This window comes from Silene latifolia, chromosome 10 (assembly GCF_048544455.1).
Source record: "Silene latifolia isolate original U9 population chromosome 10, ASM4854445v1, whole genome shotgun sequence".
NCBI lineage: Eukaryota > Viridiplantae > Streptophyta > Magnoliopsida > Caryophyllales > Caryophyllaceae > Silene > Silene latifolia.
The window spans coordinates 37,564,830-37,636,918 of record NC_133535.1 but is presented as its reverse complement, the minus strand read 5'-3'; the positions used below and the strand labels follow the sequence as shown (position 1 = coordinate 37,636,918).

Genomic DNA, 72,089 nt, shown 5'->3' with positions numbered 1-72,089 from the left:
TTGTTGTTAATATTAATTGTACGGTACCTCGTATGACTCGTGTTTCTTCTTTTAATAACATACCCCCTCCCAGTCGGTCAGTTAATTTAACAGTTTTTCACCGTTCTTATCATCTTAAATTTGTTAAACTAAAACAATGCCCTAGATTATTATTAATTGCTCCTGCGCTCCTTTATTTTATTGACAAATATAGGAGCTGTCATAGGAAATTTGTTAGGCTTAAACGGTCGCACATTTCAATTTCTTATTTTATTTTTATATTATGGTGCTACTTATGCTCTTGTGTTGCACATGCGCAGTTATATGATCTACTGCTAAGAGCTTTGAGTTGCTTTGATTCTGACTGACTGGAGCAGCTGTTGAAGAAAAGAAGGTCGAGCTAGGACCTGTTTGAAGCTAGCGCTACCCGGGAGGCAACCCGGAGATTTTATTTTTTAATTGTTTTTCGAATATTTCATTTCTTTTCAGTTGTGTGTAATAATTGGTTTTCATACCATAGACTATTAGGCTAAGCTTGTTCTGTTAGTTTTGCGGGATGTTTTTATTGCGTCTTTGCAGGAATTTATTAAGGATGGCTCGATCAAGTACTTTTTGTACTCGATCGAACCCTTTTGCTGCTAAATCTACTCGATCGAGCATTTATGCTACTCGATCGAGTACCTGCCAAGGAGAAACAACTCGATCGACCACTATTCTTCTTCGATCGAGCAGTTTAAGACGCCCTTTGCTTGGATTAGCTTCCTGCGACGATATCCTGCAGCTGTTTGTGACCTCCCACGTTGCTGGCTGGTTTGGGGAGGTCCCTTGTTCCCGTTATCTTGTGAGCTTCCCGCATCTTCTCTCTCTCCCTTTAGTTTGCATTTCCTTCCTTATTTTTGGGTACAATGACGGCATTGTACGGTTTGGTTTGGGGAGGTTATGCATCCATATCTGTGTCTGCATATTGTTTTTATTGCATTTCGGTTGTCACGTTTAATTTCTGCATGCATTGCTGTTTATTTTTATAAAAAACAAAAATCCCATAAAATAAGAAAAAAAAATCAAAAAAATTCACATTTATTTTAGCATATAGGTTGAGTCAGAACGGTGGATTTCAATGATGAAATTGCACTATATTTGTCCTTTTGCTTAAGCCTTTTTTTTTTGGTTAAATGTAAGCTTTCATTAATGAATCAAAAGATAGAGCAATGATTACAAGGGTTTAAGGGCCACATTTATCATCCATGCAAATTAGCATAGGATATCCAAATGTTGTACCCAGATTTTGTCAACATTCAATAACGGTAATCTAATAAACTGATTAATTCTAGTATGCAGCACTCTTCGAATATCCTTCACAATACAGGCAGGTTTCATGAGCTTCAGTTCAGTCCTGCATTTGTTCCTCTCTAGCCAGATGTAATACCAACAGGCCATCTGAGCCATTCTACAGGCATGTCTCTGCAGTTCAGTCCCATGCTGAATACCATGCTCCAATTTAATTTGCATCCAGTCCTCAATCATAGTTAGAATCTGTTTGCTGTAACTGCATGATTTGAATAGATGCAGATGTGTTTCAGGTTCAGCTGCACAAAGAATGCAGCAATCATTATCAGTCAGATGAAGCTTGTGCAACTTTTCCTTCGTATTGAGAGCTTCATGCTTTATCAACCATCCAATAAAAGAGTGTTTAGGAACACACCAACTATCCCAAACCTCAGAATACCAGCTTACAGAGGGGCTCATACCCTTCGTATTGCCTTTTGCTTAAGCCTTGCATGAATTACTATCTTTAGCTTTGTCTTATTGCATATCTACGAGTTAATGTTAAAATTTAGCTGAACAAATAGACTTGACCTGGAAATTTTGGCAAGCTACTTATAATTTCTAAGATTTAGAGCCGTATAAACTGGTGTCATTTGTGACCGGTTTCATGTACGGATTGTGAGTAGTTACTCCTTGCATAACATGTACATTAATTTGCACGTATATGAAATTCAATTACTTTTTGCCTGCATACATTCGGGTTAGTGGTTCGTGTCACATGCAGGGAGGTGCTTACATTCCCTTTTCTTTCATTTTTACCCATTTAACTCCACATTAGCCAAATTTGCATGTTGACCCTTAACTACATTCCAAATTTAGCCTGCCGTCTCAAGCTAGTTTAGATAATTTTGAGGTATATATTTCACTGTGCCGAGTTTGGCTTGTATTGTATTGTTTTGGAGTTGGTATTTAATAAAGAAAAGGGGGATGAAAAAAAAAAAGAAAAAAAAACATGAAAAAGAAAAAGAGAAAAAAAAAGAATTTGAATATGAAAAGAAAAAGAAAAGAAAGAAACCGTAAGAAAATGAAAAAGATTGGTTGACGGTTTTGCTCCTATGCTTTATTTGTATTCATTGAGGAGTATTTTCAATTCGGTTTGGTGAGTTTGTGCCAAATGAAGGGCATATGCGCTTAATTCTATAATTGAGTTGGAATTGGATGTTGTTATATGGTTTTGTTTAGGTACTAGCTTGGCCGCCTATACCTCCACATTCCCATAAATGTTTTGCCTTTTCTTACCCATTGCCTCACTTTACCATATTTTTGTAAGCCCTCTGTAAGGCGAGGACCTTGTTTGGTTGGAATGTATGTACGGTAGCTAGAATTGTCTATCATATTAGTTGCATGCATGTTTATGTAGGTCGTAGTTTAGGTGAGCGACTATATTTCTTTCTCTCTTACATTCATATGCTTACCCTTTACTTCATGAGAGAAGAGTGACCCGTGAGAGTCCATTATTAAAGGTCTTGCAAGGTCGACGGTTCAGCTATTTTATAAACATCTTATAACTCGTTTGCATTTGACTGCTTTGCTATAAGTATTAGTTTGCTTGCATTAAATTGGTTCAAGTGGGCATTTGTAGCTAGCTCTGAGTTATCTTTTCCGTTCCATTAGCTTGCATTTAGTTTACTCGAGGACGAGTAAAGGGTTGGTTTGGGGAGATTTAATACGCGCATTTTATATAGGCCTTTTTATGCACGTATTTCTATGCTATTATCGTAGTTTTATGCTAAGAAATGCCCCAAATATGCTACTTTGGTTTGTTTTGCTCTATTTGCAGGAATGGACCAGAAAGTAGTGAAATCAAGCTTTTTACCGACCGTTTAGCATGCATTTGGAGGGAGAGTGAATTTGGAGCGGAAATGTCGCTGTTACGGGATGCGTGAAGCCCTTTCGGGAGCTAAAAGACAAGTCAAAGCTGAAACTAACGAAATTGTGAGCTGCTGAAGTTCGATATCACTCGATCGAGTACTTTACTAGCCGATCGAGTGGTTTTGGATGGTAGAATACCTCGATCGAGAACTTTCTTTACTCGATCGAAAGGATGCATTTTAGGGGTTGCTCGATCGAGTAGTTATTCTGGTCGATCGAGTTATTTGAGCTTAATTTTGCTCGATCGAGCAGTTTTAAAGGGCTCGATCGAGTGGTTTCTATTGGGCTCTGGCCTTTTTAGCTTTAATTTGTCATTAGGTCAAATAAAAATTCCTATTTCTTATAAATAGGAAGGAGGGATGTCATTTGTAACTCTCTCTCATCTCTTGTCACTTCTTGGACTGCGTTCCTTGATACTTTTACTTTACTCTTTCTCTGTAAACATTCCTTTCTCTCATTTCCCGGATTTACTATAACTTTCTTTCTTTCCCTTTTCTCCTTTATTTATGTTTATGTTTATTTGTCTTTCCTTTGTTTTTGCTCTTCCCTTTACCATGTCTAGCTAATTCCTCTGCTAGGATTAGGGGATTCGATGAATTTTTGTTAATTGTTAATTAGTTTACAGATTTGTCGTTGTTTTTTGTCTATGTTGTTAATCACTGCTTTAATTGTATCCTGCTAGTTGAATCGATGAAATTAGCCTTTTTAACCTTGGTAAGCCTTGATCTAGACCGGAAGGTTGGAAGGGGTGAGATCTGCTATGAACAATAGAATGCTTTAGTGAGGGCGGAAGCAAAGCTAATAGTTTTTTTAGGGCGAATTGAGACCGAAAGGAGATATTCGTTGCCCCTTAGACCGACACATCGACTAATCTGTGACCTTAACTGTAATTAATTGACGTTCATTGATGAACCGACATCCTAGTTTCCTTTCCCTCTGCTTAATTTCTCTTATTCCTTCTTAATCTCTTTAGTTTAGTTCAAACAATTAAAACCCCCACTGTGACCATAGACAGACCGAATTTGACAAGTAGACAGTGACCGCCTCCCTGTGGAGATCGACCCTACTTACTGCTAACTTCTGTTAGTGTAACTAGGTATTTTATTTTTGGTACCTGACGACGGTATCAGCTACTGTGGAGCCCAACATCCCTGTAGATGTTCCTGCTGATGCCACCCCAGATTTTGCTGCTGCTGCCTAGTTTTGGCATTTAAATTTTAATTTTTTATCTTGATGTTTTGTTGGGCACCCTGTGTGGTGGCCCATTGTAATCCAACTCTTTGGTGCCTGGTAGTTTTGGGCACCTTTTAGTACTTTTGTTTTTGCCTCGTAGGAGGGGCAAAAATACTTTGCTTTTCAAGTTCCCTCTGCTGAGGGGTGTGTATGAATTTTCGTATTGTTCCTTCTGTTGTTCTGCTAGCAATTCTTTTGTTCTTTCTGTTTGTGTGCCGGTTTCGTACTTGTTGAGGTGTCTATGGTTCTGGGAGCTTTCTGTCCATCAGGATGCTCGAATCCCTCTATTTCGATCACGCGCACATTGGGTACTTCCTGCAGGAGGAATAATTTGCTAGTTCCTGTTCATCAGTTAGCCTACTAGGACATTGCCTTAATATTCAACTTACCATATCCACATTCAATCCAAAAACAATGATAAACCTAAAAATGGAAGCAATTTCATAAATCCAAAAAAGTTTAGGGAGCACAAAGTGTGTTCCCACAGAGTTTTACAACAACTTAAAAGAAAGAGAGTTTCATTTTGGCCGTTTGAAATACTAAGTATGCTGCTTCCACATTTTGCTCCTTGTGACACCTGTGAAGTTGACACCAAGGAAAAATAAGAAAAAGGGTTTTGACTCAAAGGATTTGAAAGATACGTTGTAAGTTGTCATTTCCTTAGTAGTACATGCAGAGTTCAGGAGACTTAGCACGTGCGTATTGAACGAAAGTCCTTGCCTGGTGACTTAGTTGTTCCTGCTGTCAAAAGAAATGTTACTGTTAGACCAATGCAGGTGGTACAATCAGGCGGTACGAAATAAAATGATTAGTTCTTTGCGTATGTACCTCATGAGAGAGTGAGTTGTGGCTCCAGCAAGTGGGTTCTGGGGTTCTTCCCCTTCAAGCGATAACTGCTTAATCAAAGACACTTTTTGCAAGTTAGTTCATGTTTTAAGGTTTCTGCAGTACTAAATGCTAGGATTCAAGGGTCCTGGGATGTTCCTGTTGGAGGTGGAACTTCTGGGTCCTGCACCTGGAACGTCAGACATAATACTTTTTAAGGTGAATGATGTTTCAGGATCTAGGGACAACTTCCCCATCCATAGTCTCCAACTTGTATGCCCCATTACCCACGATGCCTTTTATGTGGTAGGGACCTTCCCAGTTATAGGCGAATTTACCTGCACTCTGATTCTTGGTATTTGGGAATACCTTCCTGAGTACCAGGTCCCCTAACTGTAGCATTCTCAGCCTTATGTATTTGTTGTAACTCCTGGCTGCTGTCTGCTTGTAGGCTACCATCCTGATTTGGGCGCTGGTCCTTGGCTCGTCAATGGTACCCAGGATGCTGGCCATTTCTACTTGGTTCCTCTCTTAGGTGGCATTGGCGGTACTTTCACCTCAGAGGGAATAATTGCCTCGGCACCATATACCTGACTGAATGGTGTTTGGACTGTTGGCACTTTGGGGGTAGTTCTATCAGACCACAACACGAGGGGGAGCTCATCTGCCCAGTTGGCTCCTATCTCCTCCAGCCTTTTTTTCAGGTTGTTCATGACTATCTTGTTGCTGGATTCTGCCTGACCGTTGGACTACGGATTCCTAGGAGTGGACTTAAGCAGCTTGATGTTCCACATGGCGCAGTAGTCTTCCATTCTGTTGGATATGAATTGTGACCCGTTGTCACGTATGATTTCTGAAGGGATGTCATATCTGCAGACTATGTTCCTCTTGATGAAACATATCACATGCTCTAGACGGTTATTCTCCAAATCGAGGAAACCACTCATGATATGACCAAATGTAAGTACGACCTACAAGACACCTTGCATTGAGTGGGAGATAGTAATAGGACAAGAGAATTGGTGACGCACACTTGTCTCGGACAAGTGGGAGATTGTTGGAGTATGTGTCCTCGACAATAATGCGATCACATGTTTAAATCTCATGATAAGAATATATGAGGGAAAGTAATATTTTATTGTCAACTGATCCACATTAATCAGTAATGGTTAGTTGACTAGAATTTTACATTATTGTCGTATGACGGTGGTGATCAGTTGATCCCTTAAGTTCATACCTATAGGGTAACACTCTTAATTGATCAATTAATTAATTGTATGATGATACGAGTTAATTAATTCTTTAAAATTGAACAAATAATTTTGTGAGTGAAAATACGTATCTTATTGTAATTTGATTAAATAAGATTCGTACTGAGTAATTAAATTGTTTTATTACTTAGATTTATTTATTCTTTATGAAATAATTAAAATAAGAATTAGTGGTTTATTATAAATACAAGTTGTGATTTATAATTCAATGCCCCATTTTAAGTAATTGTAATTGTGAATTACTAGTTATTTTTGTATGTGATTTATTTTGTTTAAATAATGATTTTTAATAAGTTAAAAATGCATTATTAAATCACATGCCTAGTAACATGTCCAATATATCACATTACACAATTTAACAATTGATAAACTTAAAATGGACCCTTTTAATCCAAGGGGTGCCGTGTAATTAAAGGGGTGTGGGAGGTTGGTTGTGTCTTGTTCTATTTAATTAACAAACACAATTATATGCTACTTTTGTAGGCATGCAAGGCTAAACAACTTGAGAAGAAAAACTTGAAATTGTATTGGGCACTCTTCCCTTGGATGTGTCGGCCATCCCTAGCAAAAGGAGAGAAGTTTTTCTCTTTAATTCATTCATTCATATTCTTCGAATTATAATTGATAATTGACATATATTCTCTCTAGTTTTTGGTTGAAGAACACACTAGAAAACTAACTCACAAAATTCTCTAATATTATCTCATCTTTACTAGTAGTAGTAAATAATAATATTAGTATTTTAAGGAACATATACTAAGTTTCTAGTAACAAAATTAGTTTATGGATTAAGAGGGATTACCTTGGTACAATCCCTTAAGGAGTAGATCCTACAATTGGATCTAGGGTTTTTCACTTGGAGCATTTGTATTTTTACTTAAGAAGACTTATCGGAAGGAGTCCAATTAGTATATCCCACTCGGCCTCCCTTGTAAGAATGATAAATTCTTCTCTTTTATTCTTTTGTTTTTGCATGCATAAGATCTTATTTAGTTTTATGACTAAACTAAATCACATAAGTTATTAGTAGTCACTAATAAGATATTAATGAATCTTTCAATTGGTAGCAGAGCAAGAGTTGTTGCATGCAAAATCAGTTTTGTTTTTCCGAGTTAATATGTTAACATATAAAACTTGTATTTTGTGATTTATGATGATAAAGGCCACGAAATTTTTCCATGTTAAACATTCTGCTCCTAAATTGATTTTAGGTTATTTTTGATGATTTATGGTATTTTATTGCTCTTTAATATGATTTTAGTATTTTTATTACATTTTATTGAATAAAATGTCACTTAAATCACTAAAATTAGTTAGACTTTGTCTCTGTCCATGAAATTTTAGTATATTGTCACATGCAATATTTACACACTGTATGTAAATTTTAAAATGAAATGGTTTTGTTTTGCGTGATTTATGATTTTTAGATGTAAAAATCACATAAATAGTGACTATTTTAGCCAAAAATAGCTAAAATAAATTTTATGGCATGAAATTTTTTTCCAATGTTTTATATGTGATATGAACATCAGATCTAAAGTTTCATGTCAAATTTCGTTTAATTTGGATGGTTATTAATTTTTATGTGATATAAATTGATAAATAGCAACTTTAATAGTCATAATTGTAAATTCGATTTTTGAGCTTAAACATTTATCATTTCCAGGTTCTATTAACTTATTTATAATATTCAAAATTTTAATTTTGATTTATTGCATGATTTTATGTTTAATTTGGAATTAAAAGGTTGAAATCATGTTTTATGCGATTTATTTGTGATATAAATTAAAGTAATATAAAGGCAAATTTTTATTAATATTTTGGGATTTTGCGAATTTTCCAGAATATACAAAATTATGATTTTGATTTTTTCGAATTTTTATGATTTTTGGGGAATTATTCCTTTATTATTATGATTAATAATATTTAATGAGAAATCATATAATATCAAGTTGAATTATTGTCAAATATTTAGTAAAGACTAAATTTTTGAGTCCTAAGATGGTTGGGGTAATTAACTTGAACATAGATTTGATTTATGTAATATTGAGTGATTTTAATAAGTTAATTGTCACTATAATCTGTAAAATCGGACTAAATATACGATATTAGCTTAAATAGGGCAATTTGGCATATAACATGGCATGTGTTTTACATATATTAATGCTGTATTTTTATTATGATTATCATATTTTATTTTTATATAATTTTGAATTATGTAATTTGTACTTAGTATGACCTTAGTTTTTAATTGGTATTTCCCGAAATGAATGGGGATATCGATTCGGTTGTAATTAATGTGATCTCGTATCACTTTTATTTTATTTAGTTTTGTTTTTCTTTTTATAATGTATAAAGTAGAAAAGCTTTGTAATTTATTTATCCCGGAGTTCCTTGAAGACGGTGTCATTCGAGAAGGCGATCCAACAAGATGGTGTTGCCTTGGAGAGCGTGCCAAATGAAGTTCAAGGGACCAAAGGAGTTGGTTTCCGAATTTTTAAATAGTTTATTTGATTTAATATTTTAGGAAGGCCATACAAGGATTTTATCATTTTGCTTTGCATTTGTTTTATATGTTTGCATGCATAGCCAAATCGCCATAACTAAACATGCATATTATTTTATCGAGTCTTCGACCATGTCAATTATAATTATCGTAGTTCACCGATTTAGTTCACTTAAAACGTGACAGATAATAAATTGACATGACCTCCCACTATAAATAATTGAGAATTAGCCTTACCAAATAGTAGAACTATGAATCCCAATTTCATAAGGAAGTAGGCTCGGCTCACCGGGGTGCTAAACTTGTTACGTTGGGTAAGTAAGTAGTAAAATGTTATTACATCGAAATTTGTAATGAGCTCAACGGAAGTATTCGTGACCGTAGTCGCATGTGTTTCGGGCTAAAGATAAATATTAAAGTAATTTTATCGACTGAGAGTTCTAGAAGTAGAATCGATTAAACAGTTAATCCACTGAGTTATATTGATAAGGGATGAATCGGCTCACCATGCTTGAGTAAATATGAATTTGGGTCTCGGGATCATTTATATTAGTTGGGTAGAGGTCACTATATAAATGTTTGAAACTTGTGTAAAATGTTTGCAAGTATGGTTAAAATAAATGACAAATGTTAATATTTCCTTTACCTCCATGTTTGTAGTTTATAAATCGCAATGGATTCTACCAATGCAACAACACCTATTACCATTGAGTCTTGCCATAAATTATTTGACGATATTTGGTCCAACAACAATCTCGATACTACTAGAGAGCTTCATTTTGGGATCGGTTCTTAATTTCATTACTTCCTCAATACCTCCTACTATGACTAGATGTTTTGTGAATGTGTCTCGGAAGACCATCTCGCTAAATCTATGGGATCCTTATCTTTGGAAGAAAGGGATGCCGAAACTAGTGGGAGTCCTGGCAAGCAAGCTCTTGCAACTAAAGGAAAATGGTTCAAAAGGAAGGGAAAGAAAGGTAGAAAATTCAACAATAGAAACAAGATGGCTAGTGGGACTACCAAAGGAGCCAAAGTTGATGATGAATGCTATTATTGTCATGGCATGGGACATTGGATGAGTAATTGCCCCATATATTTGGGAAATATTAAGGATGGACTTGTTATTCCACTCGGTAAAATTCCTTGTGAAATTTATGTTATTGATGTAAATTTTATTTCCACCACAACGTGGGTATTAGATACCGGTTGTGGTTCTCACCTTTGTAATCATTTACAGGGGCTAAGAAACGTGGAAAAGCTAAGCAAGGGCGATATTGATCTCCGACTTGGGAATGGAGCTAGAGTAGCGGCCACATCCAAGGGAACTTATGTACTTGTTTTAGCAAATGTATTTGAGTTGTATTTGCATAATTGTTTTTTATGTACCTTCTCTTTCTAAGAACATTATTTCAATTGCTATGTTAGACAAAGAGGGCTTTCATTTTGCCATTAAAAACAATTGTTGTATTATTTCTAGAAATGACTATCATAGGCCGAGGCTCTTCTATTAACGACATTTATGTTCTAGAAACTTTAAATCCAAGTAAAGACATCTATAACATACAATCTAAGAAACTAAAATCAAGTGATCCAAATGAATCGTACATTTGACATTTTAGATTGGGTCATATTAACGAGAATCACATTAAAAGATTAGTTTCAACTAATGTCATTAAACCATTTGATTTTCAATCATATGGTATATGCGAATCTTGCCTCCTAGGCAAAATGACTCGTAATCCTTTTAGTGGTAAAGGGAATCGAGCTAGTGAACTATTGGGACTTATACATACCGATATATGTGGACTAATGACTATCACCGCTAGGGGTAATTATGACTACTTCATTACCTTCACCGATGATTTAAGTAGATATGGGTATATCTACTTAATAAAGTACAAGAGTGAAGCTTTTGAAAAATTTAAAGAATTTCAAAATGAAGTAGAAAACAAATTGAACAAGAAGATAAAGGCACTACGATCCAATGGTGGTGGATAATATCTTAGTAATGAATTTGATTCACACTTGAAAAGTTATGGCATCGTGTCACAATGCACTCCACGCGGTACACCACAACTTAATGGTGTTGCCGAAAGGAGAAATCGAACCTGATACGGTCGTTTCAGTACCAAAAATAAATACCGAAGTACTACTAACAGAAGTCAGCGGTAAGTAGGGTCGATCTCCACAAGGAGGTGGTCACTATTCACTCGTCTACTCGGTCTGTCTAATGTCACAGTGTGGGGGTTTTAATTTGATTTAACTAAGCTACTGAGACTAAGGCAAGAGAAATAAAGATAAGAGAAATTAACAAGGAAGAGAGAGGGAACTAGGATTTCGGGTCATCAATGAACGTTAGTCAATCGCAGTTAAGGTCACAGATCAGTCGATGTGTCGGTCTAAGGGGCAACGAATATCTCCTTTCGGTCTCAATTCGCCCTAAAATGCTATTAGCTTAACTTTCGCCCTCACTAAAGCATCTCATTGTTCACTGCGGGTCTCACCCCTTCCAACCTTTCGGTCTAGGTCAAGGCTTACCAAGGTTAAAAAGCTAATTGCATCGATTCAACTAGCAGGATACAATTATAGCAGCGATTAACAACATAGACTAAAACAACAACGACAACCTATAAACCTAATTAGCAATTTAACATTAGACCATTGAATCACCTAATCCTAGCAGAGAGAATTAGCTAGACATAAATAAAGAAAGAACAAGAATAAAGGGAAGAAAAACAATAAGCATTAATTAAATTAAAGAAAAAAGGGAAAGGAAGAAAGTTACAGTAGAAAAGGATCCGGAAAATAGGAGAGAAAATAATATTCAACAGTAACCAGAGGAAAAAGTAACGTGTGATGTGTGTGTAGAGTTAAAAATGACGTCTCCCCTTCCTATTTATAAGAAAAATAGGATTTTATTTAACCTAATGACGGATTAAAGCTAAAAGCTCGAGCCCATAAGAGAAACCACTCGATCGAGTGGTTTAAAACTACTCGATCTAGTAAAATAAAGCTTAAACCACTCGATCGAATAGAAAATCTACTCGATCGAGTAAATCCTAAAATTCAACTACTCGATCGAGTAGAAAAAGGACTTGATCGAACATAATATTGTACTCGATCGAGTACTTTCCAGCACACAATTTTCTGCTTTGCGCACTGAATTTCAAATGGCTGCCATTTCTTCGTTACTTGGGCAAACAGGGCGATTCCGGGGGCGTTGGAAAGCTAAGAGGACAGGCTTTCATCTCTAATTGGAATCACCTGAATATCTGTTGTAGAACTCGAGATATGGCTCTTCAAATTAGGCACTAGCAATTTGAAGTTCTTCCTTTGCTCGCCTAGCTATCTTTCTTCTTTGCGCATCTCAAAATAGCTACATTCCCGCTCCAAATTCACTCTTCCTCCAAATTCATGCTAAACGGATGGTAAAAGGCTTGATTTCACTACTTTATGGTTCATTCTTGCAAATAAGACAAAACAAACCAAAGTAGCATATTCGGGGCATTTTGTAGCATAAAACTACGTTAATAGCATAGAAATACGTGCATAAAAAGACCAAAAAGGACTATATAAAATGCACGTATCAAATCTCCCCAAACCAAACCTTTACTCGTCCTCGAGTAAACTAAATGCAAACTAATGGAATGGAAAAGATAACTCAGAGCTAGCTACAAATGCCCACTCAAACCAATTTAATGCAAGCAAACTAACACTTATAGCAAACAGTCAAATGCAAACGAGTTGTAAGATGTTTATAATAAAGTTGAACCGTCGACCTTGCAAGACCATTAATAATGGACTCTCACGAGTCACTCCTCTCTCATGAAGCAAAGGGTGAACATATATATGTAAGAGAGAAAGAAAAATAGTCGCTCACCTAGACTACGACCCACATAAACATGCATGCAACAAATATGATAGACAATTCTAGCTACCGTACACACATTCCAACCAAACAAGGTCCTGTCACAGCCAAGGGCTTACAAAAATATGGTAAAGTGAGGCAATGGGTAAGAAAAGGCAAAACATTTATGGGAATGTGGAGGTATAGGCGGCCAAGCTAGTACCTAAACAAAACCATGTGACAACATCCATTTCCAACTCAATTATAGATTTAAGCACGAGTGCCCTTGATTTGGCACAAACTCACCAAACCGAACTGAAAATACTCCTCAATAAATGTAAATAAAGCATAGGAGTGAAACCGTCAACAATACAAACTCTTTTTTTCTTTTTTTTTTTCTATTTTTTCGGTTTCTTTTCTTCACATTTTTTTCTATTTTTTTTCATTTTTCACGTTTTTTTTTCATCAACCTCCTTTTCTTCATCAAATACCAACTCCAAGTCGATGGATACAAGCCAAATTTGGTACAATGAAATATATACCGCAGAAACATACACTAAACTAGCTTGGCAAGGCAGGCTAAATTTTGAATGTAGTTAAGGGTCAACAGACAAATTTGGCTAATATGGAGTTAAATGGGTAAAAATGAAAGAAGGGGAAATTTGTAAGCACCTCCCTACATGTGACACCAACCACTAACCCGAATGTATGTAGGCAAAAAGCAATTGAATTTCATATACGTGCAAATTGATGAACATGCTATACAAGGAGTAACTACTCACAATCCTACATGAAACTGGTCATAAATGACACCAGTTTATACGGCTCTAATTCCTTAGAAATTATAAGTAGCTTGCCAAAATTTTAGGTCAAGTCTATTCGTTCAGCTAAATTTCAACATAAACTCATGGATATGCAATAAGACATAGCTAAAAGATAACAGTTTAATGCAAGGCTTAAGCAAAAAGACAAATTACAGTGCAATTTCATCACTGAAATCCACCGTTCCATCTCAACCTATATGCAAAAATAAACGTGGAATTTTTTTGAATTTTTGAAATTTTCAAATTTTTATGAGATTTTGAATTTTAATAAGAATAAACAACAATGCAAACAGAAATTAAACGTGACAACAGAAATGCAAAAAAAACAAGATGCAGACACTGATATGGATGCATAACCTCCCCAAACCAAATCGTACAATGCCCTCATTGTACCCAAAAATAGGGAAAGGAAATGCAAACTAAAAAAGGAGAGTGAAGATGCGGAAAAATTACAAGATAACGCGAAGAAGGGACCTCCCCAAACCAGCCAGCAACATGGGAGGTCGCAAACAGCTTCATAGTGGCGCCATAGGAAGTGAATCAAAGCAAGAAAACTCGATCGAGAGAACCGATTATTAAACAAAATAAAAACTGAAATGTTTGAAAAACAACTAAAAATAAAATCTCCGGGTTGCCTCCCGGGTAGCGCTAGTTTCAGACAGGTCCCAGCTCGACCTTCTTTCTTTATCCAACTGCTCGATCGATTCAATCAAAGCGACTCAAAGCGCGCAAAGAACCGATCAAACAATTTGCGCGTGTCTTTGCACAAAAATGTAAGTAGCACCACAGTGGAATAAAGATCTAGGAAATAAAAATGTACAACTGTTTAAGCCTAACAAATTTCCTATGACAGCTCCTAAATTTGTCCACAAAATAAAGGAGCTCAGGAGCAATTAACAATAAATTAGGGTACCGTTTCAGATTAACCAAATTAAGGTGACAAGAACGATGAAAGATTGTTAAATTAATTGACCAACTGGGAAGGGGTAGAGCATCAGAAGAAGAAAAAAAGGGGAGTCATATGAGATAGCATACTATTAATACTAACAACAATTAAATTATCGCTAACTACCTCAGGTTGGTTGCTCTCAAAGTCGGAATCATTGACAAAAGAATTTATTACCTCATCCGTGCTAGGAGCAATTACCGACTCAGCTGTCTTCTCGTTACCCTCCTCAGTGGATTCCGTCCCGTAAATCGCAGCCTCAAGCGCATCTAACTCGGCTTTAAAAAGGGGAGACTCACCATAACCGTTGTCATCATCAAAATTGTCGTCTAAAACGAACCCAAGTAACAAATCATTGCTCGCCCTGGCCGCATCAGTCGATCGAGTAAAAATGTTACTCGATCGAAAGCTTTCCTCATGATAATCACTCGATCGAGTACATAAATCAACTCGATCGAGTACTTCCTCTAAGCAACTGTTCGATCGAGTGGAATTTTCTGCTCGATCGAACCTTTCTTCAGGTATTTCACTCGATCGACCAACATAATCCATTCGATCGAGTGATTCTTGCTAATCAGTGCGTAAATCTTCGTCTGAAGCGTCACTAACTAATAGAACTTCGCAATCCGAGTCATCCCAGTCATCAGAAACAGCTAAATGAGCTATTTGGGACTCGAGCTCATCAATTTGAGCAAAAACCTGTCTATCATATTCTTGCCTTTTGAGTGCAAATGCCTTCATTAAAGACTTCAACTCAGCAATCTCTTCTTTCTGCTTATCAGGGGGAGGAGCTTCTTGTCGCGGTGGTCAGATAAACGGAGGCTGTTGGTAGCCTCGTTGATAGGGTAGATGTGGCGGCACAACTACAGAGGATTGGCTAGCTCGTCCACGAAGCCCGAACTCGTAGACCACGTCATTTTCTGCCATGCAAAAGGCTGCATTGTGCTCAGCAGCACCACATCTCCCGCAGTAAATCACCTGCTGCGCTATATAATGGGACATAGGTGACGAGTCAAAGGTACTCAAGCTTTCCCTTTGACGATCTTTTACCTAGAACTGTCTAGGTAGAACCTGTAAGGCCTATCAAAACAGCACTAAGGGAAAAAGATTAGAACGGCCTCAAGGGAAAAATCTCTTGAGGCTAAAAAAAGACAAAAATTAAACAAGTAAATAAAATAGTTGACTCCCCGGCAACGGCGCCAAAATTTGATACGGTCGTTTCAGTACCAAAAATAAATACCTAAGTACTACTAACAGAAGTCAGCGGTAAGTAGGGTCGATCTCCACAAGGAGGCGGTCACTATTCACTCGTCTACTCGGTCTATCTAATGTCACAGTGTGGGGGTTTTAATTTGATTTAACTAAGCTACTGAGACTAAGGCAAGAGAAATAAAGATAAGAGAAATTAACAAGGAAGAGAGAGGGAACTAGGATTTCGAGTCATCAATGAACGTCAGTCAATCGCAGTTAAGGTCACAGATCAGTCGATGTGTCGGTCTAAGGGGCAACGAATATCTCCTTTCGGTCTCAATTCGCCCTAAAATGCTATTAGCTTAACTTTCGCCCTCACTAAAGCATCTCATTGTTCACTGCGGGTCTCACCCCTTCCAACCTTTCGGTCTAGGTGAAGGCTTACCAAGGTTAAAAAGCTAATTGCATCGATTCAACTAGCAGGATACAATTATAGCAGCGATTAACAACATAGACTAAAACAACAACGACAACCTATAAACCTAATTAGCAATTTAACATTAGTCCATTGAATCACCTAATCCTAGCAGAGAGAATTAGCTAGATATAAATAAATAAATAACAAGAATAAAGGGAAGAAAAATAATAAGCATTAATTAAATTAAAGAAAAAAGGGAAAGGAAGAAAGTTACAGTAGAAAAGGATCCGGAAAATAAGAGAGAAAATAGTATTCAACAGTAACCAGAGGAAAAAGTAACGTGTGATGTGTGTGTAGAGTTACAAATGACGTCTCCCCTTCCTATTTATAAGAAAAATAGGATTTTATTTAACCTAATGACGGATTAAAGCTAAAAGCCCGAGCCCATAAGAGAAACCACTCGATCGAGTGGTTTAAAACTACTCGATCGAGTAAAATAAAGCTTAAACCACTCGATCGAATAAAAAATATACTCGATCGAGTAAATCCTAAAATGCAACTACTCGATCGAGTAGAAAAAGGACTCGATCGAACATAATATTGTACTCGACCGAGTACTTTCCAGCACACAATTTCCTGCTTTGCGCACGGAACATCGAATGGCTGCCATTTCTTTGTTGCTTGGGCAAACAGGACGATTTTGGTGGCGTTGGAAAGCTAAGAGGACAAGATTTCATCTCCAATTAGAATCACCTGAATATCTGTTGTAGAACTCGAGATATGGCTCTTCAAAGTAGGCACTAGCAATTTGAAGTTCTTCCTTTGCTCGCCTAACTATCTTTCTTCTTTGCGCATCTCAAAATAGCTACATTCTCGCTCCAAATTCACTCTTCCTCCAAATTCATGCTAAACGGACGGTAAAAGGCTTGATTTCACTACTTTCTGGTTCATTCCTGCAAATAAGACAAAACAAACCAAAGTAGCGTATTCGGGGCATTTTGTAGCATAAAACTACGATAATAGCATAGAAATACGTGCATAAAAAGGCCAAAAAGGACTATATAAAATGCACGTATCAGAACCCTACTAGATATGTTCAATCTATGATGAGTCAAACCGAGTTACCCGACTCGTTTTGGGGATTTGCAATCCAAACCGCAATCAAATCATTGAACAAAAGTCCAACCAAAGCAACCGAAAAGACTCCATATGAGATATGGAAAGGAAGGATTCCTAATATATCCTATATGAAGATTTGGGGATGTGATGCTTATATCAAGGTAAAGACTGACAACAAGCTAGCCCCACGATCTGAAAAATACATCTTTGTAGGTTGTGGAAGCAATGTTATGTTCCTAATATTGTATGTGGATGACATACTACTTATTGGAAATGACATTCCTATGTTGTCCTCCGTTAAAGAGTGGCTAGGAAATCATTTCCAAATGAAGGATTTAGGAGAAGCACAACGCATATTAGGTATCCGGATCTATAGAGATAGACCCAAAAGGATATTGGCATTAAGTCAAGATTGTTATATTGACAAGATTTTTCGACGCTTTAACATAGACCAGTCTAAGAGAGGCTTAATTCCTATGGGTTGTGGGATAATTTTGAGAAGTTGATTCCATATGCTTCCACTGTTGGATCAATCATGTATGCCATGATATGCACTCCTCTAGATGTCTCATATGCTTTAAGCATGACAAGTAGGTATGAAGATATCCAGGTGAGAGTCACTGGATAGTAGTTAAAAATGTCCTCAAGTACTTGCGAAGGACTAAGGATTCTATCTTAGTGTTTGGAGGAGACTCCGAGCTATGTGTTAAGAATTACATAGACTCGAGCTTTCAAACAGATAGAGATGACATGAAATCACAAGGTAGATTTGTGTACATACTCAATGGTGGTGCAGTGAGCTGGAGAAGCTTCAAGGAAGCTGTGATTGTGGATTCTACTACGGAGGCTAAGTACGTTGCAGCATCTGAAGCTGCCAAGGAAGCTGTGTAGATTAGGCAATTCGTAGAAGGGCTAAAAGTAGTTCCTACGGCCAAGGATCCCATTACTCTATATTGTGACAACAATAGAATATCTTCCAAGCTAGAGAGACAAAGTCTAGTAATAGATCTAGACATGTACTCAGAAAATTTCATATTATTAGAGATTTTATTGAAAGAAAGGAAATTGTGATTTGCAAGGTTGGGAAGGATGATAACTTAGCTGATCTGCTCACCAAGCCTTTATCGCACGCTAAACACGATGGACATGTTGTTTCCATGGGGCTTAAACGTATGACAAATTTGTACTAGATTATTTGATATGAAATAAAATGTTGTTTTATTTTTTCATATAAGATAATCACATTTGTCTTTTATATTTCTGTTACTTTGTCATTTCCAAATGGGTTGTTGAGACAATATTGAACCCCATTAAAGTGAACTAGATTGACATAGTAATCGCCCATAGTCACTTACTTGAGGTGACATTTCGAAGTAACTAGAGTGTGATGCAATTGATGGCAAGTTCAAGTGCCATAGAGTCATGAGAGGTGACTAGTCGATCAAATAGGCAGACTGTATGGAACACTCTGTCGGGCTTATGACCGCTTATAGAGTTCTAGAAACTTTTATAGTCTGGTCGTGGCAAGAGCTACTATAGTATTCTTATGACTCGATTCTTTGACTAAAGACTTTTCCGCTAAGATGGCACAACTTTAAAGTGACTTTGATTTATGTTCAACCACCTTCGTAATTGGGGTTAAATGGGCATATTTTGGGTTATGATGAGTTGTGGCTATGCGAAGGGAAAAGTGCAATAGGAATTGTCCACCCCGAGTCAGGGTTATCTTATATCTCATGGGTACTCGAGGAGTAATGAACTGGAAATGCGTGGCCACGCTCGGAAGGTATCTACGGTAGATAATTCTGGTCAGACGGTTATTCTCCAGGTCGAGGAAACCACTCATGATATGATCAAATGCAAGTACGACCTACAAGACACCTTGCATTGAGTGGGAGATAGTAATAGGACAAGAGAATTGGTGACGCACACTTGTCTCGAACAAGTGGGAGATTGTTGGAGTATGTGTCCTCGACAATAATGCGATCACATGTTTAAATCTCAAGATAAGAATATATGAGGGAAAGTAATATTTTATTGTCAACTGATCCACACTAATCAGTAATGGTTAGCTGACTAGAGTGACGGTGGTGATCAGTTGATCCCTTAAGGTCATACCTATATGGTAACACTCTTAATTGATCAATTAATTAATAGTATGATGATACAAGTTAATTAATTTTTTAAAATTGAACAAATAATTTTGTCAGTGAGAATACGTATCTTATTGTAATTTGATTAAATAAGATTCGTACTGAGTAATTAAATTGTTTTATTACTTAGATTTATTTATTGTTTATGAAACAATTAAAATAAGAATGAGTGGTTTATTATAAATACAAGATGTTGTGATTTATAATTCAATGACCCGTTTTAAGTAATTATAATTATGAATTAATAGTTATTTTTGTATGTGATTTATTTTGTTTAAATAATGATTTTTAATAAGTTAAAAATGCATTATTAAACCACATGCCTAGTAACATGTCCAATATGTCACATTACACAATTTAACAATTGGTAAACTTAAAATGGACCCTTTTAATCCAAGGGGTGCCGTGTAATTAAGGGGGTGTGGGAAGTTGGTTGTGTCTTGTTTTATTTAATTAACAAACACAATTATATCCTACTTTTGTAGGCATGCAAGGCTAAACATCTTGAGAAGAAAAACTTGCAATTGTATTGGGCACTCTTCCCTTGGATGTGTCGGCCATCCCTGAGAAGTTTTTCTCTTTAATTCATTCATATCATTAGAATTATAATTGATAATTCACATATATTCTCTTTAGTTTTTGGTTGAAGAACACACTAGAAAACTAACTCACAAAATTCTCTAATATTATCTCATCTTTACTAGTAGTAGTAAATAATAATATTAGTATTTTAAGGAACATATACTAATTTTCTAGTAACAAAATTAGTTTATGGATTAAGAGGGATTACCTTGGTACAATCTCTTAAGGAGTAGATCCTACAATTGGATCTAGAGTTTTTCACTTGGAGCATTTGGATTTTTACTTAAGAAGACTAATTGGAAGGAGTCCAATTAGTATATCCCACTCGGCCTCCATTGTAATAATGATAAATTCTTCTCTTTTATTCTTTTGTTTTTGCATGCATAAGATCTTATTTAGTTTTATGCCTAAACAAAATCACTTAAGTTATTAGTAGTCACTAATAAGAGATTAATGAATCTTTCATGTGACTACTTGGTTACTTGACATTTTCTCTATCACAGCTTTGATAGGTGACGAAGTGATCGTCACTACTTTGCCATCTAGAGGAATCTTGATCTTTTGATGCAAGGTGGATGTTACCACTTTGGAAGCGTGAATCCAAGGCCTTCCTAGAAGCATGTTGAAGGATGCTTCGATGTCCACTATCTCAAAATTAACCTTTCGCTCGATTGGTCATGTGGCTATAGTGAGGTTAATTAGCCCTACTAATTTACGTCGTGTTCCATCGTATGCTCGAACACCATGGTTGGTAGGAGTCCAATCTGATTCTTTCATGCCCAACTTGTATATTGTCTTTAGTGGTATGACGTTGACTGCGGAGCCATCATCCACCAAAGTCATTGGTACGTTCTTCTTTAAGCATGTGACTGTAATATATAGAACGAGGTTATGACTTGCGCCGAAAGGAGGCAAATCCTCATCTGAAAAAGTAACTGGGTTACTTAGTTTAACTGAGTCTTGGAAGACTAGGTTGACTACATCATCAGGCGTAGAGTTGTGCGCTACGTTCAATTTAGCTAACGTTTGCAGTAAAGCGTGACGATGAGGAAATGAACTCGCAACTAATTGCCAGACTGAAAGATCAACCTTTGTCTTCTGCAGTTTTTTTAATAAATGACAGTAGATGTATCTTCGCCATCATTTGGTGTGATGACATTGGTGTTAGTAGCTGGACCATTAACAGTAGGACCATTTTGAGAGACATTTTGATATGGATGTCCTGAGCGAGTAAGGTGGTCTATATCTTGATCTTCGCTAGCCTTGACTATATCCTCACTAACCTTGACTAGATAATGTTCTGTGAGGTATTCGTCTTTATCGTCGCCTGCCCATATTTCGTTGACGATACTGAGCTCTCACAACCTGATGATTTCAGCTTCTAGACTGATTATTTACTCGACTAGATTGTCAACTACTGCGATTACCTCTTGCATCGTAGATTCTTGAGATAGAATTGGGGTCAGTGGCACGCTTCCCTTTGGTGTGGTTCCTGGATTGCGTAGGGACGCCACTACAGCTTCCTGCTTTGTAACTTGCCTACTTACACTCTTTGCCCATGCGATAAAATCGGCAATGGTAGGAGAAATGGTGGAATAACTCCCCTCATCTTCTAGTGCATGAATCTCATCCTCGACTGGAGAAATGAGGTCTAAAAAATCTAAGGTGGATTCTTCATCTGTGATCATCAGCACTCTAAGATAATTCTGAGTATTGTTAGGCTTGCTTGTGGGAGGTATGGGTAGACGATCATCTTCAATCATATCCTGGATGACATGTTTCAATTTGAAGCATTTCTTTGTATCGTGTCCCTTGCCTCTATGATATTCACATTATGCATTCTCATCCCAGAATTTAGACTTCTTCTCTAGGTCAGGTGTAAGTCCTATGGGTTGGAGCTTACCTTGTTTCATGAGCCTTTTCAGAGCAGTGGAATATGATTCACCAACATAGGTAAATTTTCTTTGTGGGTTATTCTTCTTAGCAGATGATTCGACAAAGTTAACCTCATCGGTCTTGCTAGTGGAGCCATAAGAACGACTAGTTGAACCCTGATATCCGCGACCTACCATTTTGGACAAGAGCCCCTTACGGATGTGGTCTTCAATTCTCATTCCTAGCACAGTCAATTTTTTAAAAGACTTTATGTTTTATTACCTCAAATGGTTTGCATAAATAGGTCTTAAATTATCCACGAACTTTTCCACAAGAGTGGCTTCGTCTGGGCGTTCAACAAGTTGTGTGCTAGTCTTTCTCCACCTACTTAGGAAGTTGGTGAAGCCTTCTTTCTCATTTTGGGTAAGAACCTCTAGAGTGCGTATATTGACTTGGATTTGAGCATTATCCGCGTATTGTTTAGTGAACTCAATTTCGGCATCGTCCCAAGTGGCAATTTTCTTATGCTCCAAAGAGTAAAACCATTGCTTAGGAATAGTGTCGAGAAATGAAGGGGAGATACTTAGGAACATCTCGGGTTTGATGCCATTGATAGACATATAATCTTTGAAGGCACGAATGTGGTTCAAAGGGTTTTCATATCCCTTGAACTTTGGGATGTCAGTCATGTTGATGTTGGTTGGTAGTTGAGCATTTACCGCCTCATACTGGCGATTATTCTCCCTGTAGATGTCATCTCCCTTAAGGTACATTAGTTGCTCCTCCAAGTATTGGAGTCGCTTTTCAGCTTTAGTAGGACCTAGTGGGTGGTTGACTTCTGGTTGTCCAATAAAGGGTGGAAGGTTATCATGCACGCCTATGTTGGGAATATCATTCTCTGCAGAAGGGGGTCTAGTTTCTACAGCAACAATTTCGCCTTCAATAGCATTGAGGCGAGCATAAGCTTGGTCTTGGCTTGTTTGGAGACGGACGAGCGCAGTTAGGATTAAAACATTACTATTTCTCGGCTGTCCATTAATGCTTGCGTGACTACTTCCGGGCATCTTGGAAACTGAGGATAAGATATCGATGACGAATCAAAACACGATCGACCATTTTAGCACACTTATTCAAATAAGGAGACTTGACTCGTGAAGTGGGCGTGTGCCACTGTGTCAAGTGAGGTTTGAAAATGATAAATTTCGAAATGTTTATCTTAAGCAATTATAGGGTAGTTGTAGGAGCGAGTGCGGACTCGAAGTGAGGTTTTTAAAATGGGTTTTGAGGCCGGAATTTTGACTGGACGTTTGGACAGAGTTTTGACTCATTTTGCACTATTTTAGGCCACGTTTGAAATATTTACATTTTGAAAATGATTTTATTTTACAAAATTTCGTCATAGTTCTGTTTGCAAAATGGTGATCACGTATATGATACAAACAATCATACAGGAATTATAACGGTATGCTGAGTGAATTTAAAGGGTTTTAACTTAAAAGGTACGTTGTCATACCAGCAATCAAAACCTAGTCTATGGAGAGGTCCGTGCCAAACATGAGTAAGGTCGGTTCCTAGTCCATTTCCTCGAGTAGGGAAAGCCCTTGATATAAACAAGAGTATGTACCACGGTATGGTTGACTTCAATAGCTATCTATCCTTAGGCCCAGATAAGAATTTGGACCGTCCAGACGGGACGATTGGTCGAATGGGTTGGGTTGAGCTAGGAAGGCCGAATAAAACGACCTAAGAAGGTCGAGTAATGAAAACCGACAACTTTCTCGTATAAACTATTCCCTAACTTCGTTCAAGTTTCACCCTGGGTAACACGTAAGTGTATCATCCCTAGTGGAGTTGCCAAACTGTGGACATGGGCCACCCGCGCCGCGCACACCCGCGCGTTGTTTGTTTAAGGCGGCGTCACTTCTCCCACGGAACCTTGGATTGCCAAAGCATGTCATGAGCCGTTACCGATTTATGAGGCATTGAAACCGGTGAAAGGTTGAATAAGCCTGCATTTATGGAGTCGTCACCAATTTTATGGGAAATTGGAACCGTTCGAATACCTCGTGCTAATGCCAAGACACAAAGTAGTGACATGAACACTAAGAACTCGTTACCCTTAGCATTCTATGTCTAGAATGACTCTCATGGATGCCAATGAACATGGATGTTCACAGAGATCTGGAGTAAGGGGTGAGGGTAGGTATTAGGAAGCTCTTTTACTGAACACCTAATCCCGCCCGCCTCGATAGCGGCCTCTACTAATGATTAGGGAAGTTATTCATATTTGATATGTCGTCGATTATATGCATGCAATGCAACAAGCAATAAATTAATCCTAGCATGTGAATTAAACTATGTCGGTGAACAAATAATTTGGCAATTAGTAATGTCGAGTTGGGATTTAGAATTGATTACATGTGAACGACAAGTAAATAAATCATACATAAACAAAAAACGATAAATAAATAACGTAATTGAAATTACCATTGATTACAAAGGTTTCATTGATTTACGTCAAGAGTACACCTAAAACGGAATTTTGAAGATAAAAGAGAGGAAAATAAAAGGGTTGAAAATTAAAGTGATAAAATAGGTCAGATTAAGGGTGATGTTACGATTATTAGTTAATGAAATACATAATTAAAGCTAGGTCAAAGCGAGAACAGAATTCAGGGACATAAATCATCCCAGAATAGGCGCAGCATCTGTTGCGTCCCTTGGAAGAGGCGCAGCTATTCCTGCGTCTGTTCTTCAGTTGAGCTTTGGCTGTGAAGTCTAAACTGCTATTTGTTAATGTTCGTTGGCATGTTTACGATTAATTATTGATACTTAGACTCAAGTGAAAGTGATTTAACAGGTTAATTACATCTGGAACCGTCATAAAATGATAAAAACGAAATAAAACGAGTTAGAACGAATTAGATTTATTTATGATGTCGGAAATACAAAAGGAACGAACTTGAAAATTGAATAGAACTTTGATAAACTGAAATTAAATAAGGAAATTATGTACAAAAGAACGAATCCCAGAAACTTGATATGGACAAATCGAGCTTCTAAAATCCGGATTTGACTTAGTGACGAAAACCCCCGAATATTGAATTATAAAGGATTTAAGTCGAAATAAAACATTATAATGAAAAAGAAATTATTAAAAACATGGTTTATGTGCTGAAGAATGAAAGAAATAAGAACCTAAGACAAAAGGAATAAAACAATGGAATCCCGGGGAAGAAGAAGAAGAGCAGGAGCAGCGACAGCCTCTGGAAGAGGCGCAGCAGATGCTGCGACCCTTCAAAGAGGCTCAGCTGCTGCTGTTATGTTTCTTCTAGACGTCTGGTATCTGCTGCTGTAAAAACATTTTTACGAAAAGGTTTTTCTAAGTCGGTTTTAAATATACTTTTGACGTAAACCTTACATTAATCGCTACAAAATAAAATACAATAAATAAAGATGAGATTTACACCCTCAGACTTACATATTTGACGAAACGAGATTGACTAACTTAACGTTAGTGATTGCTCGACTCAAATGTATGTAGAAAGTGCCCTCGTTGGAGGATTTTAGATTAATTGATTGATGTGTAGTGGACAAATTGGTCGGTCATGCAACGTGACTGGTACTCAGAATGATCTGAGCTTATGTGGTCGATTAATCAAGCAAGTAGGCGTCGAAAGCTTAGAGCAAGGTCTAGAATGCAAAAGGAGAAGAGAAGGGCGGACACTCGCGTGAAAAATATGGAGACCGAAGGTCTCTATTTATACCAAAAAATGTCAAGAGTTTTGGAATGACACAAACTTTGGAAATAAATCACGAAAATATTCCGTAAACAGCCAAAACAGGCTGCAGAAGAGGCGCAGTAGCTACTACGATCCTTCCAAGAGGCGCAGCACCTGCTGCGTTATTTCCCCAGAGGTTTCCTCCTCCGGAAGAAAGATTTTCGCGTTTCTATTATGGAATTGTGGTAGATCTATACTTCCTTATTCCGTAAAATATGATATATGGGAGATATTTACCAAAAGATATAAAATTTAAGTAGGAATAAATATCTAGAACATTCTAGAACATTCTAGAACATTCCGACTCGACATTTTAAACGGTTTCTTAGAAAATAAAGCGGTTTTTGACCCGGACTCCAAATGAACTCTAATTACTGTGAAAATGACAGTATCGGTGCGTAGATGACGACCAAGGGGTAGACAAAAGTTTTTGAGCTATCACCTGACGATAAACTTACAGACTATCATAAATCGTTCCGCGTACCAAATATGCGGCCCAATCATCACTGGGTGGTTGGCGGGAGGTGTAAAAACGAGGTATCTACTTTACCTTTCTTGATTGTTTGTGTTTGTTAATTTTGAGGGAGCTCAAAAACTCCCAAGTGAGACGGGGGAAGGTCTTCTCATGGATATCATACATATGCTTCATCCCGTCTCCCTTAAACAATTCTTCAGAGATTTTGTCTAAACTTACATCCCTCATTAAAGGGTGATCAATAAAACGGGTAGGGTGAAGAGGATGTTGTTTAAATAGCACGAATTTACCTTTTTGAGTGATTTAGATGAATTGGAGTCCCGGAAAATCCGCATCAGGACTCGTATCCAAAGCCACGACTGCCACCATCGCGGCTTAAACAAGTGCCAAATCAACCCGACGAACCCGTTTCTTTGGTACCTTTGATGTTGGTGGAAGAGGGTTAGTGATTGGGATGGTGTGGGGGTGGTTGATTGTGAAGGATTAATGGAGTTTTTGAGGGAGGAAATGTGTTTAGGGAGAAGAAGAGTTGAAGAATTATGAGGAATTTGATATGGTAATCGTGGGATTTAATGAGATTCAGAGGGCTCCCAGCCGGTCTGGGTTCCGGCCGCCGGTGGACCGGCTGGGACTATAGTCAAATTTTGACTTTTTTCGAAAGAATTATATCATAATCAGGGTCTTCCCAGCCGGTATAGGGAGCGACCGTCGGTCGACCCGCTGGGAGACTATGCCTTCTTCCCTTGTGCAATTTTTTTTCTCATAGGGTGCTCCCAGCTGGTGGACCGGCTACTGGCCTGCCGGCAGGGAGCCTCTCTTCTCTTTTTTTCTTCATTGTTGACTTCATAGGGGAGTCTGGGCCGGTGAGCCGGCTGCCGGCCGGCCGGCCGGCTGGGAGCTGTTCTCTCCTCAAATTTATAATCCCTCTCATCTACTATTTTCTTCCCCTTTATAGGAGGAACAAGGATTAAGGGAGGGAGTATTATATTGATAAAGATATGGGTAGGATTTGATGTTGGGAGAGATGTATGAATAATTAGGATTAAATATTAATAGATGAGTTTGGCGGGTTTTTGTTATTTGAGAGAGGTAGCAATAATTAGGATTAAATATTAATAAATGATATGGTGAGATTTGGTGATTGGAGAGAGGTGGGAGTATAATATTAATAAAAATTTCTCAAAAAAGAAAGGAGAAGAAAACTTGAATAATGCGTTTTAGGAAATAAGGGAGAATATAGTGGATGAGAGGGAGTATAAGTTTTCTTCATGGGGGTGCTCCTGGCACCGGCTGCCCGCCTACCGGCTACCCGACTGGGAGCCCCTCTCATCGTGTTTTCCTCTTCTTTTTTCAATTTCAAATCCGAACTAATAGGCTATGATGTACACCTAACAAAGATAATTTCCTAGACACAAATAAATGTATTAATAGGGGTCGAACACAAGGAGACGGGAATTGTGCTATGAAATGCCATGAGTAGACTTCTATCAAAATCGATAACGATTTGTTTGGTTTGTTTGGTTTGACGATTAGCAAATAAAATTATATAATAATATATGATTAAAGGAGTCTAGGAGAGTCGAGTTACACATGCAATTGTAAATATATATTCATGTTAAACTCGGGAATAGGAACATTGTCAATTGTTTAGGCTTAAAGACACCCATATATCGATATTAGTGTCAACTATAGACCGGGTCCTAGAGAAACTCTTGTTTATGACTAGGTCGTCCTACTACACATGCTTAGTCTAATCTGATTCCGTGCCTCTCGACTTATAGAACGAATTAATAACAAACTTAATCAATGAATAAGGCCTATAAACAAAGATTAATCGTGACGATACAAACATGTGATAAAAACAATTAGACAATATTATATCAACCTAATTTATCATTATACTCATATTAGTTATTGCATGGCTTCCCTAGTCCCTAGACTAAGGAAATCTAGCTACTCATGTTGAAATGTAAACTACAAACTATGATGTAAGAAATGCTAGACATGATTATAGGAATAATGTAAACTAAATGGTGAATCATAAAATGCAATAATAAACTCTATGATATAAATAAAATACCAATGATAAAACTATGTGATAAACAAAATAGAAATGTAAACTAAATAAACTAGAATTAGAATTACCGAAATAGAAATGGAACTTGAACTAAAAACTTTCAAAGTAGAACAAAATGAGAACAAAAGCTTGAATAAATAGAACCAAATGTTTAACAAATATCAAATGCTTAACAATATTAAAACTAGGATGAAAACTATGAGACAATTGTTTGCTTAAGGCTATAAAGAGTAAAATGGTTTATGAAAGATGTATGAAAGATGTCCCCTAATGACGGATTAAGGCTCCTATTTATTGTAAATTAGAGGCATAACGTAAAAGTCCAAGAGGAGGTCACCCCCGATCGGGGTTGCCAGGCCCGATCGGAGGCGTAGGAATCCGGGCATTTTCACTAAACTTCTTGATTAAATGTTGAGGAAATCCAATGTTTGCTATTAATGCCATATTTAAGCCTCCGGTTAATGCTTCATAATACTACCTAAGAGCATCCAAAGGAGCATCATAAGCTTAGTATTCTCTTCATAAATTTGGACTTCTTTTGGACTCTTTTGTAAGATCATTTTGCATTATCAATCCATATCTCATACACTCTTGATTGGGCTTGGAAACACACTCTTCCATGGTCATGCTTGGTCCTTGTCATTTCCATAATTTCCTACCATGGTCTATCTTACTTCCACATAGCTTAGTGAACTCAGTGCTTGTTAAAATGATGGGAAAAAGCATCCAAGTGCTTCATTCCTACAAAAAGCGATAAAATACAAGCAACACACCTACAACACAAGATTAGCTCACAAATATACTAATTAAAGTATGATATGCAATCAAAATCGAGCTAAAATGAGGGGTAAAAGTATACATAAAATGAACACATCAAACTCCCCCAAGTTAAACTCTTGCTTGTCCCTAAGAAAGAAACCATGTCCCATCAATTACAAAATCCTAAAACAAGCTAAGCATAATGATTCATAACCTGCGACAACATGGGCAAAAGGAATAATGCAAAAACATGGATGAGATTTACATGACAGCGTAGCATGAAAGACTTTGAACGAACCTTTAAGCTCAATTCCCAAAACTATTCCGATACAAATCATGTAATACCCGTGATTTTATAGAATTTATATTTACGTTTCGAGGATTTTTAATAATTAATTAAGACGTTTATGATTAATAATAATAGTAATTATGAATAAGACGGGATGATATACTAATAATAATAATAATAATAATAATAATAATAATAATAATAATAATAATAATAATAATAATAATAATAATAATAATAATAATAATAATAATAATAATAATAATAATAATAATAATAATAATAATAATAATAATAATAATAATAATAATAATAATAATAATAATAATAATAATAATAATAATAATAATAATAATAATAATAATAATAATAATAATAATAATAATAATAATAATAATAATAATAATAATAATAATAATAATAATAATAATAATAATAATAATAATAATAATAATAATAATAATAATAATAATAATAATAATAATAATAATAATAATAATAATAATAATAATAATAATAATAATAATAATAATAATAATAATAATAATAATAATAATAATAATAATAATAATAATAATAATAATAATAATAATAATAATAATATAATACATATTGTTAATTAGTAAGTTTCCTAATAAGACTACCTTCTACTAGTATAAAAGCAAAGATAGACCTACCATATAGTTTTATTCATATAATTGCACAAGTATCACACATAAAGGGAGGAAGGGAGATCTATAGAAGAAAGAGGTAGAGAATATAGCTTTATTATCGTCTCAAGGTAAGACCGTCACATAATTTAATATTATGTTTTTTAATTGTTAAGTCACATATTAGAACAACCATACACCACCATATGACCAACCATGAAGTCGTGACTTTGACCCTAGGCTTGCTCTGGACCATTGTAACTCCGTCTGACCTTTCTCTGACCATCATCGACTTGACCAGGGCGGTTATGTTGGCGGCTCTGGGTTGTAGCGGGATTGAATCAGGGGAAACAAACCCGAATTCGAACCCCTTTTCTTGACCGACGGGACCTGGGTTGGTTTGGGTTGGTTACTGGTGTTTGGGTCGGCCACGGTAGAGGTGTCAGGGAGGTTGAAGGTGGCGGTTGTGGCGGTGGTTTGCGTGAAAACAGGGGAGTACAGGGGAGGGTGTTACGGGTGAGGTGTTGTCGGGTTTAGGTGGCTGTGGTGGTTGATGTAGTGGGTCAAGGGGAAGTAGGACCACCCGTGGAACCACCGTGGGTCAGTGGTGACAACGGTGGTGGCCAGAGGTGGTGGGGTTTGGTGTAAAGGTGGGTGTCGGGTTGGTTTAGGGGGCGAGTGTAAAGGGGTGTTGCTGGGTTCGGCTGGGACCATGGCTAAAGGCGAGGGCGTGGTCATGGTGGATGGCTTTGGTGGAGCAAGCTGGTGGTCAGTAGTGTCGTGGTTGAGGGGTGTGTCGTGTGGTGTGTTATTGAGAGTGTCGGGTTTTCGGTATTTGGTGTTCATGGTTGAGGTATCTAGGGCGTCTTAGTTGAGGGTGGTAGGGGACAGTTGGCTGGTGGTTGTTGGTTGTCAGGATGCGTTGTAGTGCGAGCTAGAGATTGGCGGGCTTGGGTGGTGCCGTTTGTGGTTGTTGGTGTCGGGAAAAGACGCGTAAAGAAGGGTGTCAAACACGGTTTTGCTTGTGTATTATGGGGGTGTGTATGTTGCTGTTTTCACATGCTTTTATGGGTATTAGGTATTGAGTTTGATTTATTAATTATTTAAGACGGGTTATCACGGGTATTAATGGTAATCGGGTTTTGGCTTATTGAAACAAGTCTTTGAATTATATTATACGAGATTATAATTAACTAATTAATTAATTTATAATTAATGGAATTATTTTAATAAAGTATATAATTAGTAATTATAATTATTATTTGTATTAGGTGACGGTTTTATTGAGGAACTTTATTTGTTGATTGGATTGCATTATTGGAGTGCGTAATTGGAGTATCTGCTTCCCAGGTAGGATAACTACTCAACTCGTGTTCTTTTGTGGATTGAATGGATGTGTCAATTATTATTGCTTTATTGGATTGGATTATTCATATTGGCATACTATCTTATTGGGCATCCTCAGTCTCAGACTGGGACGACATTAAGTTATGAGATATCCTCAGTCTCGGACTGGGACGACATTTGTGTTTATCCCCGGGCCAGGAGTTGGCGGGACGACGGAGCCTCGGTCAGGGACCGGGACGACTAGGGTAAATATGATGGAGAAATGGTGGTGGTATTTATTCCACGTGTTACATCTATTAAGTTTTTATATTTAATGTTGTTTGATTGTCCTACTCAACCTCGTGGTTGACTGTGTATTCGTGAACACCTGCGGTGAACCGTTTTATGGGGCAGATTTGACAGGTACTAAAGATTAGCTGACTTGGGAGCATTGGGATGAGAGCTTGACTTGGACCATAGTTGAAGTCTAGATCACATAGAACAATTATACATTTTATTTATTTCCGCTGCGAGTTGTAATTATTTTATATTAAGTTTTGATTGATTAATATGTAATACATATGTAATCATTAAAGTTTTAATTTAAAGTACTTTGGTGAGTTGGACTTTGTTATTCACTACCTCGGAAAACCGAGATGGTAACAGTCCTATTTATTTGGGGATGTCTAGCTAAAGGCTCCTGAATAAATAGGGGTGTTACAAAGTGGTATCAGAGCAAAACGATCCTCAGGCCTAACCAATGAATATAAAATAAATTAGGATGTGTCTAATAAAATGAACCCGGGTAGAAACTGTTAGGAGCCCTTTTTGGCTTAGGATGAGAAGGTACCCTCACTCCGAACCCCGGCTCTTCCAGTTTTGAACCGGTTACCTTGAGAGATATTGAAGAGTGGGGTAAATTAAAATGAATTTTGTTTATTTTCTTAGGAGTAATTGTTGCCTTGGATGTATATCGATTTCGTTGATGAGCGAGGTTACGGGACGTAACCTTGATTTCAAGGAGAGTGGAATGGATGAAACGAGAATTTGATGATTGAATTGTTTTGTTCATAAGCATGAAAGTAATTGTTGAATTGGTATTGATTATTTGATTGGATGATTATAGTAGTATCATGTCTAGCGATATGCGGTTATGTGAATCCCGAAACCATGCTATTTACAATATTATTGTATGATTGAATTTGTGATAGGGATGCTTTGGAATAGATGCCTTGTCATGTGTGTTAAGTATGATGACCAAGTTGTGTTGATACAAGAATAGGAGGGTGTTAATGAGGACTTGTGACCTAGCAAAAAGGAACCTAGAGCTGAACCTTATTTGTCAGATTTTACTCCTAATTGATTTTGTTGCCGTTTGACATCTGTTAATTTTCTATAGTTGACATTTTTATGAGTATTAACACAGTGAGTTAGCTTTCCAATGTCGTTGGTCTTATATTCAAATGTTTTATGGTTTAGGAGAAATAAATATTTAAGTGGACAGTGGTCGGAATATTCCTGTACAGTTAAGTTTTCGACAAACGATTTTGTAAAATCTCTCATTTACTTTGTACTTAATATTTTTGCCTAATTCCAACTCCACTGTTTAAAGGATTCAAATATGTTTTCTAATTGATAAGCCACGTTGCAAGGTAAATGTTTCACAATTAATAGTGATTTTTACAAGATGACCCAAGTTTTTGACAAATTGCTGATCAAATTCTGTTTGGACCCACTAAATTGTAAAAAATCCTTATAAAATGGTTGTTCGAGATTTGGACTTGACTTCTTTTGTCATGGTTTGAAAACTCTTTATATTCTCTAGAAAGTATAAAAATTCAACGTGGAATGTAACGATTATTTAATGGTGATTTTTTTGAAAGTTACAGCTTGACTTTGATTTCTGAAAACGCAGGTTTTACCAAAAGTTTAATGTAAACGTTTTTATCAGTTCTTAACCTATGATAGTAAAGGAGGTGCGAGTTATTATAGGAGGACCTAAGAAGGGGTAATAAAGGATATAATTGATCACACCTTATCTTTGTAACTATAGAATATTTAAAATGTTAAGTCATCTTTCCTCGGGTAGAAACTTATGTCGTCTTGTTTTACTTTTATAGAACCATGCCTCCAAAGAGATCTACACCTACACCCTTTACCATGTCCCAAGAGGATATTGACCGTTTGATAGCTATGAATAAGGCTTTGACCGCGGCATTAAAGGCTAAGGGGTCAGTTCAGAATCCAGCAAAGATGAGTGCTAATATTGCAAGACATAACCCGACAAAGTATGACGGATTAGGTGAACCATCCTTACTATGAGATTGGCATAGGGAGTTTGATAACCTTTTTGAGTTGCTAGGATGTCCTGCGGAGCTGCAAGTAGACCAAGCTGCTTACTATTTGAGGGGAAAAGCGGGTTTGTGGTGGAATCGTAGTAAGGAGGTCTTAAGGGAAGCTTAGAGGGAGAGTGATGAACCTTTTATGGTTTTAAGGAGACTATGAGAGCTGTATTTGTACCAGAACATATTAGGAGTAAGATGAGAGCTGAATTTGATTCTTTGAAGATGACTGGGGAGATGATAGTAGAGACTTATTATAACAGGTTTATGGAATTGTCAGAATATGTAGCTAATTTGAATTTTAGTGATGAGATGTTGGCACTCAGGTTTGAGAAAGGATTAACAACTACTATTAAGAAGAGGCTTGCGGCTGGTCAGCCAAGTACCATTGATGATGTGTACCAGAGAGCTGGGCATGCGGAGAGGATTGCAGATATGTTAAAGGAGGAGAAGAAGGAGAAGGAAGGGAAGAAGGAAAAGGGGGAGAAAAGGAAGACTGAAGCTGTGGGTGATGAGGGAAGTAAAAAGACATATGGTGGATTTGGGTATGGTGGGAGCGTGGGAGCTGTTCGTGGAGGTGGTAACTCGATGTTTCAGGCATGCTACTCTTGTGGCAAATACGGACACAAGGCAAGGGAATGCAGATCGACGACAAAGTCTAGTAATGGAAGGGGAAGCTAGGGCAATGGGAATCGTGATGGAGGTTACTATACTCCTATGTCAGGTTATGGGAGCAATCAAAAGTCAGGAGGTTGGAGTAACCAGAGAAGTTATGACAATAGACAAGGCAATAGAGGTGACCAGAGTAGTGGTGGAAAGGCATTTGGAACAGCTAGTACGGTACAAGGGAATGGGGAGAAGGGTAACTAGTATTTTTTGAGAGGCTTAGAGTTTTATTATTTTAAAAGTATTTAAGTTGTTGGTAGTTTTAATTAAGTAGTAGTAGTTCCGAAACTTCGGGACGAAGTTTATTTTTAGGAGGGTAGAATGTGATACTATATTTATTTTGAGTTACTAAACTTTTCTTATGTGATTTTTATACGATTTTTATCAATGCTTTATATATTATACATGTGCGATTGTCCTTATATAATAAGTGTGTGATGATAGCATTTCTGTTGGGATGTATGGAGTTAATGTTTTGGGTAGTCTGGGTGAACTTCGAGGACGAAGTTCTTTTTAAGGAAGGAAGAGTGTAATACCCGTGATTTTATGGAATTTATATTTACGTTTCGAGGATTTTTAATAATTAATTAAGACGTTTATCATTAATAATAATAGTAATTGTGAATAAGACGGGATGATATAATAATAATAATAATAATAATAATAATAATAATAATAATAATAATAATAATAATAATAATAATAATAATAATAATAATAATAATAATAATAATAATAATAATAATAATAATAATAATAATAATAATAATAATTTAATAATAATAATAATAATAATAATAATAATAATAATAATAATAATAATAATAATAATAATAATAATAATAATAATAATAATAATAATAATAATAATAATAATAATAATAATAATAATAATAATAATAATAATAATAATAATAATAATAATAATAATAATAATAATAATAATAATAATAATAATAATAATAATAATAATAATAATAATAATAATAATAGAATACAACTTTCTCTCTCTTGTCGGTTTTAGAGAGATTTTTCTCTCTAACAGAAAGTCGCCATTGTTGCACTGTTCTTCCGCCATGGCGAGAGGGAGAGGTCGACCGCCTAAAACTCGGGTTTCCGCTGATTACTCTCTTGATTCCGCATCTTATGGTACTGATTTCTCTGTCTCTCGTTCTAATTCTTCTTCTGGTCGTTATTCTCTTCGTAACCCTTTGACTGTTAATGATGTAATTGTCGATGCTCTTCCTTCTCCTAGAGCTTCCACTATTGTTAATGGAGTCCCTGACTCTTCTGTCATGGTTAATTCTTCAGTTTCCCCCTTAACTGTGTCTGGGTTTAACAACTCGAAACAGGGGACGCCATTAAAGCTCCTTCTGTTCCTTTGAGTTCTTGCTCTAAAACTGCTAATGTTGTGATTCCTGGTCCTTCTACTGGTTTTTCTCCTGTTGTAAATGCCCCCTCATCCCAGACTGTTCCTAAAACCCCTACTCCTATCAAATCTGGGGTTGTTCCTGGGAAATCTTGGGCTACTGCAGCTAAGAAGAACCCTCAGAAGGGTATGAGTCTTTTTTACAATGAGGATAGTGCTAATTCCACTGAAATTGACATTCATATGGAAGAAATTGAGGATGAGATTTCGAAGTGGAAGTTTACTCTCATGGGTAATGTTCTTGGGGGTAAACCTTCCCTTAAGATGGTCACTGATTATGTCCAAAAATATTGGAATTTTGGCCCCTTACCCTTGGTTCAGTATTTCAAGAAAGGTTGGTTTAGCTTTAAATTTGATTGTGAGGATGATATGACTGAGGTGATGAGGAAGGGTCCCTGGAAAATTGGAGCTCATTCCCTGCTTCTCAAGCAATGGACTCCTGATTTCTCTTGTTTCATGGCATATGTTACTACAATTCCTGTTTGGGCTCTTTTCCCTGACCTTGATCCATTTCTATGGACTGATTCCATCTTAAGTAAGATAGCTAGTAAAGTGGGTAAACCTCTCTTTGCTTATCTTACCACCACTTGTCAAGCTAAGTTGTCTTTTGCTAGGGTTATGATTGTAGTTGATGTGGCTAAGGACCTTGTTGAGCATGTTATCATTAATGCTCCTTTCATTGGTCAATCTGTCCAGAGAGTTGTCTATGAGTGGGTTCCTTATTTCTGTAAGACTTGTCAGAAATTAGGTCACTCTGACTCCTCTTGTAAGAAGAATAAGCCAGTTGTTCTTGACTCTCAGTCTGAGGAGGCTCCTAAGAAAACTGTGGATGCTTCTAAGACTCAGAAATTTGGGAAAACTGCTGGCTCTAAAGGACATGCCAAGCATAAGAATGCTGCATCTAAGGCTTCTAAATCTATTGAGAATCCTGTTGTCTCTGGTCCAGTACTGCCATGTCAGGGTCCTGCCTCAGAATGCCATGTGCTAGGTGATACCTCTGCTCCTCATGAGGTGCCAGTGGATCTGGGAGAGAAAGTTGACTCAGAATGCAATGAGCTAGGTCATTCCTCTCTTTCCAAATCTCTTGTTACCTCCTCTGTTGCAGCAGAAAGGCACTTAGAATGCAATGAGCTAGGGCATCTCCCTGTGATGGCAGATGCTGAGACTAGGGTTACAGCTCCTGTAGCTGGTGGTACTGATCCTGTGTCTATAGATCCTCCTATTTCTGGTCCTGTGCTAGATGCTTCCTCTGCCCCTCATGAGGTGCCAGTGGATCTGGGAGAGATAGCTAACTCTGAATGTAATGAGCTAGGGCATCATTCTGATATGGTGGTTACTGAGATCAGGATTATTGTCCCTGATGCTGGTGTTCCTGAAATAGTGGTTGAGCCATTAGTTCTCTCCTCTCATCAACCTGATATTGGTGGTGTTACTTCTCCTGGGAAGGAGCCTCCTGATAAAATTCAATGATCATCTCTTCCTGGAATATCAGAGGGTTTAATAAGCCCCTTAAGCACCTAGAGGTTATTTCTTTTATCAAGCATTCTCATATTGATATTTTGGGTCTCCTGGAAACTTGAGTTAGGAAACATAAGGCCTCCAAAATTTTGAAAAATAAGTTTGGAAGGTACAAGAGTTTTACAAATTATAATTCCCATTCCAATGGGAGAATTTGGTTGCTTTGGAATCCTATTACTACTTCTATTACCATTCTTGAAGAGCAGGCTCAAGTGGTTCACTGTAAAGTGACCCATCTTATCTCTGGAAGAACCTTCTTCCTTTCTGTTGTGTATGGCTTTAATAATGCTGGTCCTAGGCACCATCTCTGGCAATCCCTTTCTAGCTTTGCCAGTCTGGGTGGCCCTTGGGTGACTATGGGAGATTTTAATGTTGTTAGGCATTTTCATGAGAAAATTAGTAGCACTCCTCCTGTTCTTTCTGAATTGAATGACTTTAATTCCTGTCTCCTAACTTGTGGGCTTGATGATCTTCCTGGAACTGGTGCTGAGTTTACTTGGTTTAACAAGCATGATGTCTCCTCTAGAGTTTACTCTAAACTTGATAGGGTTTTAGTAAATTCTGAATGGATTCAGTGCTTTACTCAAACCTCTGCTAAATTTGAACCACCTGGGGTCTCTGATCATTGTCCTGCTCTCTTGACTTTTCATGATGATCCTTTGCCTCCTAAGCAGTTTCATTTTTACGAATGCTGGTCTTCCCATCCTGACTTTATTCCCATTGTTTCTGAAGCTTGGGCTGGGTCTGTTTCTGGTAACTCTATGTTTAGACTAATGGGCAAGCTTAAGAAGGTTAGGGTTGGCCTTAAAAAGTTGCATTCTGCTCATTATTCTAATATTGGTCAGAGGATAATTGATAAGAGGAAAGAGTTGGTCCAGTGTTTTGAAGATCTCCAAAGGCAACCTCTTTCTGCTTCTTTTATTGCTAAAGAAAGTGAGGTTTCTGCTGATTTCCTTAAACTCAAGGAGACTGAGCATAGCATTTTGACTCAAAGAGCTAAGCTCCATGACATCAAGCATAATGACACCTGCTCTACCTATTTCTTTGCTAAGATCAAGGAGAGGCAGCAATGCCACATGATTGGGGACATTCAGAGTTTAGATGGGACCCTTCATCATGGTCCTCAGGATGTGGGACAGGCTTTTGTTCAGTATTATGAGCAGCTTCTTGGTTCTTCTGTGCAGACCTCTCCTATTAACCAGTCTATCATTGCTAATGGTCCTTGTGTTGAGGCTCATGATCAGCTTATGTTCACTACTCCTATTACTAGACTTGAGATTAAACAGGCTTTGTTCTCTATGGGATCAAATCAAAGCCCTGGCTTGGATGGCTTATCTGCTGGCTTCTTCAAATCAGCTTGGGGCATTGTTGAAAATGATTTCTGCAAAGTTGTGGAGGATTTCTTCAGAACCAGGTTCATGCCTAAGCAAGCCAATGTGACTATTCTTTCCTTGATTCCTAAGAAAACTATTGTTCAGTCTGTTAAAGATTTCAGGCCTATCTCTTGTTGCTCTATCATCTACAAGACTATTAGCAAGATTTTGACCAACAGACTTCAGCTTATCTTGCCTAAACTAATTGGGGAAGAGCAGGCAGCTTTTGTCAAAGGGAGGAGCCTTTTTGAAAACATCATGCTTACTCAGGGTCTTCTTAAAGGCTATGATAGGAAGTACTTGTCCCCTAGGTGTATGCTAAAAGTGGATATTAGCAAGGCTTTTGACTCCTTACAGTGGACCTTTATCAAGGATATGCTGCAGTCCTTAAATTTTCCTCCTCTCTTTATCAGTTGGATTATGGGTTGTATTACTGGGTCCTGGTTGACTATTAAAGTTAATGGTGGTAACGGTGGCTTCTTTAAAGGGAAGAGTGGTGTCAGGCAAGGTGACCCATTATCCCTTAGTCTTTTCATTCTTAGCATGGAAATTTTGTCTCGATGTTTTAGGACCATGTGCAACCAGAAAGATGTCTCTTTTCACCCTAAATGTCCCAAATTAGGGGTGAATCATCTTATTTTTGCTGATGATCTTATGGTCTTTACACGTGGTGACCTCCCTTCTGTTCAAGCAGCTGCTAATATCCTCCATTTGTTCTCCACATGGTCTGGTCTAGTTGCTAATTTTGACAAGACTGAGATTTACTTAGGAGGAGTTTCTCCTGCTTTGAAACAAGAAATTCTTTCTACTGTTGGGCTTAATGAGGGTGCTTTCCCTTTCAGATATTTGGGTATCCCTGTTCATCATGCTCGTCTGTCCCAGAGCATGTATGAGGGTCTTACCCTCAAGATCACTGCTCTCTTGCATAGATGCTCTGATAAGTATCTTTCCTATGCTGGTAGGTTGCAGATCATTAACTCTGTCATCTTTGGTCTAGGGAATTTCCGGAGCAGTATCTTTCTTCTGCTCATTTGCCACTCATTACTAAAGCTTGTCGACGATTTTTTTTCCGGGGGGCAACTCGGTCGATCTAGGAGATTGTCTTTCAAAAGTTGGGCTTCTATCTGTTCTCCCTGGTCTGAGGGAGGGTTCCAACTTAAGCATTTTGTCTCTTGGAATAGAGCTCTTCTTCTCAAGTGGCTTTGGCATCTTGATAGGGGGACTGGGTCTATTTGGTTCAAATGGATCAGATCTTACTTTGCTACTTCCTCTGCCATTTGGTCCTTGAAAGCTAAGGAGTATCACCCTGGAAGTCTTCGTAGCATTCTCAAAGTTCGTGATAAATGTGCTTAGCAACTTGGTGGGATTCAGCAGTTGCAGGACTTGCTTTGTTCTTGTACTTCTCCTGCTGGCTTCTCAGTGGGTAAAGCTTATGAAGCCATTAGGCCTAAGTACCCTAAGCTCTCTTGTTATAAGCTGGTTAGTAAATGCTGCATTCTCCCTCGCCATAGAATTATTCTTATGCTGGCTATTCAGAGGAAACTGGCTACCATTGACCTGCTTTCTGCTCGAGGTTTGCTTCTCCCAAATAGATGCTCCCTTTGCAGGAATGCAGCTGAAAGTTCTCGCCATTTGTTTTTTCAATGTTCTTTCTCAAGAGCTTTGCTTCTGGCTATCTCTTCTTGGACTGGTATTTCGTCCTCTGCAACTCAGCTTCATACCCTTCTATTTTGGGTTCATCATAGCAAGCTATGTAATTGGAGGAGGAATTGGGTCCTTGGTAGTCTTGCTGCCACTGTGTATACCATCTGGTGTGAGAGGAATAGGAGGATTTTTGAAGGCCACGACAGGACTGTTGCAGATCTCTTGAGGGATATTCAGTTTGTAGTTAGCGCCACCTTACTTTTCAAAACCCCTTTGGTTAGTCATGATGATCTAATTGGGGTGGTTACTTGTTTAGCTTAGGGATGCTTTTTACTCTCTTTCCCTTTATGTGGTTATTTCTTGTAAGAAAAACTCATGTATCCTTTTTTGAATATATGAAAAAATATCTTTCTTGCAAAAAAAAAAAAAAAAAAAAAAAAAAAAAATAATAATAATAATAATAATAATAATAATAATAATAATAATAATAATAATAATAATAATAATAATAATAATAATTTGGTGAGGAGAGAGAGAGAGGCGATTTTGGCGATTTCGACTGCCCTGCATCCTGCTGTTTTCGCATCACCGCACCTGCAGCTGCCGTCTCCCACTGCCACCACCGTCCTCACGCCGGTCCCATCACGCCGTCGGTCGAGGGTTCGTCTGTGGTGGGTGTTTTTGCGGTTTCGGTTTCGGTGTTTTTGCGGTTTGTGTGACGGCTGTTTAGGGCATACATTTCGCCTGTTTACCCGACGTACGGCCACCGTTAAATATCACCCACAATTCTCACCGGCCATTAGACCTCACGTCGCCGGTCTGGGGAGCCCTTTGTTGGTGGTTTGTGGTTGTTTTGCGTCTAGGGTTTTTCTGCGTGGGGTGTTTGTCGTCTTTCTGTGGTTTCCATCTGCCTGCCTGCGGTGGTTAACACACGGTGCCACCACCCTTTGGCCATCAGACCTCAAGTCGCCGGTCATAGCTGTGGTGGCTGACGTCCCTGCCCATGCTTGCACTCCGGTGAGTTTTTTGTTTCGTTTTGGTCATTTTCGCATTAGGGTTCCGTTCTTTTTTTCCCTTTTTCTCGTGGTTGCTGCTCTTTTTGCTCTATCGGTGCTGTGTCTGGCCGCTGTTTGCTGTTGCTGCCTTGTGGTGGTTGTGGTCTGTGGTGGGTGTTGCAAGGTGATAGTGCCGTGGGGTTTGGGGTTGCTTAGGGTGGTTGTTGATCATTGCCGGAGTGGGTGGTGTGTTGGTGATCACCTTGCCCGGGAGTGGTGTCTTGCCTCAGGCTACTTGTGCGGTTGCCAGTGTGGTGGTTTTCGTTCGGGTGGTTGTTTTGGTGGCTATATCGGTTTTTGTGCAGGTAGGGTGTGAGATTTTCTTCCTTCATGCCCGAGCTTGTGCGGTACCATTGTCCTTTTTCGGGTCTTCATGGGTGTCGGGATGGTTATGGTAATGGCCTTACAAAGGCAGCTTGGCAAAAGCATTTACAGGTCCGACATTGTCATGACCGTGCGTTGGACCTTACGCGTCAGACTCTTTCTGATAGTTTGACTGTTTATTCCAATGCCGAGAGTTCTTTGAGACGGACGGGGCTCTGGCTGTGTGGGGTGTGTTTTATGACCCGTACTGTTAGAGCAAGATGTCGGCATAGTCGGGGTGATGTTGTGGAGCATCCGGGGTGTGTTGGTGGCATTTACACCTTCCATATTCATGGTATTCCGAGACCTTTGGCTCCTTCTACTTCGGTTTCTTCTGATGATAGTGTGGAGCTCGTTCAGTGGTCTATATCTTCGCTGGATCGTTTTCTGTCTTTAGGCCTTCGCACCGTTAAATCTATTCCTCCTAAGTGTCGTCTTGGGTTTGCCCGGGCTTTGAAAGGGGCCTTGGATGCGGTGTCTGATGCCCCCTGTGATCTCTCCCGCTGGGTTCGTTTGCTTGTTCTACCACTTTGTTTGCTCAGGACTTTCGCTCCTCGGAGTAATCATGAGTGTCGGTCTTCTATTCGGCGTCAGCATTAGGAGGAGAGTATTGCCAGGGCTGTTCTTGCTTGGGGGACACCTGGGGGGGGGGGGGGTTGCAGTTGTTACATGAGTGCTTTGATGAGGGTCCTTCTTCATTTTCTGTGGATGAGGATCTGGATTTGAGTGAGCTTAACCTCCGCCAATGCCGGCGGAAGGTTTCTGATGGCCATTATACTGCTGTTGTACGGGTGCTTTCTTCCTCTGGGGTCGCCCCCTACTCCGATGCCACTCTCGTGGCCTTGCGTGAGAAGCATCCTGTCGCCCCGCCTCCTTCATTGCCTCCTCTGTCTGGGGATCATCATCCTCTGGTTGCCTCTTCGGCGGTGGTCTTGGATATGATTCAGAGCTTCCTTCGTGGTACTTCTTGTGGGAGGGATGGTTTTCGTGCCCAGCACCTTATGGACTGTTTGAGTGGCGCTGCTGTGGCTATCTCTGATGATTTGATCGCTTCTATTACTAGGGTGGTTAATCTTTTTCTTGAGGGCCGGTGTCCTCTTCCTCTGGGTGAGTATATTGCCAGCGCCCCTCTCACACCACTCGTTAAACCGGGTGGTGGAGTTCGTCTATTCATTCTTTGGTACGGTGCTGGGAGACGGCTTGTCTCTAAGGTTGGTGCTTCTATGGTTGGCCCGTCTTTATCTTCTTATTTTGATGGGCTTGATTCGGGGTGGGTGTGTCCGGTGGAGGAGAGGCTATCTTGCATGCCTTGAACCGACTCATTGAGGCTCGGGGGCTCGGTGGGGCTATCTATCTTTCTTTGGTTGATTTCCAGAATGCGTTCAACCTTGTTGACCGTTCGACCATGCTTCAAGAGGTCCGCCGTCGTTGCCCGGCTCTCTCCCGATGAGTGGAGTTTTGTTATTCCAGCCCGGCCCGCCTTTTTTATGGGGAGCACTGCTTGTGGTCTTGTCAGGGTGTTCAGCAGGGTGATCCGTTGGGGCCTTTGCTTTTCGCGTTGGTTTTGCATCCCTTGGTTTGCAAGATCCGGGACACTTTTGACCTCACTTTGCAGGCATGGTACTTAGATGATGGCACCATTGTGGGTGATACTTTGGAGGTGGGGAAGGTTTTGGACTTGATTAGGTTGGATGGCCCTCGTTTTGGTTTACACCTTAATGTCTCCAAGACGGAGGTCTTTTGGCCTGTTGAGGACCCACGGAGCCGGCTTCCTGGGGTTTTCCCCACTTCTATTTCTCGGCCATTGCGTGGTGTTACAGTATTGGGAGGACCTGTCAGTACTTGTCCTGCTTTTAGCAGTGAGATTGTGGCGACGAGAGTAACTAAGACCATTGAGCTAATGGACTTGGTTGCGAGGATTGAGGACCCGCAATGTGAGTTGCTTCTTCTTCGAGCTTATCGTTATTTCTAAGCTCTACTTCTCCCTTCGTACTTGCTCCCCTAGTGTTTTTGGGTCTGTCCATCTTCCGTTTGATGCCGCTCTGCGTTCTAGCTTGGAACGTATTGTCACCGCGTCAGGGCCGGGTTTTGGGGATTGGCAGTGGCGCCTTGCTACATTCCCTTTTCATCTTGGTGGACTAGGTGTTTATGCGGCGGGAGATGTTTTATTTTATGCTTTTATTGCGTCCCGCTTGCGATCTTGGTTTTGCGAGGCTAAGCTCCTTGGCCCTTCCGGTGTTGTAGCCGCCGGCCCCGCTTTTGATGATGCCGCGCAGTGTTTACCGCGATTACGTGGTTCGATATATTAGGTCACCCTAGTGAAATTGCGCCCCCAAACTTATGAAGAAATTGGCGATATTTATTTCACGACGGTTCTTTCGCCTCGTAGTCTGTTTTCTCTTTGACACGCGCCGGCTTGCTTTGTGGCGATCTCGGCAGGTTCTCACTCCTCCCGATTGGTTACGTGCGGTTCCTATCTCGGGGTTGGGGCGGACTATGAACGGGAGGACCTACCGTAGTGTCTTTGGGGTATCGTCCGGGTGTTCCGTTATTCGCGTATCCGGGCCCGTCCGCTTGCTCTCGGGTTTTGGCCGAGGATGTTTTTGGGGACCACGCTGTTTCTTGTATCGGTCTTGTGGGCGTTAAACATCGGCATAACCTTGTCCGGGACACTCTTTTCGACATCTGCTATAGATCCGTATTTTGCGGGGAAGGAGGTTGATATCGGTTTGGTTGATGGGCATGGTGGCTCGCTTCGTCCTGCGGATTTATTGCTTTATTCTTGGGACAGGGGGCGTGATGTGTGCGTCGACCTGACAGGTTCTTCACCTTTGACTCGGTGGGTTGGCGATTTTGTGCGGGCCGGGTTGTTCTTGATCTTTGCTCAAAAAGTGTGCTAAGTATGGGGATTTGTGTGCGGTAGCGGGTTATGGTTTCCTACCTTTCTCTTTCACTTCTCTTGGGGAGCTGGGTTCGGATGCTGTTGCCTTGCTCAAGCGGATCCAGAAATTCTCCGTATCTCAGGATGTGGGGGCTCGGGTAGCCGCTTACATTTTTACTAGACTTAGCTTCGCTATTGCTAAGGGTGTGGGAGCCCAGATTGTCTCTCGGCTCCCCACCAATTTCATGTAAACCTTTTATTTTTATTTTAATGAAAGCTGCGCGCATCTTATAATAAAAAAAAAAAAAAAAAAAAAAAAAAATAATAATAATAATAATAGAATACATATTGTTAATTAGTAAGTTTCCTAATAAGACTACCTTCTACTAGTATAAAAGCAAAGATAGACCTATCATATAGTTTTATTCATATAATTACACAAGTATCACACATAAAGGGAGGAACGGAGATCTATAGAAGAAAGAGGTAGAGAATATAGCTTTATTATCGTCTCAAGGTAAGACCGTCACATAATTTAATATTATGTTTTATAATTGTTAAGTCACATATTAGAACAACCATACACCACCATATGACCAACCATGAAGTCATGACTTTGACCCTAGGCTAGCTCTGGACCACCGTAACTCCGTCTGACCTTTCTCTGACCATCATCGACTTGACCAGGACGGTTAATTGGGGCGTTTATGTTGGCGGCTCTGGGTTGTAGCGAGATTGAATCAGGGGAAACAAACCCGAATTCGAACCCCTTTTCTTGACCGACGGGACCTGGGTTGGTTTGGGTTGGTTACTGGTGTTTAGGTCGGCCACAGTGGAGGTGTCAGGGAGGTTGAAGGTGGCGGTAGTTGCGTGAAAACGGGGGAGTACAGGGGTGGGTGTTATGGGTGAGGTGTTGTCGGGTTTAGGTGGCTGTGGTGGTTGATGCAGTGGGTCAAGGGGAAGTAGGACCGCCCCTGGAACCACCGTGGGTCAGTGGTGACAACGGTGGTGGCCAGAGGTGGTGGGGTTGGGTGTAAAGGTGGGTGTCGGGTTGGTTTAAGGGGCGAGTGTAAAGGGGTGTTGCTGGGTTCGGTTGGGACCATGGCTAAAGGCGAGGTCGTGGTCATGGTGGCTGGCTTTGGTGGAGCAAGCTGGTGGTCAGTAGTGTCGTGGTTGAGGGGTATGTCGTGTGGTGTATGTTGGAGCTTGTGTCCTCCACAAATTAGTGTGATAACATTTGTAAATCTCTTATAGGTTCACAAGGGTATACTTCGTATATTTAATCAGTTGATTAACGTTTACCTAATAACGGTTGGCTTGCTAGGAAGTTTGACGTTATTATCATACAGATGGCGGTGATCAACTGGTCCCTAAAGGTCACACCTATAGGATGTGTTTGAGAGATGTGATTATAGAAATATGATCACATTGATGCCTAATATGACTAAACAGTTAGTCAATGTGTTGATGAGACAATTATTTAATGAAGATTAAATAATATTAGTTGAGACAAATTAACTATCAATTCGTAAATTGAATATAATAAGTTAGATTTAATTAAATATATGTAATGTTAGCTTGGACGAATTAATCTGTTAATTCGTAATTAAATGTAATCGGTTATATTTAATATCAACAAGTTGAATGTGTCATAGTGGTAATAGTGAGGGTACACAAACCAAGAGGTCATGGGTTCGATCCTCACTAGATGACAATTTAACACATTTTATACATTTTTGGATTAACCGAAAATAAGGAAATATACTCCTTATTTTGGTCAAATGGGCCGAAAATTAAAAGAAGATAATCTACCCTAATTAGTTCTATATACACGGTTTATAGGGAGTGAGGGAGATTATCATTCTGACCTAATTCTTTTCCCATTCTTGCCTCTCATCAGAAAAACACAAAAACCTAAACTTTTACAGAAAATTTTGGATCGATTCTAGCATAATCAGAAGGGCATATCTCATATCGTCTTGGGTGCAACTGATAGGCGAATATCTACTTTGATATTGTTCTTAGGCCATATTTGCTAGGATCGAAGGTTATTTCTGAATCATTTATTTTGTTTATGTATTTTATTTATGACTAGTGATCGTCTTAATTAAATTCGTTATAATCCTTCAATTTTAAGGGAAGTATACAGATTACTTTCCCACAAGTGGTATCAGAGCCAGGTTACGAATTTTAATTTTGATGATTTTCATAAAAATTGTATGTAAACTTTTAGGGTTTCCGAAAAAAATTAGGGCACGGCTGTATTTTTTGTTAATGCCGATTAAAAAAAAAATGTTTGCAGCCGGTGTTTGTTCTTTTTGATGCGAGATTTCCATTTTTATTTTTCATAATATTGTTTTAATCAGTTAAAATTATCATATGAAGAATTGGTAGATGTTTGATTTGATGCAGATTAAGTTAAAACATAAATGGAATCGTCATGTTTGATTTAATGCAGATTAAGTTGAAATTAAAAAGGCATTAGGGTCCTAATTTAAAAACCGTGACATTTTTTTTGCTGTTTCTGTACTGTTCACGGATGAACAGTATTAAAAAAAAAAAATTGCTGTTTGTTTGCTCTCGGTTTTTCTAAAAAAAACCGATTAAAGTTTTTTGCGGTTGTTTTGTTTATGCCGTTTTGGAAAAGCATCCGAAAAAAAAAAAAATTTGTTGTTACTGTTCACGTGCTACTGTTCACAGGGGACAGAATTTTAAAAAAAAAAAAGTTTGTTTCGGTTTTTACAGATAAAACCGTGTATAAAATAAGAAACATGCTTGTTTTGTTTTTCTTTGTTCATGCCGAGACCAAATAAAAAAAAGGGATTTTGTTTTTGTTTTGATTTTGGCCAATTAGTTATTGTGAAACGGTTCACAATTAAAAGATACCGAATTATTTTAAAGCAGTTTAAAATTTTGACGGATTGAATTCATATTACAAGTTTAATATGGATTAAGATTGAAATTAATGTGATTAATTGAGGAATTATCACTTAATTTGATTTAAATAGGTGGTTTGGATAAATTAATCAACATAATTAAGGAATTGTGTCATGTATGTTTAATTTATTTTAGTTGATGCATTATATTTTATTTTTGTTGAATGAATCGATTGAATGAATTTAATTTACGTATTTTTGCAATCAGTTGTAATACTTAGTGTGGCCTTAGTCAAATTATGTTTTCGTAATGAAGGAAACATAATTTTTAATGTAATTATGAGATCTCGAATCTCCTTTATTTTTCTTTAGTTTTTGGGTTTTGAAATTATAATGTAATAAATAGGTTTATTATGTAAATTTTATTTATTGTAATTTTCAAAAGAAGACTAAAGATGGAGATTGGAGCTCACTCCCGCTACATGGATCAAGATGGAACATCAAGACAAGCTTCTCGGGTCCAAGGAGGATTCCAAACTTGTATTTATTGTTCATTTTGATAGGATAGGCCACACTAGGACTTTACTGTTTTTACGTTTTTCATTCTTATTGCTTTTCATTCACATGTTAGTTTATGCATCATTCCGCCTAAAACCAAACCACCTACTACTAAAATGCATGAAAATTGACTCATATAGGTTGTATGTTAGTTTTCATGCACATACAGATGTCACAGACTTTTAAGTCATCACCTTAGTTTATTCATTATCGCATGCTAGATATTAGTTCACTTAAAATGAATTAAAATAAAGTTGATGGGATCTTCCTCTAAAACGGAAATTGAGATTAGTCTTTATAAGGGCAAACAACTATGAATCCCTTCTTCGTCGGTAGGCATAATATGACCCCTTCTACGTTGGGTAAGTAGTTGTGTTGACTTAGTTTACCTCAACATCATAGTCCGAAGAGTTTCTCGTGATTATGATGGACTAAAGATAGAATTTACAGAAATTTATCGACCAAGAATTCTAACGGTAGAATTAGCTAAAAGGTTAGCTTATCAATTTACAGAGAATTGAGTCTTGGGATCATTTATATAATTCTTGAGGGAGGTCAATTGTATAAATGTTTTGAGTCTTCGCGTTATGACAGTAGTTCATTAGACTTAAAAATATAAACGATGCACATGCTTATTATTTTATTCTTCTTCTCGCAGTGTAGAACACGTATATTTTGATAATACTGTTACAACTAAATGGCTGGAAATAACGCAATCCCAATGCCTAGTGCCACACTTGATCGCGCGTCCTGGCTTAAAATGTTTATGGACCAGATGAATCAGTTCACACGTCTGAAAAACGACAGGTCCAACTTTGCGGACTGGGAAGCGGCACTACAGAATGCTTCCATTGCTGACGGTAAGCTCAAGTACTTAACTGAGCCAATACCGGTCAACCCAGGCCCCAATGCAGGAGTCATACGAGACACTCGCTTATAGTGACTTCGTTATGGAAGCGGGTGCGATAAAGAACGTACTCATCATTGCAATGGAAACCAGTTTGCAGAGACACTTCATTGCCCAAGGTGCAAACAAGATTTTCACCACGCTCACTAACGAGTTCTCAAAAGCACCGAGAATCGTTACATATGAGCATACCTATCGCTTCTTTGATGCGAAACTCCAGAAGAGCCAACCGGTTGGCCCACACATTCTTCACATGATTGAGAATGTCGAGAAGCTAGAGGCTCTTAATTGTAAAATCAGTGAGAGCATTGTCATTGACCGAATGCTTCATTCTCTTCATGATGGTTTTGCCCTTTTCAGGGCGAACTATTACATGAATGACTTGAAAAAGAGTCCTCATGAGCTACACTCCCTTCTCGTACAGACTGAGAAGGATATGAAATTGAGTGGGAGCATGAAGCAGGATGTTCTCACGATTCACAACATGGGTAAAGGTAAGGGCAAGGCTCATGGCGACCTAGCTGTAGGTAAGCCAAAGTTCAAGAAGCCATGAAACGGTAAGAGTGCGCCTGGTGAGACTAGTGGCTCACAGGGCAAGACAAAGAGCAAGGGCGGTGACATTGAGTGCCACCATTGTCACAAGACTGGACATTGGAGGAGGAACTGTCTTGTGTACCGTGAGGACATAAAAGTAGGCCGCGTCGTTCCTGTTGGTATGTCATCTTATATTCATATGATTGAGATTAACCATGCAAGTTCCAGAACTTGGGTACTAGATACTGGTTGTGGTTCTCATCTGTGTAATAATTTGCAGGGCCTAAAGAACATCACACCTCTCAAAAAGGGTGATGTGGACCTGCGAGTCGGGAATGGAGCACGAGTTGCTGCTGTCTCGAAGGGAACATATGTAATCCAACTCCCTAGTGGTTTTGAGTTATTTTTAAATAACTGTTACTATGTACCCAGTTAATCTAAGAACAGTATTTCTATTTCCGTACTTGATATAGACGGTTTTGCATTTTCAATAAAGGATAATAGTTGTATTTTCTTTTTATGAAATAATTTATGGCAAAGCAGTTTCCATGAATTGAATTTAAATCTTAGATCAAACCACGGAAGTATTACACGTGAATAATAAGAAATTAAAGGTTGGTGACAAAGATCAAACCTATCTATGGCATTGTCGAATGGGACACATAAATGAGAAACGCGTGAAGAAACTCGTCGATAATGGGACCATTCCCGCATTCGATTTTTCTACATATGGCACGTGTGAATCATGTCTCATTGGCAAGATGACTCGGATTTCCTTCAAAGGTGTTGGAATGCGCGCTAGTGACCTATTAGGACTCATACATACTGATGTTTGTGGACCTATGTCAATTACCGCTAGAGACGGCTATAGATATTTCATCACTTTCACGGACGATTTGAGTAGATACGGATATGTCTACTTAATGAAGCACAAAAGTGAGTCCTTTGAGAAATTCAAGGAATACGCAAGCAGGCAGAACCAACTGGGTAGAAAGATTAAAGCACTCGTTCAGATCGGGGTGGCGAATATCTTTCAAATGAGTTTGATCAACACCGAAAGATCGTGGAATCGTTAGCGATTAAGTCCACCTGGAACACCTCAATTAAATGGTGTGTCCGAACGGAGAAATCGAACCTTACTTGATATGGTTCGATCCATGATGAGTCACACGGTAGTGCCTGATTCATTATGGGGGTTTTTCTCTTTTGTCAGCTGCTCTTATACTTAGCCGAAGTCCGTCTAAAGCTGTCGACAAGACTCCATATGAAATGTGGAAGGGAACGGTCCCTAACTTGTCCTTTATTCGGGTTTGGGGCTGCGAGGCTTATGTCAAGTAGAGACACGAGGATAAACTCGGCCCGCGACCGGTCAAGACATACTTTATAGGTTATCCAAAAGGAACATTTGGTCATTACTTCTATTCGCCTACCGAACATCGAGTTTTTGTTGCGGCTAGTGCGACGTTCTTAGAGAAAGAATTTCTCGAGAACAAGACGAGTAATAGAACCTTCGAGCTGTCGGAGATTCCAGAACCAACAACCGAGGAACAGATGGAGGAAGTTGTTCCTCCAACTGATGATACGGTTAATATTCCTGAGGAACCTAGGAGGTCGGGTAGAGTCTCTCATCCTCCGGACAGATACATTGTTATGGTCGAGGAGAATGACGTTTTACTCCTAGAGAGTAATGAACCCGTTACCTATAAAGGTGCTATGACCTGTTCCGACTCAAAGCTATGGCTCGAAGCCATGCAATCCGAGATGGACTCCATGTATGAGAATGACGTATGGGATCTAGTTGATTTACCTAATAAGGTAAAACCTCTACAGTGCAAATGGCTTTACAAGATAAAGCGTTCTGTAGACGCGCAACCAGATACTATAAGGCAAGACTTGTGGCAAAAGGTTTCACTCAAGTGCACGGATTGCACTATGATGAGATTTTTGCACCTATAGTCATGCTACGTTCCATTAGGATAATCTTAGCGATTGCCGCTTTTCATGATTATGAAATTTGGCAAATGGATGTGAAAACCACCTTCTTAAACAGTTATTTGGAGGAAGAGTTGTATATGGTGCAACCCGAAGGTTTCATAGATCCTGAACATCCTAACAAAGTATGCAAGCTTAAGCGCTCCATTTATGGACTTAAGCAAGCTTCTCGGAGTTGGAATCATCGTTTCGACCAGGTGATAAAAGAGTATGGTTTTACTCGATCGGTCGAGGAACCATGCTTATATATCAAGTCGAGTGGGAGTAAGATTGTATTCTTGATATTGTATGTCGATGACATACTCTTGATTGGGAATGACATTCCTCTCCTATCTTCGGTTAAAGAATGGTTAAAGAACCATTTCCAGATGAAAGATCTGGGTGAGACACAACGCATTTTGGGAATCCGTATCTACCGAGATAGATCACGACGGACGTTATCACTTAGTCAGGAGTCTTATTTAGATAAGATTCTTGATAGGTTCAACATGACCAACTCCAAGAAGGGGAACCTTCCAATGACGTGTGGGATGCAGTTGAGCAAGTCTCAAGTCACCCACGACGCCTGAAGGGGTTGAACGCATGAATCGTGTTCCTTATGCATCAGCTATAGGATCAATCATGTATGCCATGATATGCACACGTCCAGACGTGACACATGCATTGAGTATGACGAGTCGGTACCAAAAGAATCCAGGTACCTACGGAGGACTAAGGATTGGGTATTGACTTATGGAGGAGATACTAAGCTATGCGCAACCGGTTACGCAGATGCTAGCTTCCAAACCGATCTCAGTCCGGTTCGTCTTCACTCTTAGTGTGTTGTAGCAGATTCTACTACTGAATCGTTGAATTATGATAAGCATGTAGGGCACGTCATTTCCATGGGAATTAAACGTGTTCCTGAGTTGTAGTACTTGATTATAGATTTGATACATTATCTTTTTCATATACTATTTATAACTTCATCGTTTTAATATAATATTTTGTTTTTCATGTGGATTTATCGACAACATTGAACGCCACAAAGTGAATGAATTACATTATATTTGTTTTGGTCCGTAATCGCCAATGTGAGCTGATAACTCAGGCTATTATATTGTGCAATCGATTGATGGTGGGTTCAACGAGCCATAAGTCAAACGGTTGACTGATCGATCACAGATGCGAGATTATAACGATACCTCGTAGGACAACTTTTTGTGACAACGTAATGGAGTCCTAAATGTTTAAAAACATTCGGTGCCAGGTAGTGGATAGGACATCCATTGTGTTCCTAGAGTCGATTCTTTTGACTATCGATTGTCTCTTGAGATTAAGCGCGTTTTTGGTGACTTTGGTTTCTTTCTCACGGATCTGCCGTGAATCGGAGGCTAAGTAGATTTTTTTTCGGGTCATTTCATACTATGCTTACATCTGCAGGATTCGAGTTGAGGAAAATATCCAACCCTTATCAGGTATAGTTATTTCTCGGGGCCACTCGAGGAGTTGAATCGAAATGCATGGCCATGCTCGAATGTTGATTCGTTTATCAGTTAAGTTACTCTCTAGTCGGGGAAACCACTCTTGATAATGATCGCTTGTAAAATACGACCTTTGTGAATGCGGATTTGCAAATTGTTTTACATTGAGTGGGAGAAATTTTAGGATATGAGAATCGGTTATCGCACATACACTTGTGAGGACAAGTGGGAGTTTGTTGGAGCTTGTGTCCTCCACAAATTAGTGTGATAACATTTGTAAATCTCTTACAGGTTCACAAGGGTATACTTCGTATATTTAATCAGTTGATTAACGTTTACCTAATAACGGTTGGCTTGCTAGAAAGTTTGACGTTATTATCATACAGATGGCGGTGATCAACTGGTCCCTAAAGGTCACACCTATAGGATGTGTTTGAGATATGTGATTATAGAAATATGATCACATTGATGCCTAATATGACTAAACAGTTATTCAATGTGTTGATGAGACAATTATTTAATGAAGATTAAATAATATTAGTTGAGACGAATTAACTGTCAATTCGTAAATTGAATATAATAAGTTATATTTAATTAAATGTATGTAATGTTAGCTTGGACGAATTAATCTGTTAATTCGTAATTAAATGTAATCGGTTATATTTAATATCAACAAGTTGAATGTGTCATAGTGGTAATAGTGAGGGTACACAAACGAAGAGGTCATGGGTTCAATCCTCACTAGATGACAATTTAACACATTTTATACATTTTTGGATTAACCGAAAATAAGGAAATATACTCCTTATTTCGGTCAAATGGGCCGAAAATTAAAAGAAGATAATCTACCCTAATTAGTTCCATATACACGGTTTATAGGGAGTGAGGGAGATTATCATTCTAACCTAATTCTTTTCCCATTTTTGCCTCTCATCAGAAAAACACAAAAACCTAAACTTTTACAGAAAATTTTGGATCGATTCTAGCATAATCAGAAGGGCATATCTCATATCGTCTTGGGTGCAACTGATAGGCGAATATCTACTTTGATATTGTTCTTAGGCCATATTTGCTAGGACCGAAGGTTATTTCTGAATCTTTTATTTTGTTTATGTATTTTATTTATGACTAGTGATCGTCTTAATTAAATTTGTTATAATCCTTCAATATTAAGGGAAGTATACAGATTACTTTCCCACAGTGTGTTGTTGAGAGTGTCGGGTTTTCGGTATTTGGTGTTCATGGTTGAGGTAGCTAGGGCGTCTTAGTTGAGGGTGGTAGGGGACAGTTGGTTGGTGGTTGTTGGTTGTCAGGATGCGTTGTAGTGCGAGCTAGAGATTGGCGGGCTTGGGTGGTGCCGTTTGTGGTTGTTGGTGTCGGGAAAAGACGCGTAAAGGAAGGGTGTCAAACCCGGTTTTGCTTGTGTATTATGGGGGTGTGTATGTTGTTGTTTTCACGTGCTTTTATGGGTATTAGGTATTGAGTTTGATTTATTAATTATTTAAGATGGGTTAACACGGGTATTAATGGTAATCGGGTTTTGGCTTATTGAAACAAGTCTTTGAATTATATTATAGGAGATTATAATTAACTAATTAATTAATTTATAATTAATGGAATTATTTGAATAAAGTATATTATTAGTAATTATAATTATTATTTGTATTAGGTGACAGTTTTATTGAGGAACTTTATTTGTTTATTGGATTGCATTATTGGAGTGCGTAATTGGAGTATCTGCTTGCCATGTAGGATAACTACTCAACTCGTGTTCTTTTGTGGATTGAATGGATGTGTCAATTATTATTGCTTTATTGGATTGGATTATTCATATTGGCATACTATCTTATTGGGTATCCTCAGTCTCGGACTGGGACGACATTGAGTTATGAGATATCCTCAGTCTCGGACTGGGACGACATTTGTGTTTATCCCCGGGCCAGGAGTTGGCGGGACGACGGTGTGGTGGAGCCTCGTTCAGGGACCGGGACGACTAGGGTAAATATGATGGAGAAATGGTGGTGGTATTTATTCCACGTGTTACATCTATTGAGTTTTTATATTTAATGTTGTGTGATTATCCTACTCAACCTCGTGGTTGACTGTGTATTCGTGAACACCTGCGGTGAACCGTTTTATGGGGAGCAGATTTGACAGGTACTAATGATTAGCTGACTTGGGAGCATTGGGATGAGAGCTTGACTTGGACCATAGTTGAAGTCTAGATCACATAGAACAATTATACACTTTATTTATTTCCGTTGCGAGTTGTAATTATTTTATATTAAGTTTTGATTGATTAATATGTAATACATATGTAATCATTAAATTTTTAATTTAAAGTACTTTGGTGAGTTGGACTTTGTTATTCACTATCTCGGGAAACCGAGATGCTAACAATCCTATTTATTTGGGGATGTCTAGCTAAAGGCTCCTGAATAAATGGGAGTGTTACAAATCATAAGAATGCTCTCCAAAATATATGAATAAGACATGAGAGCTTTCTTACACCAACTTCTTCTTTTTCTTTTTCAATTCAAATCACACTTTTTTTTTTTTCATTTCATGCTTTTTTTCTTTCTCATCTTTCTTTTCCAATTTTTTTCCATCATTTTTCATTTTTTTTCATTTGTTTTCTTTTTTTTTTCATTTTTTTCTCTTTTCTCATTTCTTCTTTAAGACCATTTAGACCAAGCTCACAATGATATTTTAAGATAAAACAAATTCCAAAAGAGCACCCAAATACAACTAATCAAAGCTACTAGCTCATCAAGGTAGGCAATTTTTATATGTAGCTAGGGATCAATTTTGTGAAGAGGTTCAAAAAGGCAAATTTAATCATGTGAATGGCTCCAAAATGCTAACAACAAATGAATGCATGCTTATAAAGAGATGAAATCAAAACCATACATGTGCATTTTGATGAAACACACACCATAATGAGACCTACACTCACCTAAGAGAGACCGGATATGGATGCATCGGTCTAAGGAGATTCTACCTTACCAAATTTTGTAGCTTGCCAATAGTCAAGATCAAGCCTATTCGGTTCATTTTCCATCTCCCACCTACTATATCAAGACATCCTCATGTAGCAATTATCCCATCATATAAGAATAAATCATTAGCTATAATCCATCATTAAGATAAGCAAGAGGGAAAGTAGGCTTAAAAGCAAGCAAACACACACAATTTCTCTCAAAATTTTCAAATTTTTCTACTTGAAACTACACTACAATGCAAATGCAATCCCCCCACCCCGCAAGCTAAACACAAAATTGTCCTCAATGTGCCAACAATTAAATCTCCCATCTAAACCATAAAAATGGCTTAAAGCACATAAACAAGAAGGACAAGGGGTCATATTTAATGGGTTACAAGAAAATAAACTAAAGTGCAAAGCAAAGAAAACTTACTAGACTAGCTAGCCTCCCCCCAGGCTAGTATGTATACGGAGGACTCTTTCTTTCATCATTCATTCAAGAAAAGGGCCAAAAGTTGAACCCCTTCCTTCCTGTCTTCTTACCACTACCACTTTCGGATGCTTCACCGTGATGACCACTTCCACTAGAATCATCCCCTTGGAGAGGAGTGACATATTCACCAATGTTACAGCCAGTTCCAAGTCCATATCCATAACTACTATAATCACCATAGCCACCATACCCTCCATATCCTCCACTAAATGACTCAACTCCATAATTCGAACCGCAAAAATCCGGGCCGGGAGCATATGTAGTAAAAGTACCTGCATCATGGTTAGAAGGGAGAGAAGGAGGAGAAAATCCACCCGGGGGATAAGTATAAAATGAAGGGTGTGGCCCTTCGGGTCAAATTAATCCTTGCCTAGAAAAATGATCATATATGGGATACAATGCAAGTCTTTGGTCATCACGAATGGTATTAATATTAAGACTAAGATCACGCATCATGTCCATCATGTCTATACTAGAGGTGGAATGGCGTGCTTGAGAGGGTTAACCTCTCTCACGCCGCTCAATGGTGGTAGGTGCCTCACCTCATAGAGGCAAGTGATAAATAGTGGGGGTAAAGGGGACACTCCCGTGATAGGGCTTGGTATGGACTAAGGCCTTGATTTCTTTTTTCTCTTCCGGTAAACTAAGTGAATCTTGTCTATCAATTTTCCAAATTATGTTAGGTTGAGAATCCCTAAACCAATTGCAAGATAAGAATTATTCATAGTCAAGTCCAACCCCTTTTTCCCTAGTGACAAGTAATGGTCTCAAGTCAGTGGTCTCTTGGTTAAAGCGGCATAAGTGATGAGCAATTTTAGTAACCAATCCTCTTAAGACAATTGAACTATTTTCGGGTTACATTGCTTGGTCAAATGTACCGCAAAGTGGTAAGGGATGTTTATCCCCCATTTATCATCACCATTGACATTAAGAAAGACACCCAAAATCTCAACCTCTATTATCCTCACCGAATGAGACTCATTTCTCCCAAAGAATGTCCACCCTATAAACCTTTGTCAAACATGAATGTCGGGGTAGTGAATGTATTGATGAGAGACATGGTCCCCAATCAGTAAAAGGGTGGCGAGAAATGAATTTTCATGTAATAACCCTCCCTTTTCAACCTATGAAATTCAAAAGAGCTCAAGAACTCAAGAGTGAGTTCGGGAAAGGTCGTATAGTCCATGGTGTAACAATGTTTCATACCAAGGTTCTTAAACAATACCTTAACATTCTTTTCTATACCAATATTGGTTAAAGAAGCTTGATTAATGAATATAGTCGGTTTCATACCTTTGGCTCTTAGAATGATCCCATTGTTTTTTACAATTGAAGATAACTCGGGGAAATTACGGATCGTGGCATTTCGGCACCTCTTGAATTTGAACATACTCCGCAGCCCGGGAGGATTCCGCATCACCTCTTCTCCTCTTTGAAGCACCTTGGATAGGAGCTCCTCTTGGTGCCATTTTTCTAAAATTTTACGACAAAAAATCATCTTAAGGCAATACAAAATCCATCCAAATAGACATAATAGAGCAAATTAGTGAACTAATTCATTCTAAAAGCATTAATAGAACATAATCTAGCCAATTTCTAGGAAAAACAAGCACAAAATCAATTTTCCCCAATTTTAGTTAGGGTTTGATAAACTTGATTAAATTGGTTATAATGGATGAAATCAAAGAGAAAAGAGAGGAATACTTACTTGATGATGATTAATGATGAATGATTCTTGCAAAATGATGAAGGAAGTAGTGTTTTGTTGTTATTTAAGGTGAAGAAAGTGAAGAAATATGATAAAAAGAGGAAGGAGAAGTACCGTCGGGTTTGAAGAAGATGATAGAATAATTTTTGTCTTACCCGTTTAATAAATAATAGCCAAAGAAGTAGGAAATCACGTCCCCGATCGGGGTTGACCAGTCTTATACGCCTTTTTGACTTTCTTCCGTGTTGTTTTAATTCAGCTCTTTTTTTTGAAACTTACGTCCCCGAACGGGGTTTTGGCATGGGGAAGCGTGAATTTTGTCCTTTAAGCCTCCTTTTCTTCATTTTTCACCTATAAATTGCAAAACAAAACACCGTCAAGTCTAGTAATTTATTTTTAATTCTACGAAAAATATTAAATTGCGTAAAATTAAAAACAAAAATAAATAAACGCAAATAAAAAGCTTGGATTGCCTCCCAAGAAGCGCTAGTTTAACGTCCGACACGATGTAAGAAGCGTGAGTCACTAACTTTCTTAAGTAGAGGATGAACGGTCACTTCCTCTATCACTACAACGATCACATTCTCATGGTAGACCTTCAAACGATGGCCATTTACTTTAAATTTTTTTTTGCCCTTGGTGGTCACCACTTCAACGGAACTGAACTTGTTGACATTTGTGACGGTATATGGACCGGACCACCGTGATCGTAACTTTCCCGGAAATAGCTTGTAGCGGGAATTTAATAGCAACACCTTATCACCGATTTGAAATTCCTTGTTCAAGATCTTCTTGTCATGCCATCTCTTTGTTTTCTCCTTTTAAAGACGGGAGCTCTCATAAGCTTGTAAGCGGAACTCATCAAGCTCATTTAGTTGCAACAACCGCTTTTCTCCGCTCAACTTTTTGTCCATGTTAAGCTCCATGACCGCCCAATAAGCTTTTTGTTCCAACTTAATGGAGAGATGGCACGCCTTTTCATAGATCAACCTATATGGTGAGGTACCAATAGGTGTCTTATATGCGGTACGGTAGGCCCACAAGGTATCATTGAGTTTCATACTCCAATCCTTTCGCGATTTGGCAACAACTTTCTCAAGTATGGACTTGAGCTCACGGTTAAAAACCTCCACTTGGCGGCTATTTTGTGGATGGTAAGCCAAGCCTCTTCTATGATAGACCCCATATTTCTTCAATAAGGCATCAAGTTATTTCTCACCAAAATGAATACCACGATCACTAATGACCGCTCTTGGAACACCAAACCTCAGAAATATGATCTTCTTAAATAAGTTGATCACGGCACAAGCATCGTTTGTTGGAGTAGCAATTGCCTCTACCCATATAGAGACATAATCAACGACAACCAAAATATACTGAGTCCCTTTTGATGAAGGAAACGGTCCTTGATAATCAATTCCCCAAACATCGAATACCTATACTTCCAAGATACCATTTAAAGGCATCTCGTGCCTCCTTGATATAGAACCCGTCCTTTAGCAAGCATCGCAAGCCATCACGAAATATTTAGCATCTTGGAACATAGTTGGTGTGACACCCCCATATACCAATGAGCCTTAACAAGACCTTCTCTAGCATATAAGGGCATCACCATCTCGGTTGCCCGAGGAAAGCAATCATCAAAAGTCGATAAAAGAACATTTATAATCCCCCATACTACTAAGAGAATAAAAATTCTCTTAGTTTTCCCTCCAAAAAGAATCTAGCTAAATAAGGTAATAAGTAAAATTTTCTTTCATTACATTATTATCGTTTCAATAAATATATTCTTATAAATAAACTCTAGTTTTTTAAATAAATTCATAATTATTATTTTTTTTCATTAAAATAAAATAAAATAGATATTAAATTATAAACTATAAGTTGCTAAATTTTTCAGTAATGCAATAATTATTACTGTAGAGAATATATAACTTGACAAATTCTTACTATTAGCTCCGTGACAAAAATTAAATGCATTAAAAAAAATCATAACTTAAATAATTTTTTTATTAGTTTTCCGTTTTTAATTTTTTCGTTTCATATCAAAATAAAATGGAGTGAATTGATAAATATTAATGAAGTGCAAATTTAAAAAGTATAAATCCTCCCATATACTAAGAGAAAACTTCTCTAAAATTTTCCTTCCAAAGTGCTCAACCTTATATATGGAAACAAATTACATTTTCATTTATTAAACTATTTTTTCATTTAAAATAATCTATACATATAAATTTATCTCCTATTATTAACTTCATTACGAAAAAAGAATTTATTAAAATAATTTGAGGTAGTTAAAATATTTTCATAAAAAACACAATTCGTTGAATTATTCAATTCTTTTGATTAATTTTAATATTAATTATTTGTTATAAAAATTCGTGACATATAAATCTAAAATCTATAACTAATACACTAAAAATTAAAAGGCTTATATCTACCGCGCATTTGCGCGGGATCTACACTAGTTATTTTACAAGTGATTAAACCAAAACTACTGATACAAACGATACACCACATCAACACTATGTAAACTACTTCTGTCATGACTCGTGAAGACTCATCCCGTCAAGACTCCAGCTACCATCCAATACATCACCTGCTAAGACTGGCTGCTCACCATAAGAGATCATGGCAGACACAACAGAAACAAACAAGAAACAACCACACAAGGTCAGTAACTGAGCCAACACATCTACAACCACAGACACTACACAAGTACACAAAACACACATACACCACTTCTCTGATCAATCACCGTCACCGATTGTCCTCTGGACCAGCCCTGCCAGTGGGGGACCACAGCCGTTCCGACCTAAGTCCCGCTCATCATACTAAGCGATAACCCTGTCCCATTAATGTGCACATCCCCTCCCGTTGCGGGTTCGACGAAGGGCGAAACTAGGGCGTGAAGCCACTCCCGCAAGTAACTCCTCTCAGCCGAGGACGCACCTCGAGAACCAAAGACAAACAATCACAGACAGCTGATCCACAACCATGATAATACAATCACACCACACCAACCAACCACTACAACCAACCAAATCCGCTGACACAACAATCAAATCACAACCAAAGACACATTAGACCACCAACAAAACTGGGTAGGGAAACCTACCTTTAGCCAACCGCAACGATTCCTTGTTCAATCACATAACATCGACCAAGCAAGCAAAACCCCTATAAAAACAGTACAAAAGCCTATTACTATCACCACAACCCTAAAAGGAACAACAATGACAAAGATGATGATGATGACATACCTACGCATCGCATATTGGCGTCAATACCGCTACCCGACTCAAGCAACCTATCCCCAAGGCACCAGCATTCTCAAAGGCTCCCATGGAAGGAATTATGGTGAAGGAAGTGAGGTAAGGCGACATCTAGGTCTGAAGGAAGGAGGCGGAAATGATTTGCAATTCTAACAAAACACGATTATAAACCCTCGCTGTAAAGACGCTACTCGATCGAGTAACCAACCTACTCGATCGAGTGGCCTCTAATCGATCGAATACCCAATCTACTCGATCGATTAGCCTCGACTAGATTGAGTACCTCTCATCCCAAGGCTTATCATGACACGAGATATCTCCTGCACGAAATCCCAAAGGCTATCACATGCCCCTAAGGTCGGTCAACGTCGGTCAACAGGTCCCTAAGAGGACGGGTATTACAGTCTTCCCCCCTTAAAAAGAACTTCGTCCCCGAAGTTCGACTCATCCTCCCCCAAACCACACGACAAGAAACCAAGGTCGACACCACCGTTTACTCGACACAAGTCAACAACTCTCTAGAAACATTATCCCACTACATATGTCCATCAATCATCATCATGTCAATTGCTTAACACACACCACACACTCAAGCCTAGATGAACTACTACTTGAATTACCGAACTCACAACACGAACCAATCCGACCAACTCGACTATCGTCTATACTACTACATCGAACTATCCAGACACGCATTAACCCGCTGTGAGACTATACTTTCAGTGGCCAACAATTACCAATACAAAACATGCAACACAACGGTCCTATCCCAGATTCACAGCAATGTATGATTCATAGCTGCACAACGCAAAACCACTGATGACAACCCCGCTACTGCTCATGACATCATATTCTCATGATAACATAACGAATGATTACTGCACATAAGGTATAACGACATGTCATCTTGTTCGACAATTATTCACTCTCACTCAATAATACAGTTCCCACTGTAAAACTATTAAAATAATTATAAACTCATACTTTAAATGTAACAGAGATACTATAAAACATCACAAACATACTGCAAAATTGTGATAATTACGGCATTTTCCTTTACGACATTACTCTTCCCCTCTAAAAAGGAACTTCGTCCCCGAAGTTCACCATGAAACGACTTCCTTGTCCCTTAACCCGACACCTATTGTATCTTATCGACATTACTCATAAAACACCATTAACATCGATTCATATACACATGCTACTTTACCATCGAACACTACGTGTTCACAACCCACACAAACGTAAACCATTGAAACTACGTACTACTTCACGGACACACACACACACACACACACACATATATATATATATATACATATATTTCTTGTGACAAACTAGCAGCTTCTTAATAACTTGACATTATGCAACCACACGGAAGGAGTGAGAATATTATAAACATATTACTCGATTAACCATGACAGATGGTATGTACATACAGACTAAAAGGTAACACAAATACTACTAAAACTGCGTGAATTGCTCAAAAATCCATGTCCATCCCTAACCACTGACGCCACATAACCACTACTCACAAGCAAAAGATATGTACATATACAAAAATGAACTTTAAACAGCATCACTTGCATGCCAAGGTCCCGCAACAATATGTGTCATTGTCCCGTCACACCTATATCTCACAAATTTCACTTATAACTCAAGCACAAGTCAAAACGTGACTAATAATGAGACTAAAACATGTTACTAATCATTAACAACCATGTCTAATATCGAAACATCCAAAAATAAAAGCATTTGAACAATTTAAATTTCGAAAAGTGCCTGTAACAGTGACACTCGATCAAGTGGGTGTGGCACTCGATCGAGCTGGGCCTACTCGATCGAGTAGCCCAAGATCAGAATACCCCTTCAATAGACACACCTGCAGCTACTCGATCGAGTGAGGGGCACTCGATCGAGTTGCTTCAGGTAAAAAATTGTCCATAATTTTAAACGCAAGCTATATGATCACATAACTACGAGTCAGGATGATAACCCGACAACAAACCCTGTAAAAAAAAGGCCATAAATAAGCATGTACGGCCTTACGGCCATTGATACAAACCAAGTTCGAAAAAGTACCAACCGAGACAAACTAATACCCATCACAAACTACAAACATAACAGAAAGAAACGGAGTATCACTCCTGCTGTTGTTGCTCGTCCATCACGTCATCCACATCTCCACCACCACCCGAAGTGCGTGCTCCTGACGCACCAAGACCCGCATCACTACCGGCTCCAGCATCTGGTCTCACGTACCAAGTGGTCAAACAACCGTAAGGGTATAACTGAGGTGCTCTCCATGTAGACATATCCACCCCGTAGGAGTGGAAAACCCCGCTGCTGTGCCCGACTCCCCTCCACCAAACCGGATGTGGTCCCGAGGTCCCAATACCCTGAACATATGCCATCTCTCGGCCAGGTAGCTCTCACGCGTCTCCGGGGTATCAAGAGAAGGGTAACCAGGAAACGGATACTGTGGTGGTGCTGTCTGCTGTGGTTGTGTCTCAGCCATCCTCTCCCGCACTCGGCGTGGCCCTCTCCCCATCTTAGGCCAATCCTCCTCAGCTCTCACGTTCTCCCCTTCCTCGGCTCAGGCATGACTCGGAGGATCTCCGGGTCGATGAAATACGTCTGCCTCGCAGGGCGTACATCCTTCTCCTCATCCTCGTCAGAATCGGCAGATATAACTGCCGCAGGTAAAGGCTCTGTCGGTGGGAGGCGCTTAGGAGCTGGTATCATCATCCAACTCATTCCCCACACCCTCCACGCTAAACTACCATCCTCCAAGGTTCTCAACCATTTCAGGTCGAGGAAGCATGATCTGTCCAAGGTAGGTACCGGGATGGCTAAAGGGATGTAGACCGGGGAAGCCTCAAAGGAAGTTAGCTTCTAAGTTAAACGTGTGGCAATGGCACCACAACTCAGAATCCTAGTGTCAGACCAGGCCATCAAAGCTAGACTGGCACACACCATGGCGGGAGCACTAAAGGTCACTCTCTCAGTCCACTCAGGGTTAAGGTACGCCATCAGAAGCATCAACTCATGTGAGTTCAACTTACTCACATCCGATCTCTCGTAGAGGAGACACGACAAAGCACGAAGAAAGATCTTCAAAGTGACATGTTGCACATCATTGATCAACATGTTACTAGCAGTGGGAGCTGATTTCCCGCTAATACAAGGCATAAGACTGCAAACCCCACACTCGGTCGGTATGTCACGAAGGGATCCCTTGGCAGGCTTAGCCAAGCCAAGGTGAGAAGCAAACAAGTCCATGGTCAAAACAAAGCTGGTATTCATGAGGCGAAACTCCACAGTTTGTTCCACCGGCTCGTATTTAAACGAGCTCATGAACTCGAGGGTCAGAAAGGCATACGAATGCTTTCGTAGGCGATATAGTCCGGTCAACCCCAAGGTCTCAAAGATGTGTCTGACATCGGTCTCAATACCCAGACCATCCAAAAGTTTCGTGTCAATGCAGCGGGTCAGTCTCATCTTACGAGTCTGTAGTGCCACAAACTTCTTTCTTTGTGTGAAATCCACAAGTACCAAAGACGGGTATTCGGGTACAGCCGGGACTATCGGTCCACTCCCCTCCCCAATTTCGGGCTCAGAAGCCATACCCCTCTTACTCTGTCTGGTTCCTACTGTCGGTCTCGGCATCTATTTAAGCATAAAAATTCAAATATACCAACACATATACACGAAAACATACAAAGCATACATGTTTGATCATAAAAGAATCATCTAAGTACACACTATCACCAACAGACGGTCTCTACAGTTGTAAAATTTTTTACATATTTGGCATGAATTATCTGTTGGAGTTAGTGTCCTCCACAATAGTGCGTTAACATAATAAATCTCATTAATGGAATATCATCAGATATTTAATTATTTGATCCTCGTCAGTTGATTAACGTAAATCGATAACGGTTGGCTGACTAGAGTTTGACGTTATTGGCGTGAGACGGCGCTGATCAACTGACCCCTTTCGGTCACACCTATAGGAACGAACCCCAATTGATAACTAATTAATTGTATGAGATACAATTTATTTAGTCCCTTGATTTAAAGACTAATAAGTTAGTCGATTATTTTTAGAGAGATTTCGAGTTGCGAACTCGAGGAACGACATTTATTATTTAATTATGAGATAATGGAATAATAAATTTTGGGAGACGGGTTTTAGTTAATTAACTGTTAATTTACTAAAATTGTACTAATTGATTAATGTGATTAATATTAGTACGTAAATAATATGTGTAGTGGTACATGTATATTTACGGAGTGAATTGGACGAATTAATTGTGGAAGTATTTAAACATGAAACGATGTTTAAAATAAAAATTACACGTATTTGTGCGACAAATATAAGAACCAACATGGACCCGTAAATGGGCAAGTGGACCGTGTAATATTGAGTAGTGGATGATTAGGAACATATTCATTTCACCTTACTTTGTATACTACCATAAGTTATCTTATATAAGATTTTGCATGTGATGTAAGATAAAAATATAAGATAAATTTTACACTCTTCCTCACCTAACACTCCACCCACCCGGTTTACCCTTCCCATATAGACCAAATTATTGTTCTTTTTATCACTCACTTCTTCACTTTGCATGTGAATCATTTTTGGTCTTCCTCTCTCTAAAATAATACACATCTCTACTAAAAATTGTTAGTATTCATATTTTTATTACTAAGACTTGTTAGTAATATTATAAATAATATCAAGGGTATAATATTAACAAGTTCTAGTTCAATACTTGTTATTTATTTTTGGGTAAGTTCTTGGGTGCAACAAGAAGGAGATTTTCTCTTTGAAGATTACTAAGGAGGATCATCCATTTGGAATAAGCTCAAGAACAAGCTAGTAAGGTGAACTAGTTTGTGCCCTTTTTACCACAAAATCAATGTAAGGAAATTGTTTTTCCTTATACTTTCCTTTTATGCTTTCATATTAGCATGCATGTTACATAGATCACCTAAATGACAAATTATGAGATAATTTAATTTTATTAGAGAGTCTAATATGGATCTATGATCTTTCAAGTGGTATCAGAGCAAAGGCTTGCAATTTGCATGTTGATTTTAAGCATTTTAATGAATTATGAGATAATTTATAAAAACTCAAAAATTATGTTAGAAGAGGTTTTAGCACGAAATTTTTGGGACATGCATACCTACTGATCTTAAAAGGTTTTTGGTATTTGTTGGTGATTTTTGAAGTTATTTTGCTATTTTTAATGATTTTTGGTAGAAAACCGAGTCAAAATGCCATATTTTAGTTAAAAATTGACTAAAAATAGTTAAAAGTTGATTCGGTGCATGGATTTTTTTTATGGTATTTCATGAATGTTTTCTACTGATTTTATGCAAAAAGTTGAAGGTTGGTTCGAATGTTTTGCATGTTTATTGATTTTATGAGATAAAAGTCGATAAAAGTGAAATTAATTAATCATAATTTCGAAATATTTGATTCTGCCCATGATAAATTTATGTACATTTAAAAATATTATTTAAATGTTAAAAGTGATTTTGCATGTGTGTTTTCACTTTGTTTTGATGTTTATTGGCTTTAGTGGTTAAAAACCGATAAATATTGATCTTTTTCTTCATAATATTTATCCGGAATTTTTGGGCAATGTTTCTGACATTTTGGTGTTCTGGGGAGAGTTCCAGAATATTAAAACATTTTGTTTCAATTTTTTGAGTAATTTTTCAATTATTTTGGATTTTTACTTAAATATTATGATTTTATCGATTAAATTAGCAAAATATCACCAAATCAAACTAATTATTTATCATAAAATTAGCGAGGACTAATTTTGAGGTTCAAAACAGTTTGGACAGTTAGTTTGGACTTAAATGAGAATTAAGAGTTGATTATTGATTTTTACATGTTAAAAATGGATTAAATCCACAAAAACCGAGATGGATACCAACGAATGATAGATAGGGCGATTTTGGCATCATTTTTACAGCATTTTAAGCATATTTATTTAAGTTGAATGAATGATTGTCATTTATTTAAAGTATTTATCTTGTTATACCTAGTATGGCCTAGTTAATTTTAATCGTTATTACCCGAAATGAATGGGAATATCGATTTGTTTGTAATTAAATACGATCTCGTATCGTCGGTTTGTAATTAATTAATAGTTTTATTTATTTTATTAATTAATGTATAATAGGAATAGCTATGTAATTTAATTGTAATAGTTATTTTACCGGCGTTTCCAAAAGACGGATTACAACGAGACGGAGTCTATTTTTGGAAGGTGTTCCAAATCTCACAAGGAAGAGCCACTTATGGAATGAAGAGGCAAGGGACCAAGGAGTTGGTTTCCGAAATGTAATAGACTAGTTTTTATTAACTAGGTGGTCATACTAGGATTTATTCATATGCTTACATGTTTGCTTGTTTTATTTTCGCGCATGCCAAAATCGCCATTCACATGCATTTTATTTTTGCGGTTCTCAATTCATGTCATTTACATTCACCGAATTAATTCACTTATAAGGAATTTATGACTAAATTGACAAGATCTCTCACATAACTAAAATTGAGATTAGCCTTACCAATTAGTAACACCTATGAATCTCTTGTTCATTAGAGCCACGCTCGCCCAAGCGGGGTGTTCTCTTTTTACCTTGGGTAAGTAGGGTGGTAAACGGTTATCACACGCTAAAATTGGTTGGACTCAACGGGATATAAGACGGTCTTGTGTTCTGGGGCTAGTAGATGGATTTAAGGAAATTCGTCGACCAAGAGTTCTAGAGGTAGAATTAGTCAACGTGACTTACCGAATTTACGCAATTATGGGATGTTTCGCCCAAGCGATGGTCATTTTTGTTTAATATTTGGGTCTTGTAATCATTTATATAATTTAGTGGGAGGTCATTATATAAATGCTAAAACTTGCTAAACATGTTTTTACAAGTAATTTTTAAAACAATGAATGTTAATTTTTCCTTTTTGTTGTAGCATTTTAATTCGCAATGGCAACTTCATCAACTCCATCGACTACTTCACTAGGCAAAGATTCATGGCTAAGGTCCGTAATGGACAAATGTATTTTAAAAGATGACGGTAGTAACTTTCTTGAATGGGAATCCAACATCAAAAGTGTCGTGTTGTCCGACAATGTGCTCACTTACTTGACCGATGCTCCTCCAATCGAGCCCGGTGCAAGAGCTTCATCGGCGGTGCGGACCGCCTATGATGACTATGTGAGGATGTTGAATGATATCAAAAATGTGTTGATATGGTCAATATCCCCAAAGCTCAAGCTATCATGCATTTCTTTAAATGCGTACGAGATTTTCACTCGTATGATCACTATGTTTTCACAAACACCAAAAGTCCGTCAATACGATGCGGCGGCACGCTTCTTTGAAGCTAAGCTTGAGAGGGGCCAAAAGGTTGGTCCCCGTGTACTCAAAATGGTCGAATATGTTGACATCCTAGAGCGTCTAGGGTGTAAGATTCCTAAGACTCTTGTGGTGGATCGTATCCTCCACTCACTCCCCACCAAGTTTGCCCACTTTAGGGTAAACTACAACATGAATGACATGGATAAGAGTTACCATGAAATTCATGAAATCCTCACCCAAGCGGAGAGGGATATGGAGGCTAGTGGGAGTGAAAAAGGAGATGTTTTAACCATGAAGTTAAAGAACATGTCCCTTGGAGTCAAGAAAGGAAACGGGAAGGAAATGTCCCAATTTAAGAAATCGTCAAAGAAAAATGACAAGGGAAAGGGGAAGGCCGTTGATAATGGCAATTCCAAGGCAAAAAGCGTCAAGCTCTCCGAGGCCGAATGTTTCCATTATAATGGGAAGGGGCATTATAGGAGGAGTTGTCCCAAATACTTGGAGGATCTCAAGGAAGGGCGTGTGATGCTTATTGGTATGATTTTCTCTCTCTATGTGATAGACGTTAATTATGCTTGTACTTCCACTTGGGTACTTGATACCGGATGTGGCTCTCACCTTTATAACCATTTGCAGGGTTTAAGGGACGTGCAAGCACTAGCAAAAGGTGTTGTGGATCTCCGCATGGGCAATGGAGCTAGAGTAGCCGCCGTTTTCGTGGGAACCTATGTGCTCACTTTAGCTATTGGCTTAGAGTTGTATTTAAATAAGTGTTATTTTGTACCAACTTTAACTAAGTACATCACCTCCATTTCCGCGTTAGACGCGGAAGGCTTTTGTTTTATGATTAAAGACAAGTGTTGTACTTTTTCTTTTAATGATGTGGTTTATGGCAAGGTCATTTCAATTGGAGGCATTTATGTTTTAAATTATGTTAATGACGTTTATCATGTGGAAACTAAAAAGCTCAAAACGGGTGATCCAAACGAATCCTACCTTTGGCATTGTCGTTTAGGCCACATAAACGAAAGACGCATTAAGAAACTTGCTTAATCAAAAGTGCTCAAACCATTTGGTTTCGAATCTTATGGTACATGCGAGTCTTGCCTTCTAGGCAAGATGACTCGTGCACCTTTTGCGGGAAAAGGGACACGAGCTAGTGAGGTTTTGGCTCTCATACATACGGATGTGTGTGGACCATTAACCATCACTGCTAGAGGAGGTTTTCACTACTTCATTACTTTTACTGATGACTTAAGTAGATACGGGTATGTCTACTTAATGAAGAACAAGAGTGAAGCCTTTGACAAGTTCAAAGAGTTACAAAATGAAGTAGAGAACCAATTGGATAAAAAGATAAACACCCTATGGTCCGACCGTGGTGGTGAGTATTTAAATATTGAATTTGATTCACACCTAAAAGATCGTGGTATAGTACCACAATGGACTCCTCCTGGCACACCGCAATTAAATGGTGTGGTCGAAAGGAGAAACTGAACATTACTTGATATGGTTCGGTCTATGATGAGTCTAACTGAGCTTCCTAGTTCATTTTGGGGTTTTGCCCTCTTGTCTGCAATATTTTCACTAAATCGAAGCCCGACTAAAGAGGTCGATAAGACTCCATATGAGATATGGACAGGGAAAGTCCCTCATTTGTCATTCATGCGTATTTGGGGTTGCGAAGCGTACGTTAAGATCAAGTCTGACAATAAGCTTGCACCCAGGTCTGACAAATGTCTTTTTGTAGGATATCGAAAGAAAACACGTGGCTATTACTTCTACAATAAACACAAGAACAAAGTGTTTGTGGCTCGTGATGCTGTCTTCCTAGAAAAGGAGTTTATTTCTAGGAGACAGAGTGAGAGAAAATTTGAACTTGAAGAAGTTCGAGAGCCACAAACCGAGAATGAGGTAGAGGAGAACGTGGAGGATAGCATTCCCTCTTCCTATGAAACGGTAATTATGTAATACTCCGTATTTATGAGTCTCTGGGTACTCTATCGAGTAGGCCTTACTCTGTCGAGTAAGGGTGAGTTGCGTTTTAAAATAGTTTCTGACCTGTTGGCTACTCGATCGAGTAACTAGGATACTCGATTGAGTAAGGGGGCACTCGATCGAGTACCTTAGCTACTCGATCGAATAGCCGGTTTACGGGGAGTTATTTCTCGGGTTTTGTTAATTATGCGATTAAGGTATATAATCTTTTCTGTCATTGTTCTAAACACTTTTCAAAACCTAAATTACTGTCAAGAGAGAAAGCAAAGTACGTTCTTCACTTTAATCGCATTGTTAGCAAATCCCGGAGTTTGGAAGGTCGGATTTCATCATTCGTTATACCGTTGAGATCCTTGCGTCGAGGGTAAGACATATGTACCGTTTTTATGGTATTTCCTTTAAGTTGTTTAAACCCTGATATGGGGAATTGGGGGTTTTGTGTAGATTGTGATTTGGTAGTGTTTATGTGTTTGTATGATAGGAGGAGGTTTTGTAGAAGAGGCTTTTTGATACAGCTGTTGAGACCGTCTGATAGTTGTGCTTTCCAGGTAGGATTTCCTACTCAGTATTAGTCCCATAATGTGATGTTGATGTGTTGTGGTTGATTGAATAATATAGTAATTGTGTTGTGACGGTTTGTTGATTGTGATTTTTTGTCTCTGGTTCTCGGGGGGTGTCCTCGAGTGAGTGGGGTCACTTGCGGGAGTGGCTTCACGCCCTAGTTTCGCCCTTCGTGGAACCCGTCACGGAAGGGGATGTGCACATTAATGGACAGGGTTATCGCTCATTATGAGGAGCGGGGATTTGGTGGGTACGGCTGCGGTCCCCAGCTGGCGTGGTCGGGTCCAGTGGACGATCGGTGATTGAGATTGATGGGGACTGATGTGATTGTGTGTGTGACGGTGTGAGATATCTGTTTATCGTATTGTTGATATATATAGATTGTGTGATTAGTACTGACCCCGTGTTGTTGTTTATAAAACCTGCGGTGATCCATTCGGGGATGGTGAGCGATGGTGAAGGTGAGCAGTTTGAGTTGAGTCACATGGGATTTTGGGATGTGCCACCGTCGGATGATAGAAGTCTTCCATTTGTAGCTTAGTAGTTTAATAAACTTTACATTTAGTTGATTAGACAGTTGGTTTGAGAACTTGTACCCGTATTTTGGGATTTGGCTTGATTTGTACTTTTCACTAAAGTTATACTATTAAATGTTGTTTCGTTATTGTCTTATGATTATCATGTCTTGGGTAACCGAGATGGTAGTATCCTTATACCTGAGTGGTCCTGGTAAGGCACTTGGAGTATGGG

At 38.5% G+C, this 72,089-nt stretch overlaps 1 protein-coding gene across 1 annotated transcript; it reads right to left on the bottom strand.

The window, feature by feature from the left end:
* Positions 1-1,230: 1,230 nt before the first annotated feature.
* LOC141607452 (uncharacterized) lies at positions 1,231-1,725 on the bottom strand. The gene has a single exon (XM_074426802.1). The coding sequence runs from the start codon at positions 1,723-1,725 to the stop codon at positions 1,231-1,233; it is 495 nt and encodes a 164-aa protein (XP_074282903.1).
* Positions 1,726-72,089: the final 70,364 nt, after the last annotated feature.

Excerpts from the sequence above, each read along its gene's own strand:
- LOC141607452 (XM_074426802.1), bottom strand. The coding sequence starts at position 1,725 with ATGAGCCCCTCTGTAAGCTGGTATTCTGAGGTTTGGGATAGTTGGTGT.